This window comes from Palaemon carinicauda, chromosome 38 (genome assembly GCF_036898095.1).
Source record: "Palaemon carinicauda isolate YSFRI2023 chromosome 38, ASM3689809v2, whole genome shotgun sequence".
NCBI lineage: Eukaryota > Metazoa > Arthropoda > Malacostraca > Decapoda > Palaemonidae > Palaemon > Palaemon carinicauda.
In genome coordinates this window covers 25161744-25233832 of record NC_090762.1, presented here as the reverse complement: position 1 = coordinate 25233832, position 72089 = coordinate 25161744, and the positions used below count along the sequence as shown (strand labels likewise).

Sequence of the window (72089 nt, the reverse complement as noted above, 5' to 3'; positions counted from 1 at the left end):
TTGCTAAACGTAGGTGCCGCAAACACGTCCTGGCTGAGGCGACTATTAGGCACGAACCGAATAAACTTATCCGGTCCTCTTGTTGGGGTCCAAATCTTTTCCCTGAGGATCTTGTGGAGGAAGTCTTGACAGAGGCTACTAGAGTTAATCAGAGCCTTAAAGCCCGTTGGGGTTTGACTCCTAAGCGGAAATATGATCCCGCAAGTTACCAAGCCCGGGGTAGGAAGAAGCTCCGCCCGTATACCTCCACTCAGTTCCGGCAACAGCAAAGTAGCTCGTCCGTTTTCCGGCAGCCTCTCCCTCCATCTCCTGCTGTTCCTGCACAGCCTTCCACCTCTCAGGCTCCTTCCTCGGACGACTACGTCACCGTTCTGCTCCCTAAGAGCCAGCTTCCCGGTGCCTCCACCACCTCTCCAGCCTTTAACCAATCTTATGAGGCTCAAGGCTCTTCCCAGGGTTATAACAGAGGTAGAGGCTACCACCGTGGTTCATACCAGAACAGAGGTAGAGGTAGATTCTTTCGCAAGGGAAAGAACTTCCGAGGCGGACGTGGAGGCAACTCCTCAAGCCAATACTGAGGTGCAGCGGGTAGGGGGGAGGCTTTATGCCTTCCGCAACAAATGGAGGTTCAGTCCCTGGGCTTTCAGTATCATCTCCAAGGGACTGGGGTGGAGTTGGATTCAAGGACCTCCTCCACCGAACAGATTTCATCAACATTCCACTCCGGACCTAGTCGAATTTGTCCAGGACCTGTTACAAAAGAACGCCATACAAGAAACGAAACACCTGAAGTTTCAGGGTCGGCTGTTCAGTGTCCCGAAGAAGGATTCGGACAAGAGAAGAGTGATTCTAGACCTATCCCTTCTCAACTTGTCCATTCAATGCGACAAGTTTCGAATGCTTACCGTCTCGCAGGTGCGGACCTTACTTCCCCGTGGGCCCGTCACCACCTCTATCGATCTTACAGACGCCTATTATCACGTTCCGATAGCGAGACACTTCCGTCCGTATCTAGGCTTCCGCCTAGGAAACAAAAATTACTCCTTCAAGGTGATGCCTTTCGGGCTCAACATCGCCCCAAGGATCTTCACAAAGTTAGCAGAAGTTGCTGTTCAGGAACTCAGAAATCAAGGGATTCAAGTAGTAGCCTACCTGGACGACTGGCTCATTTGGTCAGACACCTCCCAAAATTGCCTATAAGCCACTCACAAAGTCATCCAATACCTTCAATCTCTAGGCTTCCAGATCAACTTCAAGAAGTCCCGTCTTCTTTCGAAATCAAAGTTCCAATGGCTCGGCCTGCAATGGGATCTTATATCTCACACTCTGTGTCTTCCCAAACCCAAGAGGTTAGAGATTGCAATGAACACCAAACGCTTTCTCAAAGACAAAGTGAGTTCCAGACGACTCCAAGAGAGGATCTTAGGGTCCCTTCAATTTGCTTCAGTGACGGATCTACTTCTGAAAGCAAAATTGAAAGATATCAATCGTGTCTGGCGTTCGAGGGCGAACCGGAAGCTCCGGGACAGGAAAGTCCGCCTTCCTCCCATTCTCCGGGAAAGACTTCTACCTTGGACAAAGGCCAACAATCTGTCAAAGTCAGTTCCCCTTCGATTTCCGCCTCCGAAGTTAATCATTCACACGGACGCATCCCTATCAGGTTGGGGAGGCTATTCTCAGCTCAGGAAAGTTCAAGGTCTTTGGTCTCCCTTATTCCGCCAATTTCACATCAATGTGCTGGAGGCCATGGCAGTTCTTCTAACCCTGAAACGTCTCGCTCCATCCAAGAGACAACACCTTCGTCTGGTTCTCGACAGCGAAGTGGTGGTCCGCTGCCTCAACAGAGGCGGATCAAAATCAGGGCCTCTGAACCATGTTCTAGTAGCCATATTCTCCCTAGCAGCCTCGAACCGTTGGCATCTTTCAGCTGTCCACCTGGCGGGAGTCCGGAACGTAGTTGCAGACGCCTTGTCCCGGACCTCCCCTCTAGAATCGGAATGGTCACTCGATCTAAAGTAATTCCGGTGGATTCTCTCTCGGGTTCCGGGTCTCCAAGTGGACCTCTTCGCCACGGAGTCCAACCACAAATTGAGAGTATATGTGGCTCCCAATCTAGACCCTCAGGCCTACGCCACAGACGCCATGTCACAGAATTGGGACATCTGGGAAAGGATTTATCTCTTTCCCCCGGTGAATCTTTTACTGAAAGTCCTAGACAAACTGAGATCCTTCAAGGGACGAGTAGCCTTGGTCGCACCCAACTGGCCCAAGAGCAATTGGTACCCTCTCCTGCGAGAGTTGAGACTACATCCTCACCCGATACCCAATCTGGTTCTGTCTCAGATAGTACAAACACGCGTTGTGTACGCTTTCTCAAACATTCAGAGCGCCCTAACTTTATGGACTTCATGAAGTTTGCGGCCATGCATGGTGCCAATATCGATCCTCAAAACACCCTGTTCCTAGAATCAGATAAACGGGATTCCACCATCCGCCAATATGATTCTGCGGGTAAAAAGTTGGCTAAATTTCTGATAGACTCAGACGTACACTGTATGAACTTGAACCTTACAGTCACTTTCTTTAGAACCTTATTAGAATCAGGTCTGGCAGCCAATACTATCACCACTATTAAATCTGCTTTGAAAAAGATCTTCCTAGTGGGTTTTAACATAGACTTAACCGACTCTTTGTTAGCTTCAATTCCGAAAGCCTGTGCCAGACTGAAACCGGTTACTCGTCCTACCCCGGTTACCTGGTTCCTTAATGATGTGCTCAAATTGGCTTCTGATACCATTAACAGTTCTTGTGATTATATTCCCCTTCTCAGGAAAACACTTTTCCTTGTGAGTTTGGCTTCCGGGGCAAGAATTTCTGAACTGGCAGCTTTGTCAAGAGACCCGGGTCATATTGAGTTCCTTCCTTCGGGAGAGGTCCTTCTTTCACCTAACAAATTCTTTTTAGCTAAGAACGAAGACCCTCAGAACAGATGGTCCTCCTGGAAAATTGTTCCCCTCACGCAAGATCCGTCTCTGTGCCCTGTTACTACTCTTAAGTCTTATTTATCCCGGACCTCCTCTAACTCCTCCGGGCCTCTATTCGTTAGAGAACAAGGCGGTACCATTACCATTAAAGGGATCAGGCAACAAATTTTGTATTTTATTAAACAAGCTAGCCCTGACTCTTTTCCTCTTGCACATGATATTAGAGCAGTTGCTACTTCGGTGAACTTTTTTCACCACATGAATTTTACGGATCTTTCTAGGTATACAGGGTGGAAGTCACCGTCAGTGTTCAAGAAACACTATCTTAAACATTTGGAAGGCCTAAAATTTCCTACAGTAGCTGCAGGGAGCGTAGTTACCCCCAGGTAACTCACATGTTAATTCCTTGTCATTTTATCTCTCTCCCTTACCTGCCTCATTTATACCCTATTTGTATTCGTTGGTTTCGCACCTGATTACTATTACTATATTTGTAAATTTTTTGACTCTTGAGTATCTGTATATATCATCACTCACGGCATTATTATACCTTACCTTTTTTGTCAATTGTTCTACCAAGTGGATTTATGTTCTTTTTAAGGTACCCTTATAGCTGTTTTTGGCACTCATCTCTGATTAAAGTAACTTGTGTTTCCCTTATGTTTATGTTTTTTCCTTTATTTTTCAAGTTTGGTGACATTTCTCTTGTATATATTCACTGGCCGGCACAGGTTCAAGCCCAGAAAAGGGATTTTGACGTAGGAAAAATCTATTTCTGGGCGAGGGACCTGTGCCGCCCAGTGAACCCTCCCAGCTCCTCTCCCTTGGAGTCCCCAAACTTTGGGTGCTAAGGAGTTGGGTTCTGAGCGGATGCAGAGTTGGTGGTGCCGAGTGAGGTTGAACGGCCCTCCTCTATTGGGGTCTTTGTCGTGGATGAATCTAAATAGTGCGGGACCTCTGGATTATACGCCCAATTCCATACCGACACCAATAGGTGAGCGAGCTAGTTAACCTAGCACTCCTTTACATTTTTTCTCTGGTATATTTAGCAGTAAATTACCTAAGAATAAGTGCTAATAGGAGCTTATTCACTGGGCGGCACAGGTCCCTCGCCCAGAAATAGATTTTTCCTACGTCAAAATCCCTTTTTGTGCCCATGTATACTGTGTGTAGTGAGTACTTATAAAAATTCTATTAGAGATTTATAAATGGCCCTGTAGGAAGGTGTGATCTGGCTATCTATTTTTCATTAAGTGTCAGACTTGAATATTGTACTCAGATTTAATTTCAAGTGAAACTAGTGATTGCATAATTTTCATGAGTTATTTTTTTCTTAGTCTAGTGTGTATTTAGATTTAACGTTTAAAGTCCAGACATTATATGATTTTCAGATCGTAACATTTTTTGTTTTATTGTAAGTTTTGTTCAGTCCTTTATTTTTCGAGTGATTTATTTTGTTATTATGTAAATTCTTTTCAAGGTGTTGTAATTTATATAGAATATATTTATTTTTGTAAAGAGTGTATTATTTCAATCACCATTGTTTAGAATAGAATCCGCCCGTATCCTGTTAAAGAGCCGTAGTAAGTCGTAAATAATTCTTAAGAGTAATTACCCAATTTGGTTTTGAGTGTACTTAAGAGACCTTTGGATATTCAGTGCAAGGACGGATCCAGACTTTTCAGTGAGAGGGGGTTAAGGAAAAAAGGGCACCTGTAATCACTTAAAAAGGCACTTTACAAATTTGCTCAAAAATTAATGGAATAGACAATACTATTAGAGAAGAACCAAAAACCATTGATTTAAATTTATACCATTATTTTATTCATCAAAATATAAGTTGTTGTTATGAAAATGTAAATAGATCTGAGTTAAGAAACTCAAGACTTTTTTACAACACCGGTAAAAAACTATAATTAAGAAACAATTCCTGGCACCTAATTGATATCTCAAACATCATAAAATTGAAAATACAGAGTATTGTAAATAACATACTTTTCTTACGAAATGAATCGCACAAGAAAACACCATTTTATACAATTCATGGATAAATCATTCACTGACAATATCGTAGTAATACAGAGTACAAATAGAATTGACCCAAGAAACTAAGATTTTGTTGAAAGACACATACTGGTAAATAAACTATAATAAAGAAATACAATTCCTGGCATTTGATTTGATAGTTTCATTTTTATAGACTAAGAGTGATGATGTGTGTGTGTGAGATAAGAGTTTTTCATATTTTGCGATATACTTGAACCAAAATAATCTAGTCCATCAAGATGTTCTTAGTAAACAGCCTTCTGCTGTTTTCATTGATAAACATTCCAATGATGGCTTTTAAATCAACTTCTACGTTGCGGTGTATATGCATCAGACATAGCCCAGTCAACCTCTCAACACTCATTATATTCCTGAGGTAGGTTTTTATACGTCTTAATGCTGAAAACGATCTTTCTGCTGTTGAACTGCCAACTGGTGACACAGCCAATGGCAAGTAGTTCATAGATGTTGGGGTAAATGTCTGGATTGCACAGCCTTATACATTCTATAAGATTTGTCAGCAACTGGTCCACTATAGAAAAACGATTTTTTCCAATGGTTTAACTCATCAGTCAGCGACAGGGGAGAAGGAAGGTCATTCTCCCAATACAAGAGTTTCTCTGCTAGATTTTTAAGGTCATGATTTTCCAGGATTAATTTTGGAATTACCTCAAACAGCGTAGCAGCAGTCCTGGACTCATGATTAAAACGAGTATCCATCTCACTCAGGAGATGATCCACAAGTGGGGCTGCTAGATTTATGCGAAAATACTCTTCAGTGGTTTGTGCAGGGGCATTACTACGATGGATCTGACGTTGAGCTGTATGTGGTCTTGCCACTGATCCCCCAACAGCTTCCGTGAGCTTTGAGGATTCAGCAAACCACTGAGAAAATTTGGTATCTAGACTGTCTCTCAAATCTTTAATCTCACTAATGGTTGAATCAACCATATTATATGCCTCATAGCAGTCCAGATCACTCCTTTGGAGTTTCACTGCAATTGGGCGTATTGCATACAGGGTTTGTTTTGTTGCATAAAATGCAGTAACAAACTCAAAGCTCTTCATTGTTGAGAAAAGGCCACGGGCCTTGGTTCTTGTATCAGAGTCCCAACTCCAATCTTCATTTCCTATGATATCAGTAAACTCATGTGGGCTGAATATCACTTCCAGGGTCGTTACTGTAGGTATGTATAGTTCATGGAAGGTGTTGAAACAATCATGTCTTTCAACCCACCGGGTCTTACATAGGCTGAGAAGTTTTTTCTCATTCCCCTTGTAATCATCTGACTGGTCCAGAACTTTTTCAAACAATGACTGGCATTTGGGAGAATTTGAAAAGAACAGGAACACTCCATTCAGAGACCCTATCATATTCTGCACAGCGGGTAGTTTACATGAGGATGCAATGCTGAGGTTCAGCAGATGACTTTGGCAGTGAGAGTATATTGCATAAGGTGCAACCTGCATTATCCTTCCATTTATTCCAGTTCGAGAGGATGACATGGCAGAGGCACCGTCGTACCCCTGGCCTCTCAGGTTTTGATAAGTGTAACCATTATCGGTTAGAGATTTAAGAATTGCATCTGCAATAGCTTCCCCTGTTGTGCGATCTAGATTAACAAAATCTATGAAGCTTTCCGAAATATTGATCTGGTTTTCTCCTGAAAGATACCGTAGACACAGACAGTACTTCTTTATTTGAGGTGGTGTCAGTCACTTCATCTGCAATGACACTGAAATATTTAGAGTGAGTCTCATTTAACAAATCTGCTGTTACCTTGTTTCTCAGATACCTACCAATTTAACCTCATTTTGAATGGTTTTTGATGTGTAAGTACAGTTACGTTTTCCTGACTCATGATGACATTTTAGCACTGGATCATGTGTGGCCAACAAATTCAGAATAGACAAAAAGTTTCCAGTGTTACTGTTAGAGCTGGATCTATCATCACGTCGACCACGCAATGTTATGTTCTGCTTACCACAAAAAACAATGGCATCAATTACACTTTTAAGAATCTCTAAATTCTTTTTGTACAACTCTTTCCATTCATTACTTAACATTGCATCCACATGATGCTCAGGATTCACAGATGATTCTTTTGCTGTCTTGTAATCACAAACAGCATATTTATGGTAGACATGCTTTTCATGCTGATCTAGTACACCCTCCTTACCCTTAGCTTTTTGCAAGTTTGTAAAAGGTCTGTGAACCAGAACAGCATTATTCAACTGTGTATTTTTGGGTTGGAAAAGCACGCAATACTTATAATACCCATCATTACCGTGATAACTGTGTCATGACAGTTGTATACTTTTTAGAATATAGGCTACTACTTCGTTTTATAATGGTCTCAAGAAGGCACCTTGAAAACTCGAAAGGGCACTTTCAAAATTTGAGGGGGGGGGGGGGGGTTAGGACGTCGTTAACCCCCCTCTAGATCCGTCCTTGCAGTGTTTTATATATTGCTGTCTGGGAGTTAAATGGTTGTCTCAGAATTCGTGTATCAACATTTTAAAGTGTAACAGTATTAATGTAAAAGCAAACAAGTGAGTTTGGATTTCGAGAGGTTGAGTAACTTGCCAGTCGTAATTTATATATAATATTATATGTTTGGTTCCCAGTCATGAGCCATAATATATTTTTTTGGTGCCCAGACCCAGGAACCATCCCCATATTATATATATATATATATATATATATATATATATATATATATATATATATATATATATATATATATATATATATATATATATATATATATATATATATATATATATATATTACCGAGTTCTAACCCTGCTCAGGTTTGATAGAATTACTGAAACAGTCCTACAGCTTTTTTTAGGCACCTGGATTTACTTGAGTTAATGATAACAGTATGGCGCTGACAGCCCCACCGCAGAAAACTTGCCAACTATTCTAGAACTCTTCCTTTCATTGAGTAAAAGATGTAGCCTTAGTGTTTTATTAGTGGTAAACATAGATATGCAATAGATGCCGCATGAACCGAACCAGTATATGTGTACACAATAGCCATCTTACCCCGGTAACTTATCAAGTTCGTGCAGTAGAAATCCAGTTCTCACCATTGTTTATTGTTAGTTTGCTGCAGTTTTGTGCTGTCTTTGGCTGCACCAAAAAACATACAATGTAGTAAAGCCTAAAGAGTAAACAAACAAACTCACAAACATATCTATATATATACACACACACACACACACATATATATATATATATATATATATATATATATATATATATATATATATATATATATATATACAGTATATATATATATGTGTGTGTGTGTGTGTGTATATATATATATATATATATATATATATATATATATATATATATATATATATATATATATATATATATATATGTGTGTGTGTGTGTGTGTGTGATTTTGCATATATATATATATATATATATATATATATATATATATATATATATATATATATATATATATGTATATATATGTATGTATATATATATATATATATGTATATATATGTATGTATATATATATATATATATATATATATATATATATATATATATCCCAGACTTGTTGCAAAGGGCCTTGGTTAGATTTTGCCTGTTGTCTATCTTGAGCTTTTAAATCAATACTTCATTCAACATCTACTTCACGCCTCCTAGTCCTTAGCCATTTAGGTCTGGGTCTTCCAACTCTTCTAGTGCCTTCCTGTGTCCAGTTAAGAGTTTTGTGAACTAATCTCTCTCAGGCAGTGCAAAGAGTATGCCCTCACCATCTCCATCTACCCCGCACCATAATCTCATCCACATATGGCATTCGAGTAATCTCCTTATAGTTTCATTTCTAATCTTGTCCTGCCATTTGTTTCAAGATATTCTTCTGAGGACTTTGTTCTCAAATCTAAAAAATCTGTTGGATATTGTTTCACTGGTATACCACAACTCATGACCATACAGTAACACTGATCTCACTAAACTGATATATAGCCTGATTTTTATATGTAATTTCAGACGATTTGATTTCTAAAGTTTACTTAACCCAGCCATTGTTTGATTTGCTTTTTTCAATCGTTCGTTAAACTCAGATTCTAAAAATCATATATTAGAGATCATAGTTCCTAAATATTTAAATGATTCAACCTCATTAATCCTTTCTCCTTCCAATGACATTTCATCTACCATTGCATATTCTGTTCTCATCATCTCTTTCTTCTATTTCTCGTAAGCCCAACCTCATGTGATATTTCATGCATTTTGGTAAGCAAGCTTTTCAAGTCTTGTGGTGTTCTGCTAATAAGGACAGCATCACCAGTATACTTTAGGTCAGTTAATTTCCTGTTACCAATCCAGTCCAATCCTTTTACAACATCTCTAACTGTTCTATGCATTACAAAATTCATGAATAGGATAAACATCATAGATGGCAATACATTCCCTTTGGGTACTCCACTGTTCACTGAAAATCTGTTTGATAGGACTCCACTAACATTAACTTTCCATTTGCTATGCTCATGAACAGACTTAATCAAATTTATATATATGAGACGAACTCCATAATAACGCAGGACTCTCAACAAAATTGGCCGGTGCACACTATCAATGGCTTTTTCATAGTCCACAAATGCCATCAAAAATGGATTTCTATAGTCTACACATTGATGTAAAACATGACTTTAAATTTAGATTTGGTCAGTACAACTTCTACCTTCTCTAAATCCTGCTAGTTGATCTCTCACCTTTTCATTAATCTTTCTCTCTAGTCTCTTTAGATTGAGCATACTGTATATTTTCATGACAATTGACGTAAATGTTATGCCTCTGTGATTATTGCAATCAGTCATATATATATATATATATATATATATATATATATATATATATATATATATATATATATATATATATACACTGTATGTATATATACAGTATATATATATATATATATATATATATATATATATATATATATATATATATATATATATATATATATATATATATATACATATATATATATACATGTATGTATATGTATATATTATAAAGTCTTTGTCCTGCAGTCGACTAGAAACGGCTGCGGATTGATGATGGTGAGAGACTCTTGTCTGAGCGCTCACAGCAAACCAACTTAGTATGGGTGGCCCTGATCAGAGCTCTGCCTATCCTGGCGATACACAAACCGTTTCACCACGTTGAGGTATTTTACTCAGAAAGGATATATATATATATATATATATATATATATATATATATATATATATATATATATATATATATATATATATGTGTGTGTGTGTGTGTGTGTGTGTGTGTGTGTGTATGTATTTGTGTATATACATATATGTAGATAGCATTTATATGCATATATACACATATGTATATATACATCGATAACTAATGTTTATATGTATATTTATTCAGTGCAATATGTTAATATAGAAGCTTGTTAAATTTCGAAGCGGTATGTACATATTTTACGAGAAACTATTTGTGCGACATTTATTTACATTGAATATTACGCCAGCCACTGCTCATCTGTACGGGCGGAAGATGGCTACGGTCTTCATGTATTATTATTATTATTATTATTATTATTATTATTATTATTATTATTATTATTATTATCACTACTACTTGCTAAAGTACATCCCTTGTTGGAAAAGCAGGATGCTATAAACCCAGGGGCTCCAACAAGGAAAATAGCCCAGTGAGGAAAGGAAACAAGGAAACAAAAGATTTTATGAACAACATTAAAAAATAAATCTCCTACACAAACTATAAAGACGTTAACAAAACAAGAGGAAGAGAAATTGGATAGAATAGTGTGCCCGAGTGTACCCTTAAGCAAGAGAACTCTAACCCAAGACAATGGAAGATGCATGGTACAGAGGCTACCATTTGCCGATATGGGTCTCGCGGTAATTTTTATGATAATTAGTGGTAAACATCGATTGTGTCATTAGAGGTAATTGCATGATAATTGTTTCTCAATTTCCGGTTATTCTCAATAGTTTGTGTTGTCATGAAATTTCAGTGTGCAGCACAATTAGTTTTTTTTATGATAGTAACAATATTTCTGGTAGTGACCTTCAAGTGGATTGCTAACGGCAATACATCTCGAGCTAGCTGTCAAGCATTGAGTCTTTAGATAGATTAATTTGTACATTTACATGCATTATCCATGATAGCTTACTTTGATGGTATTTATTCACGTACAGCATTACTGTAGGGTCTTTGCCGCAACCATTCACTCCTATCGTATCATACCACCGTTCCCAAATCCTTACTTCTATGTTGTTCTCGAGATGCGTAATAAAACATTGCGGGGTTCCCTGCCATTTACTTCCCAGTTTGCTCGCATTTCCCAGCCTTGAATGCCCCTTCTCCTCCCCCTCTCCCTTTGCCCAACGTTGGGCCATGCAGGTCAGATTCCATACTACTAAGGATAAGAAAATATGCACATTGTAAGTAATCATTCGCCTGTCATTATAAACTTCTTAGTATTCCATCGTTTATGGAAGTTTTCAAGAGATTTTTTTACATGTAAACGTGTGGGATAAGATATATCAATTTCAATGTATAGTTATTATTGGGGTATGGACTGAACTTTTCAATGTTAACTTTGATTTGATTGTAAGGCAAGTGAGAACTAGCCACTTGTATTCCTGGTTTTACTTTGCCATTATTATTATTATTATTATTATTATTATTATTATTATTATTATTATTATTATTATTACTTGCTAAGCTAAATCCTTAGTTTGAAATGCAAAATGCTATAAGCCCGAGGGCTCCAACCGGGAAAATAGCCCAGTGAGGAAAGGAAATAAGGAAACTTCAAGAAAAGTACTTAACAATTGAAATAAAATATTTTAAGAACGGTAACAACATTGAAATAAATATTTCATATATAAACTATAAAAAACTTAAAAAAAAAACAAGAGGAAGAGAAATAAGATGGCATAGTGTGCCTGAGTATACCCTCAAGCAAGAGAACTCTACCCCAAGACAGTGAAAGACCATGGTACAAAGGCTATGCCACTACCCAAGACCAGAGAACAATTATTCGATTTTGGAGTGTCCTCCTATAAGTCATTTCTACCCTTTCCAAGAGGAAATTAGCCACTGAACAATTGCATTGAAGTAGTTAACGCCTTATTATTATTATTATTATTATTATTATTATTATTATTATTATTATTATTAGCCAAACTACAGCCCTAGTTGGAAAAGCAAGATGCTATAAGCGCAAGGGCTCCAACAGGGAAAAATAGCCCAGTGAGGAAAGGAAATAAGGAAATAGATAAATGATGAGAATAAATTAATAATATATTCTAATTTCAATTAAATGGGAAAGAATTGTTTGGTAATCTCTGTGTTTTCAGGTGTATGAGGACAGAGGAGATATATGTAAAGAATAGGCCAGACTATCCGGTGTGTGTATGTGTGTAGGCAAGGGGAAAATGAACCGTAATCATACTCTTAGAGAAGGACCCAATGTAGTATCGTCTGGCCATGAAACAAGAATAACCTGTTTTTTCCCGGTTGCTGTTCTTATATGCCCCATTCAACATACCCTTGGCTATATCTGTGTGGTCGTGTTTGAAATGGTTCAATGTGGCGCAATTTTAGACCGCTAAAAATCATAACTTGGCAACTTCACTTCAAGTATCGTGGATATTTTCGGAGTCCTGTCCAGCGTATCACAAGGTTTGATGCTTTCTTGGGAACCTTATTTAATAGTACCATTGATATATTTTAATGGGAAGTTCAAGAGATAATACAATAACCGTAGTGTTGGAATAAGCGGACAACAGATGGGATTAATTGTTTATGGGTAACTCTCCTGGACTCCAACCTTGGGTACTCGCTCCAGACTCAGAGAGTCAGAGTCGAACAAGTCATTAACATAGCTACACAGCGGGCATTAGGTGACTTGACAGGTTGTGCTGTTTGGTATCCTTTTAAGTCCCTGTAGGAGATTCCTTCCAGGTTTTAATTGAATTCTCATTCTTACATCGTTAAAATGTGATGTGTGTAGAGTCGCGTCAATGTCGTTTTTATTTAAGTGTTATATTGGCCATTCTGGTTTAAAAACTTGTGTGCATTTCAACTTCGACTGCAGGAAAATTTTTAAAGTGAACGTTTCTTACTGGTGAAAATGTGTTGACCTTGAAAAGTTTATTTAATATTTGTCTTAGAGGGGCCTATGATCGAATGTCTTGTGTAATATATGAAAAATAAATGTTTCACGTTTTCGCACAAATTCAGGAAATAAACATGCACTCACAAACACGCAACCACCTAAACCCCGACTACACACACACACACACAGTATATACTGTGTGTGTATATATCTATCTATCTATCTATCTATCTATCTATCTATATATATATATATATATATATATATATATATATATATATATATATATATATATATATATATATAATCAGTAAGTTTGTGATAAAAAACAAAACAGTTAAATGTTGACATGAAAATATGTGAGAATATAGTTCCTGAAGTAGAAGTGTCCAGCTAAAAGACCATTCCAGACTGGAATACAGTCTTAGGGTACCATAATGAGGAGTTTTGAGGATTTGTGGAATGTTTGTGGTAAGAGACATTCAGTTGATGAATTAAACTCCCAAATCAATCCAAGGAAGTTGTTCGTGGTAAGAGCGTAATTAAATGTCTAACAAAGATCTAGAAGAGTAATATTATTTCCTTGTGTGAAGGTCAATTATTTTACGGCAAGATCATCGTGACCTTGACAACCTTTTATGATGGAATTGATAGAGGTGCATTGTGTAAGGTTTATATTAATGCCAATGCAGATGTATTTATTCATTGATGTGTTAATCTTGCTTGTACTTTGCTTTTAAATTTGAATTACTGGTGTGAGTTTACCGAGTTGTCCAAGTGAATATGTATTTTGAGTTATACAGTATTCAGTTGGTTTGCTGTGAGCGACCAGACTTAACCCTGGATAGGTACGGTCCTCGGACACCCCTTTAAGGGTATACTCGGACGCGAACGACCCCGACGCCAAAAAAAATTCTTGAAAAATCAGTTTTTGCAGTAACCTCCTTTTTTCTTTTGCCAAAAAAAACTTCAATGAATGCTTAAAACAACTGTATAGATAAATACTACTCATCTGCAGAAAAACTATTTATTATAAATATTTTAAAAAATTAAGTAGAAAAAAAAAAAGACCTGACATAAAAATTCATAAAAAAAAAGTTTATACATATATACACAAATCCTTTTAGGAATTGATTCTTGAATGTTTAGGACACATCTTGATGTATTTTGGATGAAGTCAGACCCATGGAGGTGAAGATCTGAAATGAGAAAAAAAGGGTAACTTTTTTTGGCCAAAAAAATTTGTCCAAATTTCATGAATTTTTTTGGGTACCCAAATGAAATAGGAAGTGGCTAATTTTTTTAGGGAATAAACATATGTTATTCTAAAATAGAAATATGTAAAAAAATCTTCATTATTTTGTAAATTACATTTATATCAGGGGCCATATCTAAAGGTAATTTTTTGAGTACTTAGAAATTCCGTAAAAAAATACATATATTTAATATATAATATGATATTTATGCAGGTAAAAATATACCAAAATATCACAAATTCTATAGGGAACAAGAATATATATAGATAGGGCAGCTTACGCTTCGGATATGTCCACAAAATGGCCGCCAACCACACTGACTCAGACTCCCTAATCTGCCACTTGAAATGTAGGAAGGGTATGTCAATTTCAAGGTGTTATTTACTAATCTAATTATTATTGGATATGCATAAAAATTGTATGGTGGGTTGCTGGATAATTGTCGATTATTTGACGACTATAAAATTAAAATTCTGACCCAAAAAAATTTTTTTGAAGGGAAATAAAATCGAAAAAAAAAATGTAAAACAATATTTTAGCTAAAAAAATTTGATGATATTCAATCAAAAAAAAAGTAAACAAAATTTTCCGACAAATAAACATCTAGAGGAATCATTACTCTGTGATAGTTCCTTAGTACGTAGTAATTTTGAAAGAATTGGGAAAAAACGAAAAAATGGCAATCACCGGAAAATCGAACACATACCTATATATACGCCATATCTGGCTAAAAAAAAGATAGGCATGGGTAGCCAGATCATCTAGAAACACTTTCCAACACTATAAAAATATAAGTTTTGCGACACTACTTGCCAATTCCTTACGGTAACATGACTAAGCAAAAAAATGCAAAACAAATAATAAGGGGCACTCGAGGAAAAATGGCTAACATTCTAATATACGGCATTTCAGAAAAAAAAAATTCAGCCACGTGCTAGGCAAACCATCAAGGCACATTTTCCGACAAATAAACATCTAAATGAATATTTACTCTGTGATAGTTCCTTAGTACGTAGTAATTTTGAAAGAAATGGGAAAAAACGAAAAAATGGCAATCACAGGAAAATCGAACACATACCTATATATACGCCATATCTGGCTAAAAAAAGAAGATAGGCATGGGTAGCCAGATCATCTAGAAACACTTTCCAACACTATAAAATTATAAGTTTTGCGACACTACTTGCCAATTCCTTACGGTAACATGACTAAGCAAAAAAATGCAAAACAAATAAAAAGGGGCACTCGTGGAAAAATGGCCATTCTAATATACGGCATTTCAGAAAAAAAAAAATTTCAGCCACGTGCTAGGCAAACCATCAAGGCATATTTTCCGACAAATAAACATATAAATGAAATATTACTCTGTGATAGTTCCTTAGTACGTAGTAATTTTGAAAGAAATGGGAAAAAACGAAAAAATGGCAATCACAGGAAAATCGAACACATACTTATATATACGCCATATCTGGCTAAAAAAAAAATAGGCATGGGTAGCCAGATCATCTAGAAACACTTTCCAACACTATAAAAATATAAGTTTTGCGATACTACTTGCCAATTCCTTACGGTAACATGACTAAGCAAAAAAATGCAAAACAAATAATAAGGGGCACTCGCGGAAAAATATCCAACATTCTAATATACGGCATCTCAGATAAAAAAAAAGACATGCACGTGTTAGCACAACCATCAAGGCACACTTTCTAACACATAAACATGAAAAAAAAATCAATAATATACGGCAATTCCTTACTACGTAGTAAATTTTTACAAATATTGAAAAAAAACAGAAATTGGCAACCGCAGTTAAATACCCAATATACCAATAACTACGTCGTATCTGACAAAAACAAAATCACGCATGGGTAGCCAGATCATCTAGACACACTTTCCAACACTAAAAAAGCAAAAGTTTTACGACACTATTTCGCAATATCTTACGGAAAAATGACTTGGCAAAAAAATGAAAAAAAATTAAAAAGGGACACTCGCGGTAAAATGCCCGACATTCTAATATACGACATCTCAGATAAAAAAAAAGACATGCACGTGTTAGCCCAACCATCAAGGCACACTTTCTAACACATAAACATGAAAAAAAAAATGAATAATATACGGCAATTCCTTACTACGTAGTAATTTTTACAAATATTGAAAAAAAACAGAAATTGGTAACCGCAGTTAAATACCCAATATACCAATAACTACGTCGTATCTAACAAAAACAAAGTCATGCATGGGTAGCCAGATCATCTAGACACACTTTCCAACACTAAACAAGCAAAAGTTTTACGACACTATTTGGCAATATCTTACGGAAAAATGACTTGGCAAAAAAATGAAAAAAAATGAAAAAGGGGCACTAGCGGTAAAATGGTCCTCGTGGTGATGAACGACATTTTAACTAAAAAAAAAAACATGCACATGGTAGCCAAACAATCCACCAAGACTTTCCACAACTGATAACCTATACAAGTTGCACCATTCTACGACAATTTCATAATACGTAATAACTTTGATAATTATGCAAACTACCCTAGAAGGGTAAACTCGGACGCGAACGACCCCGACGCGTCTCAGAAATCGGGGAAGGAGTACAGCTACAGCAATGCACATCTGGACACTACTAGAGCGTGTAGGGGAGACACCTCCTGCAGGTCGATCACCCACAAATTCAGTCACGGGGGTGAGTCACGTGAGAAAAACCTGTTTTTTTTTGACGCTCGGGGTCGCAAACGACCCACCGTACCTATCCAGGGTTAAGTTTCCCACCTTTGTTCCTCAGTGGACTAGAAACGGCTGCTTCTGTCGTGTGTGTGTGTGTATATATATATATATATATATATATATATATATATATATATATATATATATATATATATATATATATATATATATATATATATATATATATATCATCATCATCATCTCCTACGCCTATTGACGAAAAGGACCTCGGTAAGATTTTGCCAGGTGTCTCTATCTTGAGCTTTTAAATAATTAATTCTATATTCATCATCTCCCACATCGCCCGATGTAGCTAAGCCATGTAGGCCTCGGTCTTCCAACTGTTCTAGTGCCTTGTGTGTGTATATATACTTATATATATATATATATATATATATATATATATATATATATATATATATATATATATATCCTACATATATATATATATATATATATATATATATATATATATATATATATATATATATATATATACTGTATCTCCTGTAACTAAGTTAACAGTTATAACGTGTCCCTTAAAAAGACCCATAAAAGAAACTAGGGAAATCAAGTTATTCACTATATTTAACCCCCCCCCCCTCTCCCCAAGATGCCAAGATGCTGAAGCCTTGACGAGGATGGAGTCTAAAGGGATTAGCAGCTGGGTTGCTGTGACAGTTCCCACTGGACCTAGCCCAATTGTTGATCCAACTAAATCAACATTTTTTTCCTCTTCTGGTTATTTCTTTTATTCCCCTATCTCTTCCTCTTGTCAGCCTGTTCAACATAAAAACATTTTCTGCAACCTATTCAACTACCTGATTAGGAAGATTATTCCACAACTTGATCACAGCTGGAATTATTATTATTATTACTTGCTAAGCTACAACCCCAATTGGAAAAGCAGGATGCTATAGGCCCAGGGATTCCAACAGGGAAAATAGCCCAGTGAAGAAAGGAAACAAGGAGAAATAAAATATCTTAAGAACAGTAACAACATTAAAAAAATATTTCCTATATATACTATAAAAACATTAACAAAACAAGAGTAAGAGAAATAAGATAGATTAGTGCGCCAGAGTGTACCCTCATGCAAGAGAACTCTAATCCAAGACAGTGGATGACCATGGTACAAAGGCTATGACACCACCCAAGATTAGAGAACAATGGTTTGATTTTGGAGTTCCCTTCTCCTAGAAGAGCTGCCTACTATAGCTAAAGAGTCTCTTCTACCCTTACCAAGAGGAAAGTGGCCATTCAACCATTACGGTGCAGTAGTTAACCCCTTGGATGAAGAAGAATTGTCTGGTAATCACAGTGTTGTCAGGTGTATGAGGATAGAGAAGAATCTGTAAAGAATAGGCCAGACTATTTGGTGTATGTGTAGGCAAAGGGAAAATTAACCATAACCAGAGAGAAGGATACAATGTAGTACTGTCTGGCCAGTCACAGGACCCCATAACTCTCTAGCGGTAGTATCTCAACGGGTGGCTGGTGCCCTGGCCAACCTACTACCTACAAAACATCTAGAACACTGTGTAGTATTGAGCCTCATGGTGGAGAAGTCCTGACTATTAGAATTAACTGTGTGCCAAGTATTACGAATAGGATCTAAATATAAGGGATGATCAGAATTACGAAAAATCTTATGCAACATGCACAACGAACTAATTGAACGACGGTGCCAGCAATTAATATCTACAGTAGATCAGGAATACGAAATTTTATCGACTGTAAATTCCTGTACAACAAATTAAGATGAAAATCAGCAGCTGAAGACCAGACAGGAGAACAATACTCGAAACAAGGTAGAATGAAAGAATTAAAACACTTCAGAATAGATTAATCACGGAAAATCATAAAAGACTTTCTCAATAAGCCAATTTTTTATGCAATTGAAGACGACACAGATCTAATGTGTTCTTCAAAAGTAAAATTGCTGTTGAGAATCACACCTAAAATTTTAAAACAATCATACAGAGTTAAAGAAATATTATCAATGTTGAGGTCTGGATGTTGAGGAGCCACTGTCCTTGGAGTAAGGAACCCCAGTTCTACATTCAGGAGGTGGAAATGATGCAAAGAGTGTAGTATCATCTGCATATGCAACAAGCTTGTTTTCTAGGCCAAACCATATGTCATGCATATATAGTATGAAAAGTAATGGGCCAAGAACACTACCCTGAGGAACACTAGATATCACATTCCTATACTCAATATGGTGCCAATCAACAATAACTCTTTCTGATCTATTACTTAAAAATTCAATAATAATGCTAAGAAATGACTCGCCCACTCCCAACTGTTTGAGTTTGAAAACAAGGGCCTCATGATTAACACGGACAAAGGCAGCACTGAAATGAAGGCCATTTATACAAACTTCCTGATCCAAATCAAGGGATTTTTGTACAGTATTAGGTCTTGTAAGAAGGGCATCACATGCTTCAGTGACTTTACAAAAATCAAATTGCAATCTAGGGAACAGATTAACTTCAGCAACCCTATTAAGACGTTTTACCAAAAGGCGTTCAAACACTTTAAATAATATGGAAGTTATGGAAATTGGGCAGTAATCAGTTGGGCTTGAGCTACCACAAACATTCACATAGTGAAGTAACATTACCAATTCTCCAACAAGTGCTAAAATCTCCTCTTGTTGCTAACTTGCACAAAATAACATAACTTTACGGCTTAGAAATCTGCTTTATTTATATAAAACAAAGAAAACATACCATTTGGGTCTACACCTCCATAGGCATCAAGGTCCATCAAGAGAGCTTTAATTTCACGAGATTGAAAAGCTAGACTAATTACGTTTAGCCTCGGGAAAACAGGAATAAGGAAGATCAATATTTTCATTACTCTGCTTACTGTCAAACATCAGCCTGAAGGGGTTGTCTTTTCTTTTGGACAGTGGGTGACAGAGCCATCTGGTTTAAGTAAAGGAGGAACTGTTGCATCTGCACCAAAAAATGCAGAATTAAGGGTAGTCACCACTTATGTTCCTGAGTTGTACCAGGAGGGGTTTGGTTTTATGGTTAAATTGTGTTTCTTTTCAGTTGAAGCATACACTCTCTGAGCAAAAGCTCTAAGGTGAGTATATGTATTCCAAGTCAAATCTGATCTGTTACCCTTCCAAAGATGATAGGTCTCTTGTTTCTTCAAATAAACACGTCTAAAAACATCATTAAACCATGGTTTGTCCTTCACTCGGTACCTTAGTACACGAGAAAGGATACGCCTATCAATTAGCTATGTTGACTAGATTCTCAATGAAAGGGACAACAGGATCAGAACTAGTACACAATTGTGGCCAATTCAGGCACAAAATATTACTCAAAATCCCATTCCAGTCTGCTTGAGATTTCATTTAAATCTTAAATGAGTATGATACATCAGGGACATGCTGCGCAGTCTTCAATACTAATGAAATCAAGGCATGATCAGATGTCCCAACTGGAGAACCAACCTTACTTGTTATAACGCCAGGGGAGTCTGTGTATACGAGGTCCAAACAGTTACCAAACCTGTGAGTAGCTTCACTTATGATTTGTTCACAGCCTGATTCAGAGGCAAAGTCTAAAGCCCTTAAGCCATGGCGATCGGTAGGAGAAACAGATTATAACCACTCCCTATGGTGAGCATTGAATCTTGTATCTTAGCCATAATGGTAAGAAGTCACCCGAAGATAGAATCATCCATGTCTGGACTCCGGTAGATCAAACACACAAATAGAAGTTGTTACGCCTGCCACAAACTTTTATTACCTGAATCTCATGACATCTACATTCATAGAAGGATTTATGAGAAGCAAGGTTTTAATATACACCACCATTCCCCTGGCCCTAGGGATGGCATCTTGTTTCAAAATTATTTTCTTCTTAAAAACCAGTTATAAGGAGCTTAGATGAGTGCCTCACATTAGAAATCAAAGTTTCAAAGCACAAGAGAATATCATACGGTCTGGACGGAACTATAAGGTCTTGAATATTTGTGTGAAGACCTCGAATATAGCAATACAGTAGACGGCATTGACAAAATCTAGGACATACTGGTCCAGGATTTCCCTCAATGTCTCTAGAACGCATAATAATTAATGATAATAAAAAAGAGAAATCATATTTAAAAACTAAATTAACAAGATGATAATAAAAACAATATGTACAGAAATATAAAGTGATTGATCAAACCCACAGGCTATAGAAAAAAAAAGTCGGAAAAACTGGTGATCATGGAGCAGATACAACTTGCAAAGTTAAATACCGTCCAGGATAGCCACTTCAACTGAATGGAGGACAGTAAGGATTGTTTTGAAAAGAAAAAGAAGCAGATAAGGAAAAGACAAGCTCTTGATAAACCACCAGGCATCCATGGCCATTTTATTAAGCCTGTCCAACAACATTTCCTAAAAAAGAAAAAAAAGAGGAAAAAAGATAAGATAAAGTGTGCCCGAGTGTACCATCAGGCAAGAGAACTCTTACCCAAGACAGTGGAAGGCCATGGTACAGAGGATATGGCACTACCCAAGACTAGAAAACAATGGTTTGATTTGGAGTGTCCTTCTCCTAGAAGAGCTGCTTACCATAGCTGAAGAGTCTCTTCTACCCTTACCAAGAGGAAAGTAGCCACTGAACAATTACCGGTACAGTAAAATAATTAGCCCCTTAAGCAAAGAAGAATTGTTTGGTAATGTCAGTGTTGTCAGTTGTAGGAGGAAGGACGAGAACATGTAAAGAAACGCCAGACTATTCGGTGTATGTCTAAACATAGAAAAAATTAGCCGTAACCAGAGAGAGGACTCCAATGTATTACTGTCTGGCCGGTCAAAGGATCCAATAACTCTATAGCGATAGCATCTCAACGGGTGGCTGGTGCCGTGGCCAACCTACTACCTACAAGTAATAATAATAATCTGATGCTCTAAGTCTCAAAGATGAACGAAAATCCCCGAATTCTCTAAGCCATATTTGGCAAATGTATTGTGTGTTCAGTTAATCTTTGAGATACGATACGACCAGTTTGTCCCACTCCAATTGAAACTGTCACAATCGCCGCATAGTAGGCTACTGTGTAAAATCCTTATTCCTTGTCTGTTTTGTTATGACAAACATTAATAAGGGAGCTCCATATTATTTTGGGATATGAACAAAACAAAAGGGCTTACTTGGTTTTGTCGTTTACTTTATGGTCTCTGTAGTATATTGTATTGGGGCTTTGTTAATGGGTTTTTGCTATGGTATTCTTTGCGTAGAGAAACCGAGTGAGTTGTTTACAGAATTTCAAATAATTTAGTTAGATAAACTTCGGAATTGATCCATAAACTGTCGTTAGCTAACTAAGGAATAATGATGAAACAGCATTAAATCTCTCTCTCTCTCTCTCTCTCTCTCTCTCTCTCTCTCTCTCTCTCTCTCTCTCTCTCTCTCTCTCTCTCTCTCTATATATATATATATATATATATATATATATATATATATATATATGTGTGTGTGTGTGTGTGTGTGTGTGTATGTATGTATTTATGTATGTGTGTGTGTTATTCACTAACCTCGGAAAGCTGAAATATTTGATATCGAGGCTTGTTAGCATGTTGCTCTGTTATAATTCACTCGTATTCTATAAATGTATAATTAATGTTGAAAGTAAATCTGGTGAATCCTAAGTTTTAGAAAGAACAGGATATACGTTTGAAGATAATTGTGCCTTTGCGAATTGGTAAGGAAATTTTGTTTTAAGTAACAAATATCTGAAAAATAAATTAAGGCGCATTTTTTAAACTATGGAAACTTCATCATAGGGTGATATCTAATGCTAATTAGAACTATAATTAATTCATAATTGATAGTAAGAGACCAGGTTTCACTTAAAGTAGGTAAAGAGGAAATCATTTCTGATACAAGAATCAGACTAAGTAATGGATAATCAGTCAGTGCATCCTGTGTTTTTATACCCATAAGTTAACTGTATCCGGTATGGTACAGTTGGCTTCATTAATTCTGGTACAAAGCTTAGAATCCGTCCATAGCAGGCATTGCTTTGTTTAGCAAAAGAGAAACTTGGCAATGCTGCCTGTAAAACAGTCACTGAGCTTGACCAAAAGCATTTCTTTTAATTTGAGAAGTGTTGTTTTTCTATACACTACTTCATAAAATTAATTAAAAACTGATTTTGATCACTCACCTACAAGCTTAGTGACTTTGATTTACAGGCAGTGTTGTCAAGTTTCTCTTTTGCTAAACACAGCGATGCCTTTTTCTTACATGTTAGAATATCCTCTACTTTAGTTTGCTCTGATATCCATGGTGCTCTTTTTGTGTCTCAGTTTTATTACCATCATTATTCTTTCCATAACTCTTTGAGTTGTAGTAATGCTCCAAGTTTCTGATGCATATGTTGATATTGGTAGGACCATTTTTATTAAATACTTTATTTTTTAGAGAAAAATGCATTTTACCTTTCATAATGTCATTTTGTTTACCAAAAGCTCTCTATCCCATGTTTATCCTTCTCTTAATTTCTGTTAAATGTCCTGGGAAATACTAAGTACATGCATTCATTAACAATCTCTAGGGGTTCACCCATAACCCTTAATTGTTGTCTCGCCATTTTCATTGAACATTATCTTAGTAGTACTCTATTCATTTTCAGTCTTACACTTCTGCTTTCTCGATTCAAATCTTCTATTATCTTTGTTAATTCTTTCCATGATTCTCTAAACAGAATTATGTCATATGCAAATCTTAAAGTTGTTAAGGTATTCCCAGTAATGTCAATTCCTACATTTTTCCAATCTAAATTTTTAAAAACTTCTTCTAGACATAATGTGAATTATTTAGGAAAGATGGGATTTTTCAATCAGAATTTTCTCACTATCTTTATGTAGTTTTAGGATTGTTGTACTTCCTATATAGATATCTCCAAGTGTTTTAACACAAGATTCATCTATTCCTTGTCTTTGAAGGGCTTTCATTAGTGCTGAAGTTTTGACAGAATTTTCTAAGCTGTTCGTATAGAGCATTTCTGCATACATTGTGTGTAAAGTTCAGCGAGTTTTACTACTATGAAATCTCATTCTATAACTAAATCGATTGTTAGGCCATCTCCTGCTGCTTTATCTCTCTCTTTATGCCTTTTAATGCTTTCTTTACTTCTCCTGCTGTTACTTTTAGTACAGGCTCTGGCGTTTCATTGTTTCTTTTGGCAAAGTTATTTCTTTTATCACTATTGTATAGCATTGTATAGAAATCCTCTGCAATTTTGATCACTCAGTCTCATTTGTTGATAATATTTCCATTTTCATCCTTTAAAGCATACGTTGTTGATACCCGGTTCCAATTCTTATTTTCATCAATTTGATGCTTCTTCATTTCTATAGTGTTTCCTAAATTTGTGTTGGATTATGTTTATGAAAGTCTCGGGTGTTCAGTTTGTTTATTGTTTTGGATAGTTCTGCAAATTCTATTTCATCTCTTGGATTTTTACCCTCATTTCCAATTATTTTTTATTAGGTTTTTAGTGTTTTCTGATAGTTTCCCTTGATCTTTTATTTGAACTTTTCCACCTAGGCCTATCTCTTGTGCTGTTTCCAATACAAATTTTGTTAAATTACTACTAATTTCTTCTTTACTTGCTTCCATTTCATCATGTAGCTGGAGTATCTATTTTATATTGCTAAACTAAACTTATCAGATTTTCTCTTATTACAGGAGTGTTTATTTTTTTTCTTAAAATTAGTTTTTATCTTTTTTTCCTTAGGTCTGAACAAATTTTGCTTCTCACCATTCCAAGGTCCCTTGATTTTAACTTGTTTAAAACTTACATCTTTAACTCAATTAACTTTTTCACTAAGAATAAAATCTATTTCGTTTTTCCATTTGGGCTTCAATGTCCATTTTCTGTGTTCCTTTTTATAAAAATGGTGTTCATTATTTTATGATCTTTCAGGAAATTCTACAAACATGTATTCTCGGTCATTCCTTGTTCCTACTCCAAATTTATTTAATGCTGATTCCCCTCTCTTCTTTTGACTTGCTTTAGCATTGATATATCCCAAAACAAATGTGTGTGTATATGTGGGTAGGGACAGGGTAGCCATACATGAAAGTAGAGGCGCTGCTATAAAACAGGTAGAACAATTTAGATAATTGGGATCTACTGTAAGTCAGGGCGGGGAATATGAGGTTGAAGTTTGGGCATAGGTAAAAAGCAGCCTGGGAGTAAGTGCATAAAGTTAGCAGGAGCAGTATGTGATAAAAAAGTGCAAATTAAGCTTAAAGTCAAGATCTATGGCAAAGCAATATAACCATTAGTAATATATGGATCGGAAATGCGGGCTCTAAGACGAAAAATGGAAGCAAAGATTGAGAGAACAGAATTGAGAATGGCGAGGGGGATTCTGGAACTATCACTACTTGAAAGATTAAAAAATTATGAGATAAGAAGAATGGCAGGCATAGTATAGATTACGTAGGTGATAAGAGTGTCACGACTGAGATGACGTGGGAATGTGACGAGGATGGATGGTGAGGAGGGCTTGTGAGGAATCTGTTGGAGTGTGGGGGAAGGACTAGAGGGAGGGACAGAATTAGATGGTGAGATAAGGTGAAGAATTAGGCCTATCTGGAGAGAAGGGGTTGCACTTGATAGAAAGCATTGGAGAGGGTGCATCAGGCAATAACCTCTTAATGTAGCAATAACGGTGAGAAAGACACATACATACATATTTGTGTGTATATATATGCATATATATTTTTTCTGAGGAGGGATACCTTAACGTGGAGAAAGGGTTCGCGTATCGGTATGATCAGCAAAGCTATACTAGTCAGGGCTATCCATAATAAGTTGGTTTGCTGTGGGCGATCAGACTAAAGTCTCCCACCATCACGAATCCGCAGTGGCCAGTGTGGTGATGTAAACTGGGCAAACCTCAGACATGAATAAGGATATGCCTGAAGCCTTTTTCTTGCTGTGGACTTTCGGCTGCATTTGTTTTAAATATATATATATATATATATATATATATATATATATATATATATATATATATATATATATATATCTATATATATCTATATATATATATATATATATATATATATATATATATATATATATATATATATAGATATATATATATATATATATATATATATATATATATATATATATATATATTTATATGTATATATATATATTTATATGTATATATATATATATATATATATATATATATATATATATATATATATATATATATATTGGGGCTAACATGGTAGTAGGTTGGCTAGGGCACCAGCCACCCGTTGAGATACTACCACTAGAGAGTTATGGGGTCCTTTGACTGGCCAGACAGTGCTACATTGGATCCTTCTCTCTGGTTACGGTTCATTTTCCCTTCGCCTACACATACACCGATTAGTCTGGCCTATTCATTACATATTCTCCTCTGTCCATATACACTTGACAACACCGAGATTACTAAACAATTCTTTCAAGGGTTAAGTACTGCAGTGTAATTGTTCAGTAGCTACTTTCCTCTTGGTAAGGGTAGAAGAGAATCTTTAGCAGTAAGCAGCTCTTCTAGGAGAAGGACACTCCAAAATCAAAACATTGTTCTCTAGTCTTGGGTAGTGGCATAGCCTCTGTACCATGATCTTCCACTGTCTTGGGTTAGAGTTCTCTTGCTTGAGGGTACACTCGGGCACACTATTCTATCTTATTTCTCTTCCACTGGTTTTGTTAAAGTTTATATAGTTTATATAGAAAATGTTTATTTTAATGTTACTGTTCTTAAAATATTTTATTTTTCCTCTTTCCTTTCCTCATTGGGCTATATTCCCTGTTGGGGCCCTTGGGCTTATAGCATCCTGCTTTTCCAACTAGGATTGCAGCTTAGCAAGTAATAATAATAAAAATAATATATATATATATATATATATATATATATATATATATGTATATATATATATATATATATATATATATATATATATATATATATGTGTGTGTGTGTGTGTGTGTGTGTGTATATATATAAGTATATATATATATATATATATATATATATATATATATATATGTATATATATATATATATATATATATATATATATATATATATATATATATATATATATATATATAAATGAATCGTTTTAATACTTTTAATTCTTATCCTATCTTGAAATATTAAGCGAAATCTGGGACCAGTACGCCCTAGACTTCACCAGTGTCATCTACTGTACAGTATTGCAATATTTGTGGACTACATGCCAATATTCCGGACCTTACAGTTACCTCCAGACAGTATGGTATTCTATTATGTTCAGAAACTTCGGTTTCTCAAATGAGGCAATCATCTGCGCTCCTTGTTACTGGTTTTAAGAAACCAATAAATTTGAAATGGGAGGCCATTCCTAGGGCAAATGGAATGAATATATATTAAAATTGAGTATTCTGCTTCCCATAAGTTCTGCTAGGAATGTGGATGTCATAAGATTCATGTAATGCAAATTTTTGGAAAGCATTAACAACTACTGTGTTCCATCTACTGGAATCCAGACTTGCATGATTCTATCTTTGATTGCCTTACCATTATGGCTAAGGTACAAAATGGTGGAAAGACTTGTTAGTAATTTCAGTGCTCACCAAAGGGATAGATAAATTCTCGTACTGATTGACATAGCTTAAGAGCTTTGGACTTTGCCTGGATCTTAATGTAGTTAGACAAAAGATTTACTCTTGTACTTCACCAACTGAAATTTCCTCTGCTTTTTGTACATGCAAAGCTGCAGGTAGGTTGACTTCAGGTCAACAATGAGAATGCTCCCTGTCATTTATATCCACTCCCATAGGGTCTCATCACACATATCCGTGGCATCATCACGAGTGTGGCACTGCGCATAGTTATTCAGGTTTTGAGAGTCTATCACTGGACGTAGTTTACTTATTGTTGCTTGCATGTCTGCCATCAGTGGTAGCACTGCCCTATACACCTTTACTCATGGCTCCAGTTTAAGATCTGCAATCCATTCATCAATCACTCTTTCAAGTCCTTCGTTTGTGCTTCTTCCCAATAAGTGCTGAGAGCAGCTCACCTTGTTCCTCAGCATTGGAGGCTCTCAATCTTTCAGAAAGTACACAACCATCTAATGTTCTCCATCGAACTCAACAAGGATGTCTATGTCTTCGGTCGTATTCATGGTGAATTCAAGCTTGTACTGAGAATCTAAATCGACCCAATTCCACCATTATTGGTAGCCAATCAGTAAGTTTGTAACACATGTCTATTTATTATAGTTCTTTGTAGCTAACACTCATTACTTTAATATTTTTCAACTATTAAGCCACAAATAGGTTTTAATTTTAGATTCACTCTGCCTTGGGACTACAGACACGAGGGTAAATTAATTTCATAAGTAATTCTACCTGGGCTATGATTCGAGCATATGTTTCAGAGTTGATATAAAGCTAAATGTTAACATATCATTTGGCTATCAAGAGAGATAAGAGGGTATTCCAATTCTGTTGGACATATCCCTGACGTTTCATATTTGTTCATAGAATCGAAATGAGCCCATCTCCATCATGATATCCAATTAGTAGGTTTGCAACACATTCCTGTTTATGATTGTTTTCTGTCACTAGCAAGTGACTTTCATATATTTCAACCATTAATACCAAAAATGGTTTTGATATAAAATTCACTCTACCTCAGAATCACAGACCCAAAACGAAATTGATTTTATGATAAGTACTTTTGTAAAGCTTCCATTAATAGGCCTTATCTTTTTCTTTCCCACAGTTATCCTTACATTTAGGGGTCGGTTGCCTGATATGTCCTCTCCAGTGCCTTTTATCAAAGGCATCCTCTTCTACCAAACCTCTTTGCTCCTTCACCTTATATCGTCACCTAATTGGCTTCATCCCTCTCGATCTTCTCCCCCTAACAGGTTTCTCCCAAGGACCTTATTAGGGACATCAAAGTTGTTCACAAGAGGGATGGCTATGGGTGCCTGATAATTGATAAAGCAGTAAGCATCAAATTGCAGCTGCTCTCCCATTCTGCAGCATGCCTCTAAAGCTCGTCCTGGAACCTTAGAAACTAGTATTGTGAAGCTTCTTTGAGGATTTGAGATTTTATTTTCAAAGCAAGTCTTTGGGAATTCATTGGAATTTTAAGGCTTCGTGGAATATCCTGACTTCTTCAATAATAGTTTCGTGAAGTTTTATACAAAATATTTTTAATTTTTCACATTTGTGATTTTTAGGTTTCTTCTCATTTTTGTGTGTGGATGCACTGTCATTGTATAGGTTTTTTTTATTTCTTTTTAAGGATGCCCTGATGATAGCCTTATTTTTTAGGATGAAATGGCTGTTGGGAAAAGTGGAATAAATGGAGCATCACAGTGATAAATTCTGTATTTTGTTTAAAAACTCCAGGTTTAGATAACACACTACTGCATAACAGAAATAAAGATAAATAAATTTTATTATTTACAACTACACCAAAAAAAATATGACATAATACATATTTATAGATAATAATAATGCTTTCAATATTGTAAATCATCCATGAACTCAAAATGATCTCTACAGTAAAAAAAAAAAATTAAAAAAATCACTCAAGATATTCGCTATTGTCCCTAACCCAAAATTGTAAGCAAACAATCATTACACCAATTATCCCTTTCTCTCTCTTAAAAGTTTAAAGGCCGCTCATGAATGGCAGAGGCAAGGGACAGTGACATTGCCCTATCGAGCAGGACAGTGCCCTAGAGACTGATCATATATACATATGATCAGCGCCCAAGTCCCCACTCCACCCAAGCTAGGACCAATGAAGGGCCAATCAGTGTCTGCTGATGACTTGGCAGATAGTCTTAAAGGCTCCCACAAACCCCCATCCTTGGCTCACAAAGATGGTGAGGTTGCAGTAACCAAAGAAACTAACGAGTTTGAGCGGGACTTGAACCCCAGTCTTGGCGTTCACCAGCCAGGGATATCACCACATTGGCCACCACAACCCTTAACCCCTTGTGCACTCTGAAGGATTTGAAAAAAATGTATGTTAAAAAACATAATAAACCAATCTTCCATAATAACACATAAGTTATTTCCTTTCAGAAATGTTCGGAAGACTGTCTAGAAGATTTAGAAAAGGCAACAGCAGGAATGGAGAGTGTAAGTAACCTTTCTTCTTGTACAAAAATATGATCAGTATAATAGTCAATTTTTGAATGTACATTCATTTTCAAATCATCATCATAATCTGCATTAACAGGATAAAGTCCACAATCTTTATCCAATCATATTAGAAAATATTCTAGATATCCTGGTCACAACTCATTGTAAATAATATGGAGTAGCTATAGATATGTAAGAGCTCAGAAGGTTATTATTATTCTTTTGACATCTTTATATGTAGACAATATAATTATAATGATTTTACTATTATTTTCTTGGAAGTAAGAGATTATTTTTGTTGAGTGTTAGAAATATATTGTGGTAGTGAGGGCTTAGCATGCAATTTTTCAATTAATTACTGAATGGCACTTTGTTTCCTGATGAACAGGTAGATGGAAGTCACGGCTTATCTCTGAGGACAACAAAATATTAATCATATTCTAAATTCATTCTTGGAAACCAAAGGTCATCAAGCAAGATATTGGGAACTTTTATTTGCTTCATACTTCATGATTTAAAATTTTTTAAATTTTAGATTTTGGATTATACAACAGGGTGATGACTGAACACATGAATTTGTCATCAATAATTTCTGAATAATTCAGGTAATGCAGATTATTAAACTGTAATCACTAACAAACAGGAAAAACAAATCTCTAGCATTGCTTTTCCCATTTCATGTGAAAATAGGTGTATCATTAGTACACATATAATTGCCTAGGTCATCTTGAAATGTAGACAAATTTTCCATCAGATCCTATTTAATCATTTGAGTACCAACTGCTACATACCCTAGAAATAAGAAAAAAAATCAAGGATTGATTGATTGATTGATTGCTAGATATTATCTGGCATCATAAAAGCATTAATGAAACTGTGAGGTTGTAATGGACCCTTAACTTAAAATAAACAATGTTCACAGCATAATGTATTTTACTTTTTACTTTACTTTAACGGCTGTTTTTCTGGTCCTATGCAGCAGGGGAACCCTACTCTCTACAGGACCTCTACAGTCATTTTATTTTGTTCGTTCGAAAGCATTCAACATTTCACACCGCATATTGGTTATTTATTGTTAAATCAACACAATCGTAATCTAATGATAATCCTGTTTCTTTTCACACAGGTGTTATACCTATTGAAGAGATTTTAGGACGCCAGGAAAGACAAGAGGATTCCATTCAGACACGATACAATAGGTAAAATAAAAAGAAAGTAGTTTACTTTGTTCAAGTCTATGCAATATCACTGCCTCTGCTGACTAGTATATATTGATCATGTTATTTGACAGTTAATAGCTTGTAAAGATTTGCTTCTATTGTTCTAGATTTTTTATGAGCTCACATTTCTATCATTTGGTCTTATCATGTATCAATGAGGGAGAACTTACTCTGATTTGATAGGATCTTAGGCTCCTGAAAACACTAAATTTATTAAAGATAACACAAATTGGTGATTATAATTTTGTATACAAATTTACTTGTGTGTATATATATATATATATATATATATATATATATATATATATATATATATATATATATATATATAAATATATATATAAATAAAATATATATATATATATATATATCTGTATATATATATATATATATATATATATATATATATATATATATATATATATATATATATATATATATATATATATATATATATATATTTTCAGGGCTGGAGAAAGCACATTACAGCTAGAATATGATTTCCCCCTGCTTCAGGCTGTTGGTGAGCAGGATTATGAGAAATGCAAATCACTGATTGAGGAAGGTGTTGACATCAACTACAGGGATTATAGGAGCGGCAGCTCAGCTCTTCATATTGCAGTTAAACAGGGTAATACCCAAATTTTGAAGATTCTTTTAGAAAATGGAGCAGACTGCAATTTGCAAGATGACAGCGAGCAAGCCCCTATCCATTATGCAACACACAAGGACCACTACCAGAACTTCCAGTTACTGCTTAATCAAGAAAGCTTGAATATCAATATCAAGAATAGAGTTCATGACACACCTCTCCATATTTCTGCAAGAGAGGGAAGGGATGAAATATGTACGTTGGTTTTGGCACATCCTAATGTGCAAGTAAACTACGCGAATAAGAAAGGAATGACTCCCTTACATATTGCTGCACAAGAGAACCGTGTGAAAATATTGAGACTTCTTTTAGATTCTGGTGCAAATATAGAGAGAAGAGACAACAATTCATTTTTACCATTTCACCATGCAGCCATTAAAGGGTATTATGAAGTCTCTGAAATTTTGCTCTCTCATAAGGACAATGCTTATAGGGAGAAACAGTTAACATCTCGCTTAAAAGATGGAAAAATACCCATTATGCTTTCTGCCAAGCATGGCCATCACAGAAGTTGCAAACTTATGGAATTTCAAAATATAAATTTCTGTGACAAAGATGGTAACACTGCACTCCACCATGCTGTGACAGGTGGATTTGAATCCACAGTATCTACACTCGTGGAAATGGGTGTTGATGTAAACACGAAGAATAAAAAGGGAGTAGCTCCTATTCATGCTGCCGCAGCCAAAAAAAGAAACGCTATACTGCAAATCTTGGCAAACAATGGAGCTAACTTACATAGTCGTGATAAACAAGGGAGGACAGTTTTTCATTATTCTGTTGATAAAAACTCTTTAGAAACTCTTACCATGCTTTTAGAAGATCCTACCCTGTCAGACTTGATTGACCAAAAAGATGAAAAAGATTGTACTCCTCTGAATCTTGCTATCAAGAAAGAATCTATAGAAAGTGCATTGCTGCTGCTTGAAAAAGGTGCTTCTCCTGTTATTTCATGTAATGTTGGAATGTCGCCTCTTCATCTGGCAGCTGATCAAGGCTGTACTAGACTCTGTGAGGTTCTTTTAGCTAACAAAGATGTAGATGTGAATCTTGAGAATGAACATGGAGTAGCCCCAATCCATTTGGCAGCTCTGCATGGCTCACTTGATGTGATTCAAATGCTAGTTCGCAAAAAAGCAAAGCTGACAGCTGTTGATAAGAATGGGAGGACTGCTTTGCATATTGCTGCTTCAGTAGGCTCTGTTAGTATAGTAAAATTTTTGGCAAAGAAAGGAGTCCCATTGAAAATTAAGGATGAAAAAGGATCATGTGCTCTACATCTCGCTGCTTTCAAGGGGTCTCTGGAATGCTGTAAAGTTTTAATTAGCTGTGCAAAATCAAGTTCATGGGAAAAGGACCACAGTGGGAAGCTTCCATTAGACAATGCATTTAAAGACTCAGATTCAATTATGAGGGAAGCTGACAGAATCCATCACGATAGAGTTTTTCAGTACCTCTTACATAACATTTCTTTTAGAGACGACAAGGAAGTGATACAGCGCATACGCCAATATATGGATGTAGCAGTATTAATGGATCGACCGTAAGTATTTAATGACATTAGTTGTAACGTATGATAGTATTCAGTGGAAACATATTCAAAGGGTTCCCAACATTCTATAAGGTATTTTATGGAAATGAAAGATAATTGCTATTGCATTGTTGTAACATGAAAATATTAGAAATTCACTCAATACCGGTACTATAGATTGCCACATATCAAGACATTTTATATTTCCTTTCATCTAGTTTGTATCATGTAATTTTACAGAGATTTCAATTCTTATAACATGCCATTCTGAAGCCCTCATACATTCTCATCCAGCTTTGAGAGTAATGTAACGTATTTAATAAAAAAAAAAAAAAACTGGCGTTATTGCTGCACACAAAACATATATGACTAAACGTTGTCTATATTATACAACATTGGAACATCTTGGCTATCAATGACTTCATGTTTATACTTCTTAAGTGGCTATAAAAGTATTTCAATGTATTTGGGTTACCTCCAGATACTAGGTCATCAATTTTTGAATCAATTAATTGACTTCAGGTTTTCTGTGAAAGGTTCTCAGATCTCCTCTACAAATCTTGTTGAATGTATCAACAAACTCATTACTTAAGGATAGCTTAAAATGCAGTAGCAGCAATTTCCAGACATTCAACAGAAGAAAGTCATCCCTTTCCATCAATCTTGAGCTTTACATGTAATCTCTCTACACAGAATTTTGATAGAAGAATTTTTAATTGAAATTTCTAGTCATTTATTAGCCTTGAGATCCAGGTTAATACCAATCATCTTTACCTGACTGTCTCATTGATTCTGTGACTATGGTATTTGATAACTTTCAGATGATTCAGGGTAGTGAGTTCATCCTATCTAAACAACTACTCTAATTATTATAAATTATGGAGTGTTGGTTAAAACAAATGTACGTTTTTAAGAATAAGACTAATTTTCACTTTTGAATCCATTGATTTATGGAATATGGCCAACTTCTCAAATCTTCCTAGTTATAGTTGGGTTAACCCATTCATTTATGAAATAATGCCCACCATAATCATCCTAGTTTTAGCTGGACTACATTACACAATATGACCAGGAAAGTTGAAATTCTGCTTTCTTTGAGTTTCAGAAGATTGCTGTTACTTCAGATTAGGCTACCATGAGGTACTTGATTTGTATATTTTTTCAAGACTTGATAAATCTATGAAGAGGAGTTTGCTTCTATTGTTAACTTGTATTCATTTATTTCCATTTGCCTGGAGTAATTGACATACAATGTTTTCCTTTTGTAATCAATTCAGAAGTTGAATGAAAACATTTGATATTTTATTCAGTTCAGTTTCACTCTAGCCATATTAGCTTTAACCAATATTATGAAACTTTGTAGTAACGTCAATATATAATTAGGCTTTGTGTGGAAAAGGTGTGAGGAGAAAACCTAAAAGTGAAACCAAGTTTTATTCCTCCTTTCCTTTACAGGATTATATTAGATGCTATTGTAAACAGTAGTTGGTGGTATTATGGCATATCCAGAGAAAACGGAAAAAGTCTTCACTTCCAAAAACTTATTGCCGATTACCCAGAGTTAGCATTGAAACTCATGGATCACTGCATAATCAACTCTGATGGTCCAGACAGTGGTGTTACGTATGACTTCCGGCTCTTGGAAGAAAATTACTATATTCCATCAGGTAAACAATAACCAATATAGTATTATCATTTCTAGTCTGAAACTATATGTCTCTTCACAGTAATTCTTCAAAGCTACTGCTTTGCCCTTTTATTTTATTGGCGTATCAGTTACTACTGACACAGTACTATTACCCCTCTCCCTGTGTCCAAGTTAGTAAGTGAATGAAGGTTTTTAAAACTTTTCTTGGTATTTGATAAACATAATGGTTTTTATATAGAATAAATCATCATTTTGTAGAACCTTGAATTTAGTTTAAAGTTTTGATATCACACCTTTAATTATTAAACGATGATGATTCTGCAACATTCGGTGGTGAGGGAGACCCCCTCTAATGTGCCTCCATCTTGATATTTCATTTGGTCCATCCTTTAACTCACCTCATCTGTGCCTGTAGTGTGTTTTTTTATTTGATAAATATTAGTATTACAAAATAACTCTGTCTTAACAGACTACAGTATAATTATTTTGTATGCACTGTATTTATGCAAAGAATATTCAGCGTTACCTCATAACATGATCAATACAGATTAGGAAAGTGTTTTATTTTATTTGAAATTATTCTTTCAGGATAGTATTAGGGTAAGTATTTTGATGAATCTTATCTGTAGGTTACATTTCTTATATCTCAGAAGCATGAGGTTTTTATGTAGAAAAAAAAGATCTCCATAACCTATACCCTTCCCTCCTGGGACCACCAAGCGTGGGGATGATGTGCGGGGTTTCTGGGTGGGTTCCATGCTTAGTTGCTCAGAAACTCGCCCCACCTGAGCTCTTGGACTGACATTATCTGTCAGTGCAGAATATAGATTGTGGTTTTCAATTATTCTGTTGTTTTTCCTTCAAGAGCAAATTTAAGATAGAGTATATAGCAGTTTGTTTACTTTGGTATCAGAATTACTCGGGTATGTATTGTGTTGTTCTTGGTATATGTTTTTGTTATTTTAGCATAACTGCTGATATTTGCATACATGTCCCTTTTCGATGTTCATTGCTAGGTGCAATGGTTTCATTTTTTTTTTTTATTAAAAGGTTCTGTTTTTTCCTCTTGTGTGGATAAGTGAATGACAAAGTTTGATCTGCTTTCATTATATAATTTGACACCACATCAGGTTTTTGCTTGGTTTTGTAAGGTATTGTTTCCTTGTCACCTAGTTAAACCTTTATTGTAGGTCCCTGCTAATGACCTAGTTACGTCATGGTAGCAGTTAGAGAAACTATTTCTATGATACTTGTTAAGGTAAATTTAATTTTCTCACTATACCCACCTTTTTGAAAAGGTAAAGTTCAGATATTCCTTTTGGTGTTCATTTTTTCTAATTGATGCGTTAATTCAATGAATCATACCATATAGTAATTGAGTTGATATCATAAACAGAAAAATTATCTCTCTCCCTCTCCCATTTCCCCATCCATTGTTATGCCTGGTCTTCATATAGGGTGCCATGGGAGAAACATTAACCACAGGTATAGTTATACTCAGAATTAGAGCTACCAGACACATTTTCCCAATATAGTAACATTACCAATCCACCAATAAGTGTAAAAAAAAAACTTCTTGCAAACTTTCAAAAACTAATAGACAACTTCAAGAGCAAAAAAATCAGTTGTGTTTATAAATAAAGACAAAGAAATAAGGGATTTTGACGAAGGAAAAATCTATTTCTGGGAAGAGGCCTGTGACGCCCGGTGAGAAAGGTCCTTCCTTATACCTTTCCTAATATAAATCTTCCAAATATACTAGAGAAAGATAAAAGCATGGAATGCAGAGGTTACAACCCTCGCGCGAACACCTTGTAGGTGTCGTGTATTAAACAAAGGCGTGTGTAAACCACTATTCACAGGATGTCTTCCATTTAGATAATCCCTTCATCAATGGGGAGGGCCGTGACAGGCCCTAGATAACATGGTTGAACTCCCCAACGACACCTACCACGCGCGCCCTCTAGGCCATCCTTCTTTAATTGGACTTGAAGCAAGCATAGTTTTTTTGGGCACAGTGTTTTTTCGAAGAATTTCTCGTTATTTCAACATGACTGACGTTGTTACTTCACCCTTACCAATGTTAAGTACCATAGTTTGTTTTGGCAGCTTTTGGCAGTACCGGGCATTTGTTCTATTTCCATTATGGTGGTTTTTAGTTTTGGAAGCGATTGTCCTGCCGAGATATCGGCAGCCATTTTGGGTATGTTCGCTTCGGTAAATTTTCTAGTTAATTTTGCCCATCTGGTACTCTGTCAGATAGGTTATATCACTTACGTTTTATGGCCTTTTATGTTATCATTGAGTGCATATTTAAAGGTTGCCCACCCTTTATTGTTTCTTGGTTGTACCAGAAAGGGTTTATTTTATGGTTGAATTCTACTCCTTTTTAATGAAGCAAAGACACTTTGTGCAGTAGCTCTTAGGTGAGTATATTTATTTCAAATCGAATCTGATGTATTACTTTTTCAAAGATGATAAGGCTTCAACTTCTCTGAATAAGCATGTCTACAATCATTATTGTACCAATGTAATTATCATTAAATCAAGTTGACAGCCTTCTTGGAATTAATGTAATTCACCTGAGAACGTCACAATAGGTAATGATTTAATATACATTTTATGCTTAAAGGTTATTAGTAATGATTGAAAATTATTACAGAGCTTTTGATAAATGTTGATATCCTCGACTTGCGTGCACATAAGATATGTTAATTTAGATAAATTAATAAGATTATTCATGATAGAGATGGAAAACTTAAAAAGAAAGCTGATATTATTTAGGGAATTATTCAGATTTGGTGATTTCCTTTCTCTCTTCTGTTGTATTTTTATGGAAAGGTTTTTGAATAAAAAATCATATAAGCTGCATGTTTTTATGAATATTTGTTATGGATATCCATTTGTTTCCATCAGGAAATCTGAATAATTAGACTTAACTCCCTGGATAGGGCAAGAGCAGTAGGTTATGAAAATTTTTGGAACTGGTTAATTCTTGGGGATTTAATTTTGGTTTTTTGATTACCACTTTCCCATCACTGAGTTAATTTCATAGTCTGCAATGTAACTTAGAGGTAAGATTCATCAAAATAAGCTGAATATCTAGAATTAATAATGTTTATGCTTACCTCTAAGATATTATGTCCCGCTTTTCATATCCCTTTTAAATGGTTTTTGCATCTACCCAGAGGTCTATGTAATCTACGATTTTGTGAGATTAAGTGGTGGGTTGAGTTTCTGACCCACTTGTCACCAAATATACCTAGGGAACCTTTGCAACATTTTCTCATCTGGTGATTCTTGGGTATAAGGGAATATGGTATGGAGACAAAATCTTTTTGTTCTAAAGTTGAATAGCTCATGCTTCTGATTTGTTAACTATGTAACCTACAGGTAAATATCAATATAATAAATTGTATTAAAATATTTTTTCTCTCTCTTCAGATGAAGGAGGTACTGATGAAAGTCCATTTAACTCCAAGACCAATAAGATAAAGCCAAATGCGCGCGAGTATACAGAAGATGGTGTTGAATGGAAAAATGATCACCCTCTTACAGCCATGGTATCTCACCAGCGCCTCAACCTGCTTCTCCATCCTTTGATCAGTATGTGGCTGCTTCAGAAGTGGACATCTTACATCTGTATAATAGTTTTAGGACACCTGATGCTAGAGTTGCTCTTTACCGCATCCATTACATTATATATGGGAGTTGTAGAGTAAGTAGTTTCTTTTTGTTGTTTAATAACTGAGTACCTTTATTGGGAGGCTTTTTAGTCATCAACATTATCATGAATCAGCTCCTCCCTTTACAAGGTTGATATGAAATGCTTACTTACCATAATCTTTCATTAGTTCTATGAACCAACCTCGCCTGATGTTCATATTGCTTCCTCTCCAAAAGCTCTGTTTAATTGACATTTACCTGTAAAAGAATTTAAAATTTTGAAAATTTCCTATTTTCTTACATAAATACATACCCATTGTAAAAGAAGGAACAGTCTAGTGGTCTAGAGAGTGTTAACAGACTCCCAAGTCTCTTTGTCTCATCAGTTTTCTCAGTTGTGTGGGATGTGTTCAGACCTTTCCCGATTGTTTACTTATTACTGTGCATTAAGATGTATTTTTCTAGGTTTGTTAGTAATTACTGCATGGAATATGCATGGGAATTATATCGGGAAGATCAGGATCCACATTTCCTTGGTGTATCATTTCGGGGGTAATATTGTGATTTAGATAACTGTTGTGAAGAGTGTTTCCCTCACGATATCTTTCATTGAAAGTAGGTTTCAATGGTTGCTGATCAAGTTAACAGATCAAAGCAGAAAAGGAAACTTGCTGTTAAGTTCATTGGAAAAGCCAGGGAAGACTAGGCTAGTTGATTATAGCAGGGATGACAACGATAATGACACGCCTCCACCTTTAGGCAGTTCACATAATCTGCCAACGTTTGATAGTGAAAAGCTTTATAAGCTCTCGGCATCTTTAGCTTTCTTTGTTAAAATTAGAAGTCAAGTGAATCTTCACTTAAAAGTGGCAATTTTGGTCCTATCTGTCTTGTTGCCAAACCTAACTCCCCAAATTGAGTCTAATGTTAATAGTGTTTCTTTTAGTAAGGGTTCTGAAAGATTGCAGTCAAATACAAATAAAAAATCTTCACAGAGCCTGGAATTCTTCTATTACTTTAGACTCTTCTAAGGCAGGAGATTGAGTGGGTAATCTGGATCTCAATATTCCTCAACTGCTGAAGTAAGCGCTCCTAAACAAAATCGTATTACATAGATGGATGGAGTGGGATATCGAATGATTCCCTTAAATCTTAGGGTTGAACGAAGTTATAACTAGAGTAAACTCAATTGTTTCCGTGACGTTTCATTTTGCAGTGTGTTCTGTTCGCTTGTAAGCTCAGCCACTAGCTCATAACGAATTAACTCCAGCGGGGTAAATGTAGGTCATAGTACATATAATGACAAAACGAGTCCTCCATGCGCATGCGTAGCTCTTACGTATACAGTAATGCCTCACAACGCGAAATTAATTGGTTCCATAATGACTTTCGTAAAGTGATTTTTTTGTCTTGTGACTTGCCTTTTACACGTAAATAGCATAATTCGTTCCAGAACCTACAAAAACACCACATTAAATGATTATAAAAAGGATACACACCACTAAGCAGTACTATGTGTATGAAAAGTACTGTATAGTATTTTGATCATTAATTATAAATTAACCATTGGTAACCTGTAAAAGAAGTGTTTAATTAGAGCAAATAGTAAAAATACAGTAGCATAATTGTAGAACCTTATCTTTGGAGTGAGGCAATGTCCGAGAGTGAAGTACAGGGCGGTAGAGGAGGGTGAAAAACAGCGAAAAACATTAACAAGTGGCAGAAAATATAAACACTTAACTTTACAAAACAGATGTGTAAATGACAGAAAACATTAAAACTTAATTTTAGGAAACACATTTTCAAATGGCAGGAAATATTAACTCTTAACGTTACGATAAACTTAGAATTTCTCTTTTTTTTTTCCTTTTTCTATTATTTTTTTACTTTACGTTTTGTATTTTCTAAATTTAATTACTCTACGTATTTTCTTCATCAGTGCCACTTTTCTTTCGTTTTTTAGTTGGTGCTTGATATGCTTCTACCGAAGGCCTCATTTTGAAATAATCGTCCAAAGTAGTTTGCTTCTGCCTTCTTCTTAAAATTTTCCTGAAATGACACGGGCAAACTTCATTGCAGTATTCAAGCGCACGACCTGTGAGAATTTTTTGTAGGTGTCTCTTTTCTACAATAGCCACCATTTTAAAGTAGCCATCTAGATCCTCCTTAATTTCTGCCGTTGTCAGTGGGTCCTCCTCCTCCCGGTGTATTCTTCCTGAACGATGTTCACTCGCATGGCCTCCAACTCCTCCAGGTTATCTGTCGTAAGTTCCTCTTGGTACTCCTCAATAAGCTCATCAATGTCGGTGTCATCGGCAATTGTACTACCACTTTCGGTTGTGGGCTAGGGAAGCCGGGCTTCCTATGCCTGCAACTGAGAACTGGCAGGGGAGTGACTAGTCCCCCGTCAGTAGAGTTGCCGACAACAAGACTGAATACTCTGAGTTACTGTCATAATTCAAAGCCGGGATACTCAGCGGTAAAGAGGGAAGACAGAACACTAGTCTAGTCAAGCCGGAGTACACTACTCTATGGCAAGACCAAGATAGGGTTGTCGCCTAATGGCGACACTCAGAGGAAAGGTAGGGTTTACCCTTAAATCTCTATAAGAGACGAGTATCAAATATTTTAGTAATTCTAGGAGATATGCTATCTCTTACTGAATTGATAAAACGATTCAAGAGGGTAAACGGGGATAATGTACGAAAGTATACTAAAATGCATTAGGCTAGCCTAACGCGAGTTGAGATCTCGGCTACGCTACGTCACTGAGACTATTGTATACGATCGAAACATTTCACAGAAGAGGAAATATACGTGCATGATCTTATCTTCACTAGTATAATTTGCCTAAATAGCTATAAATCATTAAAGCTCAATACCGGGAACGTCGTACTACTGACTAAATAAAGCATTTATGGAGTACGACAGCGTCCAAAATGGCACCTCCGGTGAATGGCTATGCTCCGATAAACACATCTTGTGAGAAGGGAGCTAAAAATTATACACAGGAAAGATTAAATACTCAGCTTTCCAGAGGCTGAAGATGCTGGAGAATGCATGATAAATCCAATAATTAGTAACAAAACACCGAGAGCAAGCGGGAGATACACCGTGCTTAATTCGCTACTAAAAAAAGGTATGGGTTGCCATGCGTGGTGCTGTAGTAGTACGGGGAGGGGATCCACTGGGTATCCTTGATGACGGCTCCCTTCATTTTCGCCACTCTTCCCGCTCAGAGCGAAAACTCTATTCGGGGTGAAGATTGCCATGTGTCGTATCAAGAAATACGTCCCCTGATATTATGCATTATCCTTAAGAATTTTCTTGAAGGATACTCACGCCAGGAGTTAGAATTATGGAGACCTATGGTCAATTCTCTGGGAGTATCACTGTAGCTAAATATCCCTTAGAAAGCTGCCTAAAGGAACCTTCCATCAGGATGACATGGCTGAGCCTAAAAAGCGAGTTAGGAAAAACTTGCCTAAACATTGCCAGTGAATTGAGTAATATATTTTTTATTTTGTTGGTTTGTATTGAAAGGGTTCACCAGGTATGTAGAATTTGGAACACATTAGATCCATGTCTCCCCTTTGTAGTCTAAGAAGGCTATTTGGAATCCTTTGAAGATCATAATGTTATGTAGTGGTAGCATTGTGCCTATACATGTCATTATAAAGATTTAATCAAACCAATAAAGCTCAAGAAATCTATTCGACCAAATACAACTACAGTATAGATGTCCTAAGCAGACATAAGATTTTGTTTAATGTATGATGATTGATGCATTATTTCTGATATAATGGGTGGATTTGTATGGTCCTAAATATCTTAATGCATATCTCATCTTTTAGCACTTCTTATATTTAATAACCCTTTTTTATTATTTGATCTTCATTTTACATACAAAATTGGCAATATGTTTTAAATTTAGGTACAGTTTTAAGGTTTCATTGATAGCCCAACTGTATATTTATTCCTTTAATATACTACATAACAGGAAAGAGTGTACCTTTGAAATATACACAGATTTGGGATTAAAAGATAGTAATTATTTTGATTCTCAGTACCTGCCAGTTTGATTACATAGAAAATATTAAAATAAAGTACATATTCTAAAATAAAAATAAAATTAACTACTACAATATAGCAAACAAGATGTATACTTTTCTTATTACAGCAATTGGTACCATATACAGAGGAGGTGTAATTTAAGTATGAAAGAAATTTGCCTTGTGAATGATCAGAACTTGTCAACTGCATCATTGCAAGACCCCATGGAGAACTGTTCTTATTCCCTGATTTTGAAAAAAAGCTGTTGGGCAGTTTTATTCTTGATAACAGGAATTATTATGGCCAAGGAACTTTACACATGGTGGAGGGTAAGTCTATTTACTGTAATATACAATATTATATTAAGTTTACCGAGTTTCAAACCCTCTTAATTCACATATGTTTTAGAGCCATACATATTATTCCAGTACGAAATTCTGATTAGCTAGATTTGTCTTTGTTCAGTTAAAGTAAAGTTAGATTTCACAGTATGGTATGGGCTTTGGTAATGTTAGAATTAAATAGATTTACAGTAATTTTTCATTTGATATTAAAGGAGTCCAACTAGAATAAAAAGTCCAAATGACAAGATGAAGTTAGGTCATGAAAAATTTCTATACTATAGTTTGCTTTTGAAAATATTACTATGAACCTCCCCTACTGTTCATGATACTTCTTTCTTGAAGCTTCGTTATACTGTATTGATGTTTATTCCTAAATCTGAAAATGTTCATGTTTTTATTCTTTCCAATAGACTTGGGCTTCTTATACAGCAATGAGACAATCTAATGGTTAATGACAATTATAGTGGCTTGGGAATACTGCACTGTCTTTTTTCTTACAATATATGTGTTCTTAGTTTGCCCCTTCTCCAGGTTTTATAATTTGAGATTTAGTGCTTTTAGAGATAAATTCTCCTGGATTTGTTAGTAATTCCTGTGTAGATTGTTCAAAGGAATTATTTCAGGCTGATCATAATCCGCTTTCTCTATTATCATGTGCTGGGAGTACTATTGTGATTTAGAAAATTGTTGTAATGAGAGTAAAGGCCTTGCTGCTCCTCTTATGGAAAAGTTTCTATAGTTACTGAACAAATTATAAGACCCAAGTCTAAAAGGAAACTTACTTTTAGTTTTGGGGAAACTATAGAATACTACGTTTTGATTATAGTGCAGATGATGAAGATAATGCCACTCTAGCCATTAACTCACTCCACACTCCAGTCACTAACAAATCTAGCTTTGATAGGAATGCGCTTCAAAAGATCTTAATTTTTTTTATCTTCTTGTGGGAATCCAAGGTCACTGAGTCTTGGTTAAAAGCAATAATTCTTAACTAATATGCCCTGTTTTGAACCTTACTATCCTAACTCCATAAATTTTATCTAGTGGTTCTAGTATGCCATACTGTAAGGGTTCTGATGTTGCATAATACATTACAGATTTAATATTGTCTCATAAAGTCAAAGTTCTCTATTTACTTTAGAGACTTCTGCTGCAAAACACTTGCATTCCTCTACTCTAATCCAGTCATCTCTTTTAGACCACTGGAAGAATATGTAGTTGGTAGCTGGACCCTAATTTCCCACAACTCTAAAGTAAGCACTCTTAAGCAACCTCTTATTTGATATGTGGATGGCCAGGCATATCGAATGATTCCCCGGGAACAAAATGTACCTATTAAAGAAATCTGATAAATTTTGGCAAAAAATTATTGGTTGCATAGTAATATTTATAGCAGAGCACATTGTTTACTTATAAGCTAGGTTACTTGCACATCAAGGGTTTGCCCAAATGGTGTAAATGTAGGAGCTAGCATCTCAACTGCCAAAATTAGTCCCTTGATAAAAGAATGTGGAAAGGTTCCCATAAAAAGTAAACAAATGGGAAGATCAGCAAGTAATGTCTTAGAAAATCCTTCAGAATAGGAAGATGATGATGAAGAAAACACATAGGAAAACCCTAAATATGAAGAGGTATCCCTTTTTCAATCATTAAGGAAACACATTTCTGAAATATATCCAGATAAGTTGCTTAAGGTAAGTTCTGATGTTGCTTATTTTCTTAGGTTGTTGGAAACCGCTGTTTCCAAGATGACTTAATACATCTCAATTGTCTCATCAGTTTTTATATCAATAAATTATCTCAAATGAAAAGAAAGGCTGGTAATTCAAGTTCTCATTTAGTGTTAAAGCATTCAAAATGTCTCCGAATTCAAACAAATTTTTTTAACTCAACCAGCCGAATCGACCCGAACCGGTGCAAACAGCAATCCCCGCCAACTTCTTGGCATCAGTTTGAGCCCACCTGCCATCAAAGGAAGACTCACGCATTCCCTTGTGTTTTAGATTGAAATAATTTAAATTTTTGAGCTTTTTATTTTATTAACTCTGGGCATTCATAATGGGTCCAAAGAAAGCCAGAAGTGAACAGAAAGAGAAGAGGAAGACAGTGAGAACAACAATTGAACTAAAAAAGGAAATAATTGCCAAATTTGAAAATGGCATTCGTATTTCGGATCTCACTGCGCAGTACAGTATAGCATTCCAAAATCAATGATTTCAACTTTCCTCAAGAACAAAGAAGTGATAAAGGCAGCTAATGTTGCAAAAGGTGTGACTTTGATATTGAAGCAAAGGTCCTAGGTGATGGAGGAAATGGAAAAATTGCTACTAATATTCATCAGGGAAAAGGAGTTAGCCAGCGATAGCATTAGGGAAGCTTTTATTTGCGAAAAAGCCTTAAAAATTTACGGTGACCTAGAAACGAAAATGTCTGGTACAAGTGCCGAAAGTGGAAAATTTACATTCAAAGCCAGCAGAGGTCGGTTTGAAAAATTCAAAAACAGAACTGGCATACATCGTGTAACCAAGACATGGAGAGGCAGAAAGTTTGAACAAAGCTCTAGCTGAAAGCTTTGTTAAAGAATTTAATGCTTAAATAAAGAAAGAACAGTTTCTTCCTCAACAGGTCTTCAATTGTGACGAGACCAGGTTATTCTGAAAAAAAATGATGGCCAGTAAGTACATTACAAAGGAGGGAAAATCACTGCCCAGGCACAACCCCATGAGGGATAGGCTCACTCTTTTGTTGTGTGCAAATGCTAGCCGTGACTGTAAAATAAAACCTTTACTCGTCTATCATTCAGACAACCCCCGGGTCTTTAAAAAGAACATAATGAAAAGTTAATTCCCTGTTATGTGGCGGGCAAGCACAAAGGCATAGGTGATCAGTCAGTTTTTCAGAGTGGGTGTACGAAATGTTTGCCCCCCCAAGTGAAGGAATATTTTATGGCAAAAAAATTGCCAATAAAAGGCATGTTAATCTCACAGGCAGCACTTAATGTCGACCTTCAACTTGAGAAGAACAGTAGCTCATTGACGGGAAGCGGAGAGTACTGCCCGGAGATTGGCTTCCAAGTGTTGGATAATTTTCCCTTTCGAGGGAGAGTTAACCTCCACCAAGTGTTGAGCAACTTTCCCTTCCAAGGAAGAGTTCCTCCACCAGCTGTTGTCCAATCTCCCCACTTGCATGGAGAATTGTAGACAGTGGCAACAGAGGTTGGTCGTCTTTCCCGTCTGTGAAAGGGACTACCTTCATCTGTGGGGTTTTCCCCTTTGGAGAATTCCTCTGGCGGAACCTGAATTCATCCATGCCTCGTCTTTGCTCTTCAGAGCGTGTCAACGAATGAGTTAGGTGATTGCTTAAAATTCCTACTCACTGCCGCAAGTCTCATTGCAATTTCCCTCTGGGATCTCTGTTGCAGATGGTGACGACTGCTGGTCGCTTGCAACCGCCTCCTCTCCCATCGACGAGTCTCGTAGGACTTAACTCTTCGGGGGTATTACCACATCGTGCCTTTGACCATAGCAATGCTCGTGGAGCTTTGTGAGGCCAAGCTCTTTGGGACCTGTGCCTCATAGCTTCTAACTCTAACGAGGAAGAAACAGCTGGTCTTCAAGTCAAGCACAGCCTTTTTTGTTCCCTTCCTAGGGAATGACATAAGGCTACTCACTCCCCCCCCTAGAGGTAGGAGTACTAAGAGGACCTTAGTTTTGAAGCTCTCTTACCTGACGAAGGTCTGCGAACAACCCAGGTTGTACGCCTCGCCTTAGTACCCGAGACGAGGGTTTGCCTGGCCTTAGTACCCGAGACAAGGGTTTGCAAGACCCTTGTCTCGCCTTAGTTCCCGAGGCGAGGGTTTGCGAGACCCTTGCCTCGCCTTAGTTTGCGAGACTTACCTTGCCCGAATACCCATGGCGGGTTTGTGAGACCCTTGCCTCGCCTTAGTTCCCATGGCGGGTTTGCGAGACCCTTGCCTCGGGAATGACTCTCGCCTCGTGCGAGACCCTCTCCTCGCCTTAGTAACCATGAGGGTTTGTGAAACCCTCCTCGCCAGTGCTAGAGTAGCGTACGCTACTGGGTCTAGGTGTAAATGTAAGATTCTATGCTGCCATTTTCAAAGTCTCATTCGCTGATTCTCGCTGGTATTCCCGAGCACTTCCCAGAGTTTTGCAGATGCTCGCCAGTGATTTGCAGGCGCTCGCCATCATTTGCTAGTATCAGATGGTGTTCACTGATTCTCGCTGGCGTTCACGAGCGCTTACCAGCATTGGGGGACAATCGCCAGCGTTCATTGATTATCACCACGTACGCTGGCAAGCCTATACGAACTTGCCTAGTTGTATGTGTTCTTTGCGTTCTGGGACAACAAACACTTCATGCAAGACTTTGCTTCTTGATGTGTAACTCTTATCCCTGAGAAGTTTTGCACAATTACAGGTGTTCGTTAAAACTCTATAAAAGGCTGCATGGGGTCTTACCAAGACATAATCTCTGGGTTATTGCCACATAAGAGGTACTACCGATGGCTGGACTCGGCCGCATGCATCAGTGTGCCCTTGGACACAATGAGTTCTCGTTAGACACCGAGGTTCATGAAACTTAATCCTTCTGGGTTATTTTCTTGGACATTATTGCCCGACAGAATGGAGAGCTCTTTGAAGCACTCGCACAACAGGCTTGTGATATACTGTATACCCTTACAAGATAATTATTTCAAGCCTTTAGTCCCAAAGGAATAGTATTAGCTTTTTTCTTATGTTAACGAATGATAGCAAACCCCGTACACAAGGCAGCCAGACAAACTTTGTCAGCTTCTCCTTACGTTTATGAAAGTTGGCAAGCCAACCCCATAAGACAGGCAGGTAAACCGATGCAGGTATGATTGCTACACTAGCTGTAGGTTTATTTCATTGTCACATGCACTCACATCTTAAAAATACTACAGCTATTAGACGATCAAATTCCTTGAGCAATAATGTTGCAATTTGTGGTACATACTTTATTCCCGAAAGCGGGCTCAGACTTTGTCAAATGTTCACCCGGAGGCAAAGAGGTTATGCATACGTGACCGCAGACGGACATGCTCGTATACTGTACTAGCAAGCGATCTTTCTGCTGACAAGGACTATAGACCATCTTACAATTAGAACTACGTTTTAATAAATCATTAGTGTTGATGGCTATATTCCTTATGGGAAATCAGGTTATGCATTACTGTACTCTTCTTCCTTCCCATAACCAGACATACTGGATATGCGGTCTACCTTCATCCCAGAAAGTTCCTTCCTAACTTCCATGAAACATTCGAAACTTAAATCAGTTTTGCCAATTGGAGGCAAAGAAATACAAACGTTGTCACCATTGATGGGAAGGCGAAAGCCTCTGTTATAAACTTTTATCAATGTTCTCCAACAGAGTTTTGGACACAACTAATAATTCTGGTCTGTGTTACTGGTTTGTATATGGACATATGCATAAATTACCTATCCAACAATAGAAGGAAGATACGTTTCAATCTTACTTTTCGGAAGTAGTTGTGTGTAATTGGTCTTTACCGACCAGTCTCATGGCCAAAAACGATTGCAAGGACATTTGCTGTAACAACATCTTCTAAGGAGTGCTGGCTACCCTGGTTTACCTATTTGTAACATACTTACTCAGCCAACTCCTATTGGATTGGTGGCTGTTGGAGAACAAGATTCTTCCCTCTCCCCTTCATACCAGTTGCATTTGCTATGCAACCTATAGACCTCTCGGAAGGAACTGTGGAGAATTGACGTATCACTTGGGGGTCAAGGTGGCTTGTTTCACTCAATGGAACTTGCTTGCCCTTGGGGGCAGGGGACAACAAGCACAATCCCAGGGTATTGTTGACCGCTCTACTGGATATTGGTTGACCAGGTAGTCCAGACCTTCTCCCATTTTTCCAATTATAGGGGGGCGGATTTTTTCCTCACGGGTAAGTGCTGATACAACCTGTCTCCCGCAGTCTTAATAGAATTTTATGAACGAATGCCTCCTTCTGCAGAAGCGCATAATGCTACCCACCGGGCTGCTGTGAGAGACAGGTCATATGAAAATATCCTGGTCCATCCTACTCGGGCATGAACATAGACTCTAGTTTTAAAAGGAAATCTTGCGCAGTATTGCGCACCCATCCACCGAGGACACATTCCTTGCAAGTGCACACAGGTAGCAATTACCTGTAAGAACTGAGAAAGACTCCCTTTTCCAGCTCCCACCTCGCAAGCACACAGTCCCTTCGGGACAAACTGGAAGAGGTATGTAAGCCAGCGCACTTTACCAGCCTTGCCTTGCCAACGCTCGCCCTTGCGAAGAGGAATGGCAGGTAGCTTACCCTATACAGACCGACCATCCTCAGACTGTTCCATCCTTGGTCAAAACCACACCAATTAAGGTCTTTCCCTCAGGGGATTGAGTGCCGGTAGAGCTTTCTCTCGAGAAGCAAATTGCTATTACCAGTGGCAAAAGAGTTGGAGCATCTAACATCTCTCGAAGTTAGTGCCCAAAGGCTGTCTCCACGTACAGTCTCTACAGTGACAGCTGATGTCCTTCTGGTTTCAGCACAGAGACCCATAGAGTACCCTAGTACCGGTGGGACCTGAACAGAAGAGAGACCTGAGTTGGTGGATGTTAGACACCAACCTCCTCAGAGGAGCAGATCTCTCTCCTCCCCTGGATTTGTTGAACTTCACAGACGCATTTAAAGAGGAGGGGGCTTATCTGTTATACCTCATGGTATCTGGACTTTGGTACGAATCCAAAAGGCAGTGCCACATACCTCCTGGAAATGAGGGCAACCTACCTGGCCCTCAAGTACTTCTATCGGCTCCTTTCAGGGCATTACCTGTACGTAGTGCCAGTGAGCAACAACACTACGGTAGTGTCCTACTTGAACAAACAAGAGATTCCTTTTCACAACACCTATGCCTTCTAGCTGTGAAAATCCCCAGGTGGACAGAAGAATATTTGGTAGCCTTACAGCCTGCTTCATCCCGGGCAAGAAGAACGTCCTGACGGACAATCTGAGCAGGGGGACTCAGATTGTTGGCTCCGAATGGACAATCAACCTGTCCAAAACGTCCTTCAACCAGAACTTCCAGTGTACTGCTCACCAGTACCAGACCCACATGAGTTCAGGTAAAATGCTTTTCAACACCTGTGGGATAAGATACACATCTATGTATGCCCCCCCCCCCCCCCCTTCTGCTTAGTAAGGAGGCTATTGAAAAAGGTAAGGGCATCACAAAGTCTAACAATGACCCTCATAGCTCCGCTGTGGCAACATGCAGAATGGTTTCCGGACTTTGTGCTTCTGCTCACAGAGGCACCAAGCAATACCATCACTACATCTGCACACCTGGAGGCTATCCAGTAACTACTCGCAAAGAGAGGCTTTTCAAAGCCAGTTGCTAGGCTCACAGCAAGATACCTCCGGGAGTCGTCTGCATTGTATCAGGCGAAGTGGTCCGTCTTTTGTGGTGGGTATTGTGGATGAGGTGTCACTCCACTCAGCACCTATATTCCAGCAGTAGAAAAGTTTTTACTTCAACTCAGGGAGGAAAAACTCTACTCGATGTCGGGGTTGAAAGGTTTTCCTTCAGCCTTGAACATTGTCTTTGAACTGAATCAAGTTAACATTTCCTCCTCGACGGAATTGTCACTCCTCATACGGAACTTTGAGCGTTCCTGGCCTCAGTCGGAAGTTAGATCACCTCCTTGGAATGTTTACGAGGTCATACGTTCACGGAAAGGAACTCCCAATGAGCCTTTACATCAAGCCTTGGACCTTAAAGATGGTTTTCTTTTGTTCCTGGCCTCTGCAGGGAAAGTCAGTGAGCTACATGATCTTTTGTACGACATTACCCATTCAAGGGTATAGGTGGCAGGTCTCTCTTGGTTTCGTCCCTGCATTTGTTGCTAAGACTTGAAATTCATCTGTAACGAATCCTAGATTTGGGCCCTTTCAGATTGGGAGTCTTCAGTCTAACAGACGATCCTGATCAGCTGTTACTATGCCCCGTAAGGACACTGAGGTTATTCATCAAAAGGATGGGAAGACCTCGACCCCAGATCAACAAGCTGTTCGTCAGCACAGGGAAGACCAAGAGGATAATCATGAACTTGATTTCTTCTTGGATCAGGCAAGTGCTAGAAAGGGTACGGGCCTCAAACACCTCGCCATTCCCTGTGCCCATGATGTCATGGGAGTAAGTACATACTTCCCTGGCATTCCAAAAGAATTTTTCTGTTAAGCAGGTACTTTGAGCAGGCAGGTGGAAAAGTTAAATAAGATTCACCTCTTGCTACCTGCAAGACATAACCCATAGGGACCATAGACACATTCTCAATAGGTCGGTGGTGGCTGCTCATAACGTGATCTAAACACCTCATCTCCCTCGTGGGACAAGTATCATAGGCTTGAGGGCGGAGGTTACCCATAAAGTAAGTCTAGGAGCAATATGAGAGTGAGTGGCCACTTCCTACTGCATCCTCCCTCTCTTGGGATGCACCATTTTGCGGGACTGCACAGCTGACCTTGTTCTTGTGAGTATCATGCTCTTTGGACAACCTCATAGATGTGTATACTGTATATGTATTATGTCCCCATCCTCGTGTCAGGGGGAGGCCGGAAGGAATTTACATTAGTACAGGGGACGGCCCGGATAGCTACGATGTATGTTCCAACAGATTAATTCCTTATTCTCCAGCAATGATTGCGTAGGCCGTTATCCTACGAGGATAACGTAGTGCAGGATCCCTCAAGGTATCCCTATACAGAGGCTGTCTCGGGACAGTTGCTAGCCAGTTGGTGTCGGACTTCCACCCACCTATAGGTGAAAGTTTTGTATTTTGCACAGGAACAAATGACAAATTTGGAAGTAAGTTATTATTTTTCCTACCCATACAAACATGGAACTCTTTACACATACTGACCTGCCAGCACCTACCCCCTAAAAGTCCTGCCGCAATTACAAAAGTGATGGTTAGTCGCTAGTGCTGGCGTGAGCAGGAGGGTTAACCTACCCCTCTAACTAGCGGTAGATAATTACACCCTGACAAAAAAGCTTATCTGCTAGTTTGAGCTTCGCCCAAATAATACTCCATAGTAAAGAGCTCCAGGTTTGTATTGCTAGGAAAAATATAAGTTACTTCCAAATTTGTCATATTTATAGTTTTAAAGTAGAAAAAACTTACACTTCTGAGATATAAACAATATGACCTGAGGTAAATATTAAAGTAATAAATTTTATTACTAAAATTAGGTTTTACTGCTTCCCTTTGAAGTACCAAAGTAAAAACTGATAAAACTGGGTTGTGCATTTCACAAAGATTAATTATTTTATTGTTGATAATTTTTTAATCCTTCTATATAAAATCTTGTTCTTTTTATTTTTATTTACAGCTTAAAAGAGCGTACCTGTCTTACGTTGAACACAAAATACGTATAGTAAGGATGTTTTTCACCCTGTTTATTCTAACAGACTTTAATGCTTGTGAACACAAGATCATGGTACTGGAAGTAAGTATGCAATCTACTTTTAAACTAAAAATTAAGTTTGTTTAAGTATACCTAGATATCATAAATATATTGAAAGAAATATGTACTTCCACCTGAAGCGTAGAAATAGCTAATCATTTTTGCCTAAGCTAGTTGATAAGAGTTTGGTTCTCGATTTTCAGCAGATCATTACCATTCTTCTTGTAGTAAAAATTTGGCTGTAACTCATATAGATTTCCAACTTAAATTGTCCAGTCACCAATCTTGGAAGCTTAAAACACTTTTAAGTTGCAATTGGACTTGGTATTCTAGTTTTACACAGGAAAGTCCTAGGAGATTACACAGCACCTCCCCAAAAATAAGCTTTTCCTTTGTCAAAACTCCTTTTTGATGTCATTTTTTATTCCATGTCCTTTTTTTAAAGAAATATTTGAGTATGTTACTATCAGCACTTTTTTTCAAATTAAACTAAAAAAAATAGCCTTTACATTGACATGTTGAAGTTAATTGTAATTTCAAGTAAAAGATGAAAATGGAGAAATTAGAGTAAAAAAATACAGAAATATTCAAATGATTGATTGGGGTAGTATTTTGAAAAGCTTCTATATGAAGAGAATGAATATGAAACGGGGATGTGGGTATAAAAAAAAATTTAATGATAAAATTTATTATTATTATACTCCGCGGATCCTATTGCTTCTACTCGAACTTCTGTTGACGTCTACCCAAAAATTAAAATTTCCCTTTCTCTCCCCTTGCAAAATGCCTCCCCCCTCTGGGAACCAAACACCATGCCATCTGGAAGTTGATGGCAAATACAGTAAATTGTCGATATGACCCATTACAGTACTTCCTACTTTTCTATTCTCAAAGTTGAAAAACCAATCATTAGTGTCTTGACATTACTAATCAGTTGGAAGGGGGGCCATGAATGTGATCATCAGGATAGTTTAAGAATAATATGTTATATCATTATGGAAAGAGATGGGGAAGTAATTTTCAACGCTCATTTCCAAAGAATTTTCCACACAAAGAGAAGTAGATGATGTACCACTATGTGAATTGCGACTCTTAATTCCATCCACTGACTTGAAATCTTTAATCAAATACCGGTAGTATTATAATCTTGGGTTTGCCCTTAAACTGAAAGGAAGTTTCTTTTATGTTTGGTCCTTTCAATTCATTCCTAATTGATTGTATCTTCTGAATTTATTTACATTTATGACCAACATTACTTAAAAATTCTTGTCTAGAGTAAACCTGGCAGTATATTAGGCTGAGAAACATCTGACCAATTCTAAATAGGCAACAAGTACATTAAATAGCCCATCATGTAAATTACTAACCATGGCAAATCCTTATGAGTAATATGATATTTGAGACATATGACCTGGTAATGGGAATGGTGAAACTAGATTTTTTTATCTCAAAATATTCTTTAAACAAAATGCTGCCAATCTAATTAAAAAGTAGCTCTGGATATTCAATAAAAAAGTAAATTCCATCTTGCAGACATGTTTTGTGACTTTTGTTTGTAGAATACACAATACAATGAAATATCTGAACAGAATTTATTGTGATAACTAGATCAATATTTAGATTAGATTAATGCAACTTCAGTTATTTCTCAGAATAATTTGTAATTACCTTGTTGATTCATGCATACTTAATCTATCCAAAACCAAATTAAAAACAATACAGTAAATATAAAAGCTCCACAAAGGAGATAGTTTCAGGTAAATGCTCTTAAATTTTCCATCGCTCTTAAATTCTCCCGTATTCAAAAATTCCTTTTGTTCACGCTCAGTAATGTCAGACATTTATCTATTCATGAACAAGATTAGACCATTGATTGTTCCATTAATTATTTTAAAATGGAAAAATGTCACCACAATAAACGGGAACTCAATGTTAAAAATTTCCTTGTACTCGAGACAAAAATCTAGTAATATGTCTATAAAATCACAGAAACTATGAAAATTAGTTGTCTTAGTGAACATCTAGACAACTTGCAACAAAAATAAATCTTAAAACACACCTCAAGTAACTTTTTTGAATATTCTAGGCAAGGAACTCATTCGGAAGAAATTTTCCTAGCCTTACGTTAATGCATCTAGAAGCAGAGGTAAATACAGACGGAAAAGTTCTGAATTGGGTCGGGCTCACAGGAACTTTTAGCTTACTGAAGTTATATTGGGAATAATCTCTATTAAATATTCAAGCCATAATAAAGGTATATAAAAGGGTTGGACACTATCACCTACTACCTCAGAACTCAAATGGTCCGAAAGGGCAGATAGGTTGTGGACTTAGCAGAAAAAAAAAAAAACAGAACCACTATGTAAAACTTAATAAGTTTGCCTAATGTTCTCAGTCTTTCCTAGATTTACAATATCATGAATTAAATGCAAACAGTGCAAAATGGTAAAAGTGTTACTAAACATTAAATTACCTTACATTTCCAATAAATAATTAAAGCAGTCAGCTAATAGCTAAGATAACTACAAAAGAAGAGGGAATGTGCGTGAAAAAAATTAGTCCATACACATAAACACAACGCTGTGGATGCCAACCAATATACGTTTACATTACACAAAGTCAGGAAGAACTTGAATTATGGGTAAAATTAAGATATCTTAATTTTTACACCAGCAAGGAGAAAATTGAAAAGTGGGAAGTAATAGGTCGTATCATTGAATAGCTAATTGCCATCAACTGCCAGATTGCATTGTGGTTTCCAGAGGGGGAGGCATTTTGCAATGGGAAAGGAAGGTAAATTTTTATCTTGGGGTAAACATCAACACAGCTTGTAATGAAGCAAAATGAACATCATGAGAGTTTCATGAAAATAATTTCTAGTACCTTGATTGTGGTCAGGAAGTTCATATGATTGGCAAGTAGGGGGTCTTTTCTTAGCATCATTACTGGATTTCTAAGTAATATATTACAAAGAGCAGTTGTTGATGGGTACCATGACAACTATTGTATAGGGATGTAATATTAGGTGTACCTCTGGAAAGTGTTCTCAGCCCATCACTTTTTATACTATATACGCATGATAAATGGCATAACCTACAAAAGAAGCTTGTTTCATAGGAATTTTCAACTCTCTTCACACCAATTCCACCTCATGAATGTAGACTAGTGGTTGCTGAATCCCATAATAGAGATCTAGCTAAAATAAGGGTATGGTACAAATTATGGGGGAGGAAGTTGTTCCTCAACATCCAGATCTTTGCATTGACAACATCTCTTTATCTGTACACTACGCATATAGACTTATATGTGATTCTTTATTGCAAATTTACTTTTGAGAAGCTCATTCGGTCTGTTACTTTTAAAGTTGCTAAAAAAATTTTTAATTCTTACTTGTTCCGACACTTTTCAAACCTCACGCTATTTATTAGGGATTATCTTTCGGCGAAACTAGAAGACTAGCCATTAGGACTTTTAAGTGAGGTGGCAACTACCCAAGCGAGGGTAGTGAGGGGTAGTGGGTGTTGCCGACTACTCTTTTCCTCACACACCAGTGAATCAGTCACTTTTTTCTTTTGGCCTGAGAAAAACAAATCTATCAGTTCTCTGCTCTCAAGACTTAGCCATTACAACATTCATTATCTTTTCTTTTCAGGTGTGTGTGTTCCTTCCTGCATTCTCATGCATACTTGTCCAGGGCCTGTAGGGCGCTCTTGTAGCACCTTCATGTCCTTGGTCGAGACCCCATTCTTTGTATCCAACCTGCAGAGGACATCGTTGTGAGCAGGGTTTTACCTGCGAGGAGTGTAGGGAGTTGTCTGCCTCCCAAGTGCCAAGTGGGAGAGATTTGGGCGACGGCAGAAGAAGAAATCTAGGAGAGATTCTTTGCCTTCCCTATATGCTCAAGGGCGGAGAAACCTCAGACATCTTCTCTCACCCCCAATCTCTTCCCGAATCTCCTGCTTGTTTGCCCTCTTCCGATGGGCTATTGAGTAGGAGCATAGAGCAGCTAACTCTAGGGCAACCTCGGGGCTCTGGGGACATAGCTGTTTCCTCTAAAGAAGCAACTTCGCCCCCACCCTCGGGCGAATCCTTCTCCCTTTCAGATGTTCTGCAGTCTTGGTCCTCATTTGGTGTGGCTGGGCCTTCTTCCAAGGAGGTGCTCTTGGAACTTCTGCAGGAGAGGCCTGAAGGGCTCCTTCCCCTGGTACTTCCAAGGTAGAAGTCCTGTCTCCTGTAGATGCTCTTGCTGTCTTAGAGGTCCATCTCTCGCCTTCACCTGCTCCTGCTAGTCCTGCACGTGGACGAGACCAGCGGAAATGCTCGCATACCCATCGACCACCTTCCACTGATGAGCATACCTCACACCACCCTCAGATATCTTCGTCCTCTACGTGCTCCCTGACCTTTGTCCTTGCCCTCCGTCAGCAGCGCTCCAGTTCACAAGATCGACGATCTTTTCGTCACTCTCCTGCTGATGATCTTCGGTCTTCTCGCAGTCGTCACTCTCTGGCTCGTGCTTGTCACTCAACACCTAATTATCATCACTCGCCGGCGCATGTTCGATGCTCTGCTAATGTTAGTCATTCTCCGGCTGGACGCTCGCCTTCTCGCTATTTTCCTTCATGCGATCACGCGTCTCCTCGTGATCACTGTTCTCCATCAGCTCACAGTTTACCAGTGCATGGTCTTCTAATGCGCCATTTGCCATCTCATCCTCCTAGACGATCTCCTAACAGAGGATGCTCTCCTGCCCAGCGATCTCTGGCGCACCTCTCGTCATCTCGCCATTCGCCTTTACATCATTTGCCATATCGCCATTCACCAGTGCGACGCTCTCCTGCTCGTCAACATATCATTCACCTGCTTGCCAATCTCCACCGCGCCGTGGCCTGATTACCTCTCATCAACTCGTCGATCGCTAGCATGTCGCGCCTGCTCACAAAACTGATGTTTCCACACACTCTTCATGTGCTTCCACAAGTTTTTCACGCTCCCCTGCGAGCAAGGAAGGACCGGCTTCCTGACAGCATAGCAGAGAGACCACAGCAGAAGCGGAGAAGCCGTCAACAATACCAGCAAGAGGCGGATGGCCCATATCTTTTCCAGAAGGCTTCAGGGAACCACTGAACCAGTATGCTGGTGTGTCCATCACTCCAGATCGCCCTAGGAAGAATACCCAGGAGGACCTTTGGATGCCTGTACGGGTTGATCAAGGTATGCAACCCTCTCTCCCTCACTTTCAGGTACTTAGGCGGTGTTCCTTGAGAGAGAGAGAGAGAGAGAGAGAGCTCTACCTCCAGGCATCCCCAAGGACACTCCAGACTGTCTATTAAGGGAACAGCTATCTTTGTTTAATATGTTGATCAAGGCCATCAGGCAAGCAGTGGTGGACACTACCCAGCCGGTGCAAAGAGTCTTACCACCGCAACAACTGCTCAAGCACAAGTTGGCAGTGGCCTCTACACCAAGGGTCCCCTTGGAGAAGTCGGTTTCCTTCTCCTCTTCTGCTTTCCCGACGGACCCCAGGAGGAGGCGTGTTTCTAACAGGCCCCCTATGATTCTCTCTACTATAGGAAGACCTCCTGGAATAGCAAAGGGGCGTCATGGGATTCAGGAGGACTTCTCTTGCCTGGAAGTGACACCGGTCCTAACGAAGAATAAGAGGAGGAGGATGCCAAAGCAGACCTCTCCTCATGGTGATCTACATCATCCTCGCTCGAGTAGGGGTATAGGCTCTCCTCGAGAGATCTTGTTGTGCCTTACTTCAGGCCTTAACCAATTGAGGGAGGAGAACAAGGAACCTCCTGCAAGAGAGGTTTAGACATCTATGGAATGGAAGGCACCTTCCAGACCTGCCTTTGCTGGAGGAATAGCTGCTGTCTCGTAGAGTCTAAGGACGCCAAGACGGCTCCTAAGAACTTGAAGGCATGGGCAGCTCTCGTGCAAGAGAGAGCTAGATCTTCTCCAGTGGCGGGAGTTTCAGGAGACATTCCTTTTGTTGACGACATCGACGTACCCCAGGCTCCTATGGGTGAGAGCTTGGATGCGCATGATGAACATCTCCCTTGAGCTGTTAGCCCTAAGTTCCACTTTGAAACTGAGCAGAGATAGTTGGAGTATGCCTTCTGGCAAGTCCTAGCCTGCATGAAGGTCATCAATGGTATGCAGAAGTGTGACTGTCCTTGTAAAGTTATTCCGAGTTCTTTAGAAGGAAAAACTGTGTAACTAGGACTTTCCCAATACCACCTCGTCAGGGTATGGGGACGCAACAGTATTAGTATTAATACTAGTTACACAAGGGAGCATGGTTTACCTGCAGTGGTTTGAGGTCAGCTATGCAGAGAACCCAGGATGATGCTTTCCCCAAGAGAGGGGAAAATGAAGAAAAGAATAAGGGCCAGTCAAACCTTTTCATTCACGCAGACTAAAACCAGGTAACAATGCCCTCAACCTTCTGCTACTTGTCCAATAAAGAGTTTGAGGTTTTAAACCAGCTGTTGTGCAGCCACCACAGGACCTGTAGAGAATGTATCGAGTCTCCTGTGGGTCACGTCTTGCAGGTAGTGGGATGTTTATGTGGTCTGACAATTCCACACCCCAGCTTGAAGAACCTGCATCACTGAGAAATTTCTCTTGAATACCAAGAACGTAGCTACGCCCCTGACATCATGAGCTCTTGGGCGACATGATGGGGGAGGGTCTTGATTCAGTGCATGGTCTATGACCTTGCAAATCCACACTGAGATGGTGTTCTTGGTGACCCTCTTCTTGGTCCTTCCTGTGCTGACGAATAGTGCAGGCACATGAGAACGGGCTGCGGCTGTTCTCTCAAGATACAGCCTCAAACTCCTCACTGGGCATAGTAAGAAATGGTCTGGGTCATCTGTTACAGTACGGAAACTAGAAATCCGGAAGGAGTCGAATTGTGGATCCGTTACTCGCGGGTTCTGTGTCTTAGCAATAAATTCAGGTACAAAGCTGAACGTTACCTCTCCCCATCTCCCTGAATGGGCGATTGTCATATGAGAGACCATGAAGTTCACTGACTCGCATGGCCGAAGCCAAAGCCAGCAGGAACACTGTCTTCCAAGTCAGTTGGCAATCGGTTGCCTGGCGTAATGGTTCATACAGGTCTCTTAAGAGACCTGAGAACTCGAACCACGTTCCATGGGGGAGGTCTCACTTCTGACTGGGGGCAGGTAAGTTCATAACTCCGTATGAGTAAGGAAAGTTCTAGCGATGAAGAAATGTCCATTCCTTTCAGTCTGAAGGCGAGGCTTGAGGCTGAGCGATAGCCTTTTACTGCCGAGGCTGACAGGAACATTTCTTCACGCAAATACACGAGGAACTCCACTATTGCTGGAATATTGGCATTGAGTGGAGATACCCCTTCCACACACCAACCACAGAATATTTTCCATTTTGCCTGGTAGACTGCTGCTGATGACTTACGCAGGTATCTAGACATCCTAGTCGCAACTTGTTGCGAAAATCCTCTCTGCGGGAGGAGATGCTGGATAGTCTCCAGGCGTGAAGTCGCGCTATGGCTTTGTGGAATATGTTGGCATGTGGATGTTTGAGTAGATTGTGTTGTGGAGGGAGTTCTCTTGGGGGCTCCATTAAGAGCTGTAGAAGGTCCGGAAACCATTCTGCGTGATGCCATAGCAGAGCTGAGGGTCATTGAAAGATTGACCGATGTTCTGGTCTTGTTGAGTACCCTCCTCATCAGAAAGAACGGGGGAAAGGCGTAAACGTCGATGTTGTCCGACCGTTGTTGGAAAGCATCTTGCCAGAGAGCTTTGGGGTCTGGGACTGGGGAACAATACAGAGGGAGCCGGTAGTTCAGGGCCTTTGTGAAGAGGTCCACAGTTGGAGAACCCCACAAAGTCAGGACTTTGTTGGCTACTAGATGATCCAAAGACTACTCGGTATTTACTATCTGAGATGCTCTGCTTGGGTTGTTGGCGAGCACATTCCTTTTGCCCTGAATGAAGCGTGCCGATAGTAGTATCGGATGGATTTCGGCCCATCTCAGTATCTCTACTGCTAGATGGGATAGCTGCTGCGAAAAAGTACCTCCTTGCTTGTTGATGTAAGCCACTACTGTGGTGTTGTCGCTCATCACCACCACTGAGTGGCCCACCAGAAACTGTTAAAACTGTTGAAGGGCCAGAAATACGGCTTTCATCTCTAGGAGATTTATGTGGAGATACTTTTCTGACTCTGACCAGAGGTCATGTGGTGCAGTATGTGGGCCCCCACCCTATTTTTTTGAAGCGCCTGAAAACGGCATCAAACCCGTGGGGGAGGACAAGAAGGTCCACTCCCTTTCGTAGGTTCTTGTCTCACCCACCATTGGAGGTCTGTCAGTTCCGCTGATCCCATGGGGATCCAGATGTCCGGGAATCGCGAGTGTGATTCCACCGGGACTTGAGTTGCCACTGGAGGGATCTCATCCTGAGGCGACCATTGGGAACTAGACGGGCCAGTGATGAAAGGTGACCGAGGAGATGTAACCACGTTTGGGCTGGAAGTTCTCGTCTGAGAAAGGGTCTTGTGACCTTTCTCAGCCTTGTTATCCTGTCGTCTGATGGGAAGGCTTTGTGGAGATTGGCGTTTATGATCATGCCTAAGTATACCAGTCTCTGTGTAGGAAGCAGAGAAGACTTTTAGAGAGTTACCATGATCCCCAGATCCTCGCAAAGTCTCAGAAGTTTGTCTCGGTGTTGAAGAAGGGTTGACACCGAGTCTGCTAGGATTAGCCAGTCGTCCAGATAACAGAGGAGACGGATGCCACTCTTGTGTGCCCAAGATGACACTAGGGCAAAAACACTGGTGAAAACTTGGGGTGTTGTGGAAAGACCGAAGCACAGCACCTTGAATTGGTACTTTCTGTTGTCTAGGCTGAATCTTAAGTACTTCCTTGAAGACGGATGGACTGGGATCTGGAAGTACGCGTCCTTTAGGTCCAGTGTACACATGAAGTCCTCAGGTCTTACTGCTAGTCTGACTGTGTCTGCCGTCTCCATGCTGAACGGAGTTTGTTTGACAAACATGTTCAGGGGTGAGAGGTCGATGACTGGTCTCCAGCCTTCAGACGCCTTTCTTACAAGAAAGTCGACTGAAGAAGGCGGGGGACCCGCCGAGGACTTCTTGGAGAGCACCCTTCTGCAACAGGGTCTGGACTTCTGCCCGAATGGCTTTCCCCCTTGCCGATCCCATGGCAAGGGAGTCTATTGACACTGGATTCTTGGTCAGGGGAGGTAGAGATGTTATGAACAGGACGCGATATCCTAGATGGATTAAGGAGATTGTCCAGGAATCGGCCCCAAGTTGTTTCCACCTATCTGAGCAACTTTGTAGGCATCCCCCCACTGGTGGAAACGCAGGGGGAGTGCCTATCCTAACGTTTGCGGCCTTGGCTGTTCCCTGTAGGATTCTTTCCTCCCCTGGAGGGCTTTTTGCCTTTCCTGTCCTTGACTGGAAAGGGCTTACTAGACACCACTGTCTTCGCTGCTGGTTTCGTCGTTACGGTCTTGGTTGGACTGGACTGCTGAGGTGCTGGTGGCTTATAGGGCTTAGTTGTTAAAGCCCTATGGAGGAGGGAGTCGAAATGAGACTTCCTCCACCTCTCAGCAGCAAGTTCCACGTCCTTAGGCTCAAACAGGTGGGCCCCCCCTAGGGAGGAATGTCTGAGCCTGTTTATCTCGACTCTTGGTGGAACCTCTCAGACACTGCATCTCGACGTTTCAAGATAATGTTTGAACACAAGTTCGAGACTTGGTGAGCAAGAAACTCGATCGTGCAAGTGCCTGAGAGTAAAAAGGTCTCCATTGCCTTCCTGGTACGCTCCTTGGAAAAATCCTCGAATCGTATCAGGATACCTAGGGTCCCTAACCAGATGTCCCGCCACGAAGTAGCTTGCATCGCATACTTAGTGACCTTTTCCTGGTTAAGGACTTCGGCCACCGAGAACAAGATCTGCCGGCTCTGGAGTGTCTCTCAAGAGGGACTCCCCAGGTTAGCTCTTCTAAAGAATGGGGAAGTGGAAGAGCTGAACTGGGTTCATCCAGGATCTCAAAGTACCTCCTTTGCTGTACGCGAGGAGGTGGGAGGAGCTTGTTCAAAGACCCGGCACGGTTGGAGGAGGCAAACTCGGAGAGCAGGGCTGCACTGGTCTTTGAGGGTTTCTGAGTGCCGAAGATGCGGTCTAAGACTGTGTCTTGTCCTCTCGAGGGGGCATCTCTGGGTCGGAAAACCCGTTGAGAACCCTCATTAGAGTCAGAACCTGCCAGAATGCATGTTCTGATTCTTGTTAGTCTCCTAATGTAGGACTCACCAGCAAAGTCTACTTCTATTCCCAAGAACTCTTCTTGGGGTGAGTCACTGATATTTCTTGAGTGGCTGGCTGTCTCCGTTCTAGCCCTAGTGGAGGACTTTGGCAGAGTTTTGGAGTTTTTGGACTCCTTCCGGGATAGGAGGTAGGACTCCAACATCGAAGGCCTGAGTGTCATGTCCCTCCTGTTCTCAGATTGAGGGGAACTCTCCATGTGAAGGGAGGTTTCCTCCATTGGTGCGATGGAAGAGTGTCTCTCCTGGTGCAATTCCCTTGGTGACGGATGGTCTTCATCCAACAGGGAGGGAGAGTATCCTTTGGGGAGAAACTGGAGGGACTAGCCTTGATGGTCTGCACGGAGTCAGCTTCACCCTCGGGGAAGTGACCTCATCGGAAACTCCTCTTTTCCTCTTTTAAGGGGTAGAGGAAGCCATGGTTGCGTGTCTTGAGTCCAGAGCTATACGTTGCTCTGATGAGCGGTCGGACAGGACGGGCTTGAATGCCTGTGTTACAGCTCTGGCTAACGCACTGAACCAAGGCTGCTGACTGACTGATGCACTGTCAGACAGATCTCCTGAAGGGAAAGGGACCGAAGGTACCCTACGAGGAGTCACCATAATAGGTGGGTCTGCCTTAGAAGGCAGTTTAAGGATCCTGAACCCCTCTGCTTGTGCCTGTTTCCCTTCTCCTGCAGAGCGCGCTGCAATGCATTGCGGGGAGGGGAATCAGGTGATGGTGACCTTGCCGGGTGTAGATTCTGCGCCCGTGCCTGTTGGTGCGCGTGCACGCGCAGAAGAATATTGGCGCGTGGGAGAGTATTGGTGCGTGTGCGCAGGTGAGAGTTAACGCGTTGTGGCGCGTACGCCCGGGAGATATTTGGCGCGCAGGAGAGCGCGAATGTCAAGGAGAGCGCCAGCGCATAGGTGAGGCTGCGATGTGCCTGCTGTCTCACCTACAGTGTGTTTGTGCCCTGGAGGGGAGCGCTGGCGAGCGAAAGATAATTGGTGAACAGGCTGGCATGCAGGAGAGCGATGGCGCGCGGGAGAATGAGGGTGCAGGAGAGAGCGCTGGCGCGCAGGTGAGCACTGGCGCGCAAGTGAGCACTGGCGCGTAGGCGCAGGAGAGCCCAAGCGCGCTGTAGTGCGCTGGCGCATGGGTGAGTGAGCGCAAGGTGCGCAGGTGAACGTGGGCGCGCAGGAGAGCGCTGACGTGCAGGAGAACGTTGGTGTCCAGTCACATGAATTTGCTGCCTTCTATGAGGGCGAGCAGGTGAAGGGGCACGCCGAAGTGCTGTAGAATGACGAGCAGTCTGACGAGCTGCTGGTGAGTGCTGAAGTTCTGTCGGTTGGCGAGCTGCAGGGGGATAGCGCACAGCTACGCAGTTTGGTAGGCGCACAACTACGCACTTTGGTAGAGCTACAATAGACTCTACCGGTGACAGGAATGGTGATGGCAGGTCGGCAAGTCTGGAGGGTGGATGGTCAGCGTGCCCTTTGTAAGCGCGACCATCCACCGAAGGGGATCGCGAACGATCAGCAGAGAGGTCCAGGACTGAAGTCACAAGACTAGTTGCAGGAGCAGTGACGATCGATGAATGAAGGTCAGAATGCAGCGGAGACTCCTCTGCAGGGGACGGCTGCGACGACGATGAACTAAAGAGGCGCCTCTTCACCGCTGGTGAAGGGAGACCTCTATGGGAAAGTGGAAGGCATGCTTTCCGACGAATGCGCCCTCTGGGGGCCGTTGGATCAGAAAGCTGACCATGCGCCGCAGCAGTCCTCTGAAGAGGAGTCTCTATAAGTGAACTCCCCCGAGGGGGAGAAACACTTGAAGGAGAGGCAGACGAACTTAGTATTCCCCTCGAAGGATGTTCAGGAATGGGGAACTAATCGGCAGCAACCGCTGTAGAGTCTGGAGTGGCAAAGGAGTTGGATGATACCGCATGAGACACCTCTGACACAATAACGTCAACAAGGGTCAGGGGATCTACCTCTGACGGCGACGATGATTGCTTAACAGAAGCTTTTATGCGGATGAACTGTAGCAAAGCTTCCTTGGAGGGCGGACCCGTAAGCCCCAAGGAAGACCAAATCTGTAAAAGGTGAGTTAGTGACAAGGCCTCACTCGGGGGAAGAGGTGAGGCTGCTCCGCTAGGGGAAGCAACATCTCTCGAGAACCAGGGTTGGCCGATATTAACTTGTTCAACGCTGCTACTCGACAGTCTCTTGTAAGAGACAGAACGAGTAGGAGCTTCGGAGGGGGGTAGGGAGACGGAAGAAGAGGCCTTGGGTTCTTCCTTCAAAGAAACCTTTGAAGGAGAAATATCCCGCTTGGACTTCTTATTCCGCCGTCGCGCAAACCTCTCCCACTGGGAGGAAGAACCTCTCCCTACAGTCATTACACTTATTTACGCTATTGCACCGTTGACCTTTGCATAAAGGACAAAAGGTGTGAGGATCAGTCTCCACCGCCAACATAAATGTCCCACAAGGGCAGCCGGAGAGTCCGGGGCAGGTGCGCATGGTCACAGAAGTCAGCTTCACAAACACCCTAAGAGAAAAAGAAAAAGCAAAAGTCATTAATGGCTGTCAATATTCGGCGAGGATGAAGAGCGGCAACGTCTGTTCACCATCCAAGCCAAAAGCAAAACGTGAGCTCAATCACAGATGCTACAGATGCAAGCTACCCTCCCCTACCCCCCTAACTAGTGGTATGGGTAGTTAACCCTCATTAAAAATTAATGGCACATCATTTCAGGTACGCAGAAAGTAATAACCCTATTAAATAGCTTGGTTTGTATTCCAGTTACGGAACAAATATTCGTTACGTCCCCATTCCCCTAGCGAGGTGGGAATCAGGCAATGCCTAAAGATTAATTCAGTGGAGCTCTCCTACTCTAAGAATTGTTACCTGAACAAGTCACATTGCTTAGTTACCACAGAATCATACTGATTGCCCAGGCTGCTATCTCGCGCATATGCACTAGAATTTAGCGAAGTGTTAGGGTCTTCCCCTATGAAGCTTATGCGAAGCACGGAAACACACCCTGGGTCAAAAACTAGACAGTTGGTAACACTTCCACCCACTTAAGTGCGAGTCTTTCCATATAAAGAGCGTAATGGTTTGTTTTGTGTCGGAACAGATGACAAATTTGAATTTGTATTTTTCCTAACGATACAAATCTTGACCTCCTTATACGGATTGTTCCTGCCATTACCTATCCCCCCTGCAAGTTCTGCCTGCAATCAAAAGTGGCAGTATAGCACAGATGTGACTGTGAGTTGGGTAGTCAGAATTACCCCCCACCCCACCCCCTAACTAGCGGTGGGTAGTTATACTTCGCAAATAATCTTATGGCTAATTCCGGCTTCGCCGAAAGTTTATTCTCTATAAAGAGCTCAAGGTTTGTATCGTTAGGAAAAATATAAATTACTTCCAAATTTGCCATATTCTCTTTAATCAACATTCATTTAAAAATCAACCAGGTTCTTTATTTAAGAGACATTGCTCTTTCAGGTATGGAGATGGGAAATTGGCATTGTAGCACTCCTTCTAACTTGGTTACATTCTCTCAATACTCTTAACCAAATACCCAAGTTCTCTATTTTCATGCCAGTGACAACCAGGTTCATCAAGAGCTTCTTAATGGTGTTGATGTACATCTTCAGTATTATGTTTGTTTTTGCTTTCATTTTTCATCTTCTTCTTGGTAACCAACCAGCATTCTCAAGTATGGGTGAAGCTATGATAAAAACTACTCTATGGATGCTTCAAGATTTAGCCTATGACAATACTTTCATATTCAACAAAGACTATCCTCTTCAGTACCCACTTCTCATCAAATGTGTGTTCCTTGTATTTGTTACTTTTCTTGGAGGTTTCATAGCTAATTTCATTATAACACAACCGTCTAATCAATTTGATATATTCAGAGAAAGAGCATGTTTTCATAGAGCCGCATGTCGAGTTGAGCTATTTTTTAAATATGATATATGTTTTCCATATTACCGAAGAGCCAAGGCAAAGGTCAGAATGACAGAAAGTGAGGCCAAAAAAAGTTTTTATGAAATTTTTATGACAAAATTACTCATGATTGATCCCAAGGAAGAAGCAAAACCTGTCTCTCAACTTGATTTAGTCCAAAAAGATGTTAAAGATATAAATGAACAAATTTTAAGTCTAATAGCCATTAACAATAAGTATCTTGAAGAAATTGATGATCTAAAACAACAGGTAACAATTTTATCTAAAACGATAATCAAGTAAAAGGTTATCTGAAATATCTTACCATGATTTTTAATTATCCACTGTATGTTTATTGAATAACCTATTGAGTACCACATTACCCCTCCTAAAACTTTTTAAATTCCACAGTAATATGAGAAAGGTTGTTGCCACCTCGCTGGAAGTTTTTATGGCCAGAACACAGGCTCGCGCCAAATCCGACTCCTATTCAAAGAACGAGGGTTTGTATTCTTGTCAGAACAATTACTTCTTAGGGTTGATTTATTTGTAATGATGATTGGTTTTTACAAAATGGAAAAGGTTTATATTCAATACTAGGGATTACTTGGGTCTGTTGTTGCAGCAAATAGTGGAGTGGAAGCAGATGTATGTCAGAGAGTGAATGAAGGATGAAAAGAGTTGGGGGCAGTGAAGGGAGTGGTAAAGAATAGAGGGTTAGGCATGAATGTAAAGAGAGTTCTGTATGAGAAAGTGATTGTACCAACTATGATGTATGGACCGGAGCTGTGGGGAATGAAAGGGACGGAAACGAACTGGAGCTATGGGGAATGAAAGTGACGGAAACAGACCGAAGCTGCGGGGAATGAAAGTGACGGAGACAGAAATTGAATGTGTTTTTGAGATGAAGTGTCTGAGGAGTATGGCTGGTGTATCTCAAGTAGATAGGGTTAGGAACAAAGTAGTGAGGGTGAGAACAGGTGTAAGAAATGATTTAGCATGAGTGGATATGAATGTGTTGAGGTGGTTTGGCCATATTGAGAGATTGGAAAAGGCTGTCTGCAAAGAATGCAAGAGTTGATGGGAAAAGCACAAGAGGAAGGCGAAGGTTTGGATGGATGGATGGAGTGAAGAAAGCTCTGGGTGATTGGAGGAGAGATGCGAGAGAGGCAAGAGAGCGTGCTAGAAATAGGAATGAATGGCGAGCGATTCTACGGCTCCTTACGGTCGCCTTGGACGACCGCAGAGGTAGCGGCAGTAAGGGATTCAGCATTATGAAGCTTTATCTGTGGTGGATAACGGGGGAGGGTGGGCTGTGGCTCGTTAGCAGTACCAGCCAAACTCGGTTAAGTCCTTCGTCAGGCTGGGAGGAGCTTAGAGAGGAAACGTTTCCCTCTTTTTTTTTTTTTTTTTTTTTTTTATTTGTTTGATGTCGGCTACCCCCAAAATTGGGGGAAGTGCCTTTGTATATATAGAGACTAGTGAGTGAATGAAAAGAGTTGATGAAAAGTAGGTCCTTGATTAATGACTGTGATCCATTTCTATGCTGTGGTGTAATTCAAATTTTGACATGTCAGATAATAACCAATGCAGTATTGTTCGTAGATACTGAAGTCAGTCCTCCTAAGAGAGATGGTGTCAAAAGGAGCCCTTTCCTATGACTATGGTGGACTGGAATTCTTTCTTACTCTACTCCTTTTCTCAGAAGTGTGTAGAGGACAATGATGAGGAAGAACGTGTACGATTCTTCCTCTTTCCTCAAATTCTGCAAGCAGAGATATCGAAGTCTGAAATACCAAGGAAGTGACCGCGTCTGAGACTCCTCTTTTCCTCTTCATTGGGGAGGAAGAAGTCATGGTTCCTTGCTAAAGGTCTGCTGGAGCTGTAGACTGCTCCGAAGAGCGGCCAGACAGAGCAGGATTGAAGGCCTGTACCACTACTCTGACTATAGCACTGAACCATGGCTGTTGACTGACTGACGCACTGTCGGATAGATCCCCTGAAGGGGAAGGGACCTAAGGTTAACTACGAGAAGTCTCTTCTGTAGGTGGATCTGCCTTAGAGAAAGGCAGTTTTGGGATCCTAAACCCTTCTGTAGAGGCCCGTTCCCCTTTTCCCGGTGGACGCACTGAAAGGCGTTTGCGGGGTGAGGAATGAGGCGTTGGTGACCTGTCAAATTGCTGTTCCTGATTACTGTGCGAATGTGCAGGTGAGTGCTGGCGCTTTGGCGAGCGCTGGCGCACACGAGAGCAAGTGCTGGCGCACGGACGAGAATTGGCACGTGGGTGGGGACGAGATCTGACATGCAGGAGAGCGCTGACGCGTATGAGAGCGAGCTGGCGAGGGAGTGCGTTGGCGCGCCGGGAGATCTGGGGGGTAGGAGAGAATTGGCACGCGTGGGGAAGAGTGATGGTGCGCAGGAGAGCGCTGGCACGTAGAAGAGAATTGGCACACGCGGGAGAGTGATGGAACGCAGGAGATCGTTGGCCGTAGGAGAGCGCTGGCGCGTAGGAAATCATTGGCACGTAGGAGAGTGCTGCGCACTGAAGTTTCGGTGAGCTCTGTTGCGCCAGTGATTGTTGACATGCTGGAAGGCGCTGAGGGCGAGCAGGTGAAGGCGCACGCCAAAGCGTTGTAGAGCGCTGACAAGCTAGAGAGTGTGGGAGCTCTGTAAAGCGTGACGGAGCAGGCTGGCGAGCTGGAGAGCGTTGGCGCGCAGCTGCATGCTTAGGTAGGGCCTCAGGAGGCTGTACTGGAGACAGGAATGGTGATGGTAGATTGGCAGGTTGGTTGGTAGGTAGCACAAGAACAGGGATGTGCCCTTTGGAAGGGCGAACATCCAACGAATGAGATCGAGAACGATCTACAGAAGAGTTCAGGATCGAAGTCCAAGGACTAGCAGCAGTGTCGTCAGGAGAATGTCCAGGAACAGGCGAAGGTCGAGGGCTAAGAGATGACTGAAGCGGCGACTCATCGCAGGGGACGGCTGCGATGATGAAGCTGAAGTGCCGAAGAGGCGCCTTTTCACCAATGGTGAAGGACGACCTCTAAGGCGAAGCGGGTGGCGAGCTCTGCGGCGGAGACACCGTCTAGGGGCTGTTGGATTAGCAAGCCGACCATGAGCAGCAGCAGTAGTCCTCCGAAGAGGAGTCTCTATGAGTGAACTCCCCCGAGGGGGAGAAACACTCGCAGGAGAGACAGATGTAAGACTAAGTTTCCCCCTCAAAGGATGATCAGGAACGGGGAAAGCTAAGCTAAGTCGGCAGCAACAGCTGGAGAGGCAGGGGTGTCGGCAGAAACCATAGAAGATGCCTCTGACACCACGACGTCGACGAGCGCAAGAGGATCTACCTCTAAATTCGATGATGACAGCTGTGCACTTGCACCCTGGAGGATGAGCTGCAGCAAGGAGTCCTTGGAGGGCGGACCCAGAAGCCCCAAGGACAATCATATCTGTAACACAGAAGACATAGACAACGCCTCACCCCAGGTGGAGAGGTGGGGCAGCTTCGCTAGGGGAAGCAACACCATCTCTCGAGGATCGGGGATGGCTGAAATTAAAAGGGTCTACGCTACTACTCGATGGTCTCTCGGAAGAGACAGAATGAGTAGGAACTTCGGAGGAAGGTTGAGAGACGGAGGAAGAGGCCTTGGGTTTTCCCCCTTCTAAAGAGAAATATCCTGCTTAGACTTTTTACGTCATCGCCCAAACCTCTCCCACTGGGAGGCAGACCACTCCCGACATTGATTGTTGCTATCACACCATTTGACCTCTGCAGTCGGGTCAAAGGCTATGGCGACTGGTCTCCACCGCTGACATATAGGTTCCGCAGGGCCGGCCATTGAGTCCAGGGCAAGTGCGCAGAAGTCAAAACACACACAATAACACAAAGAAAAAGCAAAAAAAAAATTAATACATACTTATACCAAGGGGACCTTTCCTTTCTGCATTCCTCCCAGCCTGACAAGGGACTCGACCGAGTTCGGCTGGTACTGCTAGGGTGCCACAGCCCACCCTCCCCGTTATCCACCACAGATGAAGCTTCACAACGCTGAATCCCCTACTGCTGCTATCTCTGCGGTCATCCAAGGCGACCGGAGGAAAAAGCAAGACCTACCAGAACTGCGTCACAATCGTTCACCATTCATTCCTATTTCTAACGCTCTCTTGCCTCTCTCACAACTGTCCTCCTATCACCCAGAGTTTTCTTCACTCCATCCATCCACCCATCCTAACCTTGGCCTTCCTCTTGTACTTCTCCCATCAACTCTTGCATTCATCACCTTCTTTATCAGACAGCCATTTTCCATTCTCTCAACATGGCCAAACCACCTCAACACATTCATATCCACTCTAGCTGCTAACTCATTTCTTACACCCGTTCTCACCCTCACTACTTCGTTCCTAACCCTATCTACTCGAGATACACCAGCCATACTCCTCAGACACAACATCTCAAACACATTTAATTTGTGTCTCTCTGTCACTTTCATTCTCCACAACTCCGATCCATACATTATAGTTGGTACAATCCCTTTCTCATACTGAACTCTCTTTACATTCATGCCCAACCCTCTTTTCTTTACCACTGCCTTCACTGCCCGCAACACTTTGCATCCTTCATTCACTCTCTGACGTACATCTGCTTCCACTCCACCATTTGCTGCAACAACAAACTCCACGTACTTAAACTGATCCACCTCCTCAAGTAACTCTCCATTTAACATGACATTCAAACTCCCACCATCTTCCCGTCTCGTACACCTCATAACCTTACTCTTACCCACATTAACTCTCAATTTCCTTC

The 72089-nt window shown here is 39.5% G+C and overlaps 2 protein-coding genes across 4 annotated transcripts; one reads left to right on the top strand and one right to left on the bottom strand.

The window, feature by feature from the left end:
• Positions 1-5489: 5489 nt before the first annotated feature.
• Positions 5490-8129, bottom strand: LOC137630267 (52 kDa repressor of the inhibitor of the protein kinase-like). Its single transcript, XM_068361718.1, has 3 exons — positions 8083-8129; positions 6878-7326; positions 5490-6694 (listed from the first exon to the last, which is right to left on the bottom strand). Exons 1-3 carry the CDS (start codon positions 8127-8129, stop codon positions 5490-5492), a joined length of 1701 nt encoding a protein of 566 aa, XP_068217819.1.
• A 4814-nt stretch (positions 8130-12943) lies between these two features.
• Positions 12944-67875, top strand: LOC137630482 (transient receptor potential cation channel subfamily A member 1 homolog). 3 transcript variants are annotated; one of them, XM_068361980.1, is made up of 9 exons: positions 12944-12989; positions 30307-30363; positions 31493-31565; positions 32054-33781; positions 35225-35436; positions 38862-39135; positions 43264-43465; positions 52908-53024; positions 66835-67875. In XM_068361980.1, exons 2-9 carry the CDS (start codon positions 30309-30311, stop codon positions 67582-67584), a joined length of 3411 nt encoding a protein of 1136 aa, XP_068218081.1. In that variant the 5' UTR covers positions 12944-12989; positions 30307-30308; the 3' UTR covers positions 67585-67875. The 3 variants fall into 3 exon arrangements, with proteins under 3 accessions (XP_068218081.1, XP_068218079.1, XP_068218080.1); XM_068361978.1 differs by having other exon boundaries at positions 12949-12977; XM_068361979.1 differs by having other exon boundaries at positions 12958-13038.
• Positions 67876-72089: the final 4214 nt, after the last annotated feature.

Coding starts and splice junctions, on each gene's coding strand:
- LOC137630267 (XM_068361718.1), bottom strand. CDS start 8,129: ATGGTGAGAACTGGATTTCTACTGCACGAACTTGATAAGTTACCGGG. Junction 7,327..8,082: donor GAACTTGATAAGTTACCGGG/GTAAGATGGCTA, acceptor GTCATGACACAG/TTATCACGGTAATGATGGGT. Junction 6,695..6,877: donor TCATCATGAGTCAGGAAAAC/GTAACTGTACTT, acceptor GGTATCTTTCAG/GAGAAAACCAGATCAATATT.
- LOC137630482 (XM_068361980.1), top strand. CDS start 30,309: ATGTTCGGAAGACTGTCTAGAAGATTTAGAAAAGGCAACAGCAGGAAT. Junction 30,364..31,492: donor CAACAGCAGGAATGGAGAGT/GTAAGTAACCTT, acceptor CTTTTCACACAG/GTGTTATACCTATTGAAGAG. Junction 33,782..35,224: donor GCAGTATTAATGGATCGACC/GTAAGTATTTAA, acceptor TTTCCTTTACAG/GATTATATTAGATGCTATTG.